A 72,089-nucleotide genomic window follows, 5' to 3' on the forward strand; every position below is an offset into this window, starting at 1 on the left:
CCAACAAGGTCACATTTCACAATCTTCCCAGTCCCCCCAAAATAGTTCTACTAACTGGGGATTAAATATATTAGCCTACAGGGGCCATTGTTATTCAAGCCACCACACACTGTTTGTCTTACCTTTTTACTCTTCTCATCTTCATAACCTAACAATGTTAATAACACCCAAGGTCTGCAATAAACTGTGAGGACATGGATTGACTGACATTACATGTCCATTGATAAGTAAAAGCCATTTAAACAATGTACAGAAATAATACTGCCTATCCACTGATGCTGGCATAGAAACATGATACTCAAAAGCAATGAGTAACCTGTGAATGGGATAAACGTAAAAACTTTACTTTGTTCATTTCTTTTTTTTTTAATTTTTATTAGGTATTTTCCTCATTTATATTTTCAATGCTATCCCAAAAGTCCACCATACTCACCCCCCCACTCCCCTACCCACCCACTCCCCCTTTTTGGCCCTGGCGTTCCCCTGTACGGGGGCATATAAAGTTTGCAAGTCCAATGGGCCTCTCTTTCCAGTGATGGCCGACTAGGCCATCTTTTAATACATATGCAGCTAGAGACAAGAGCTCCGGGGTACTGGTTAGTTCATATTGTTGTTCCACCTATAGGGTTGCAGTTCCCTTTAGCTCCTTGGGTACTTTCTCTAGCTCCTCCATTGGGAGCCCTGTGATCCATCCAATAGTTGACTGTGAGCATCCACTTCTGTGTTTGCTAGGCCCCGACATAGTCTCACAAGAGACAGCTATATCAGGGTCCTTTCGATAAAATCTTGCTAGTGTATGCAATGGTGTCAGCGTTTGGATGCTGATTATGGGGTGGATCCCTGGATATGGCAGTCTCTAGATGGTCCATCCTTTCGTCTCAGCTCCAAACTTTGTCTCTGTAACTCCTTCCATGGGTCTTTTGTTCCCAATTCTAAGGAGGGGCATAGTGTCCACACTTCAGTCTTCATTCTTCTTGAGTTTCATGTGTTTAGCAAATTGTATCTTATATCTTGGGTATCCTAGGTTTTGGGCTAATATCCACTTATCAGTGAGTACATATTGTGTGAGTTCCTTTGTGAATGTGTTACCTCACTCAGGATGATGCCCTCCGGGTCCATCCATTTGGCTAGGAATTTCATAAATTCATTCTTTTTAATAGCTGAGTAGTACTCCATTGTGTAAATGTACCACATTTTCTGTATTTTTATTACATATTTTTCTCAATTACATTTCCAATGCTATCCCAAAAGTCCCCCATACCCTCCCCCCCCCACTTCCCTACCCACCCATTCCCATTTTTTTGGCCCTGGCGTTCCCCTGTACTGGGGCATATAAAGTTTGTGTGTCCAATGGGCCTCTCTTTCCAGTGATGGCCAACTAGGCCATCTTTTGATACATATGCAGCTAGAGTCAAGAGCTCCGGGGTACTGGTTAGTTCATAATGTTGTTCCACCTATAGGGTTGCAGATCCCTTTAGCTCCTTGGGTACTTTCTCTAGCTCCTCCATTGGGGGCCCTGTGATCTATCCAATAGCTGACTGTGAGCATCCACTTCTGTGTTTGCTAGGCTCCGGCATTGTCTCACAAGAGACAGCTATATCTGGGTTCTTTCAGCAAAATCTTGCTAGTGTATGCAATGGTGTCAGCGTTTGGAAGCTGATTATGGGATGGATCCCTGGATATGGCAATCACTAGATGGTCCATCCTTTCGTCACAGCTCCAAATTTTGCCTCTGTAACTCCTTCAATGGGTGTTTTGTTCCCAATTCTAAGAAGGGGCAAAGTGTCCACACTTTGGTCTTCGTTCTTCTTGAATTTCATGCATTTAGCAAATTGTATCTTATATCTTGGGTACCCAAAGTTTCTGGGCTAATATCCACTTATCAGTGAGTACATATTTTCTGAAATGTTGCCTGGCCTACCAGAGGCCTGCCAATCTCCACGTGAGATTGAAAGACAAGTTTTACATGCAGTTCAATTACTGAAAGCCTATATGGGGTTTATGAGGCTTAACCCATAGCTGGTTCCTGTTCACAGTCAAAGGCCAATGAATGGTCAATAAAACCTGCAAACAGCTTTCCATTATTCCTGATGGATTTCTCTGTGAGATGACAGGGTGTAACAATGATCAATAGTGGAACAGCCATTCCTGGAGACCTCTTGTGCCAGCTGTAATGTAATGGTGAAAAAGAGGTCTGTATGAGGTTTTGGTTGGTCTATCAGCCAGTGGTTTGTGGTAAATAGGGGAAATCTGTACTTGAAAATAGGATTGACTGTCTGACTGCTTCTATTAGAGCCTGGCATTTGTTGGGAAGTCATTGCATATGACTGTGAGGGTTCTTATGAGCATAAGAGGAACATACTGAACTGGCAAAGAGGAACATATTTCTGAGCACCAAAGCCCAACACTGCCATGCTCTTTCCTGCCTTATAAATTAGTGCAAAGGACATTTTTGACTTGCTGAATGGTGATGTATCTCCCTTTGTATTAACTAAAGAAATACTCAGTGCTTCCTGGCCTTGTCTGATCTTTGGAGAATCAGAATTGAAACCTTTAGTAGGAATTCTGTTATACAGTGCAGGTTGTAATGGTCTGCCCTACCCTTGGTGGGGGCACCAATCTAGCACTATCCAATGTATAAATGGATTACTTTATTGATATGTAGTTTGAATCTGAGATGTCCCCCACAGACTCACTTGTTTGAACATGTGGTGCCCAGATGGTGGCACTGTTTTGAGGGGACTCTGGGACCTTTAGGAAATAGAGACTAGCTGATGGAGGTAGCTCACTGGAAGCAGCCTCCTCCAATGTACACTACTACAGCCATGAACTCATCCTCATTTCCCACACCATGGTGGTCTGAAACAAAAATAAATCTTGCCTTCCTTAAAACAAAAGCAACTTAATGGATGGTCAGTGATCCTTACATCAAAGCCAGGATCTCTGGAAAGTGACATGCAGTCCTGGTGGCATATTAGATTAAACTGGGCAATCTCAACTATTTGTAGTCATACACATATAAGACCCTCATTTCAGGAAGAAGATCTTTGTGGGTAAATTAGGAGCCAGGTTGATGTATATGTGTATGTACACACACACACACACACACACACACACACACACACGCATGCACACGCACACACACACACACACACACACACACACACACACACACAAGTAGAGTTTTTCAGGTGACTGTAATGCACAGCAGGGTTGAAAACCACTTGTTTAGGTCAGTATAGAAATCATGAAATTCATCAGGTATTTTTAATTTTCCTGCCTTATTGAGGAACAACCGATTAACTAAATGGTAGATTTCATGAAGTAGAACGTGATGTTTTGAAATATGTATCCTCTGTGAAATGATAACCATGGTCAAGCTGATGAGCATAGTCCTAACCTCAGATGCTTGTCATTGGTATGCATGACCAGTGCTGTCTTCTTTCCTAGCAGATTTCCAGTATAGAACACAATGCCATTAACTATGGTCACCATGCTGTATGTTAGATCCTCAGAACCTGTTCATTAGACATCGCAGATATATTTTCCCTTTGACAAATAACTTCCCATTTCTCCCATACCAGAGCCCCTGGGTTCCATGCTATTAGCTGCTTTTGTGTTGCTGTAACTAGAATACCTGACAACATAACTGAAGGAAGGAAAGATTTATTTTCAATGTTATTTTACTTTATGTGCAAGGAGGAGTGAGTCAATATTAGTGCCCATAATGGCCCACACATGTGCAGCAGGCATTTCTGCATTTAGTAACCCTGGAACTTGCCTGACACCTGGAGAGGAACAAAGACAGAGCACGTGACCAGGGCAGCCAATGGGCTGGTGCCAGCTGAGCGGGACAGGCAGTTACTGACCAAGGGGACATGACAGAGGGTATATAGGCACTCTACACTATAACAATAAATGAGTCTGCTTCTGCTTCTCATTTGGCTCCCAGGATCTGTGTCACTGACTCTGTGCCTTCTTATTTGCTACCCATGGGGGGCTGAAAGTATGTGCAAGACATGGGTATTATGTTTACATGTGTGCATGCAGAAGCCATAGAGGCCAGAAGAGGGTATCAGATCCCCTGGAGCTGGAGTTACAGATAGTTGTGAGCCACAGTGAAGACACTGAGAATTGAACATGCTAGCCTCCCCTAGAGATACAGATAATGCTCTTAACTGTTGATCAATCTCTCCAGTCTGGAAAAAAAAACATTATTTTTGCTCATTGCTTTGGAGAAATTTCAGTCCATCACAGTAGGGGAGGCTTGGAAGTCTTCATAGTAGCTAGAACGTGTGGCAGGGATCCCTCACTTCATGGTGGGCCAGGTAGCAGAGAAGGTACCTAACCATAGTATAAACAAGCCAAGGACCAAGTGTTTAAAACATAAGTTAGGGATTACTGAAGATTCAAATCCTAGTAGTCACCATTCTCTTTTTCTGTGAATTCAGGCTTTTTTATAAATCCACGTAAAAATGTGATTATATGACAAGACATGTTCTGTGAGTGGCTCATTTCACTTAGCATATACCCTCAAGACCTGCCTATACTGCATCAGCCAATTTTTTGATGGAGAAAATATCTTTCTTTATTTCATGATTAACTGGGTAGTGAATTTCTTCAAACTGCATCTGAAACATCTTTGGAATTAGGTAGTTTTTGCTAGATAGTATGTGGCAAAATTGTCTTATTCCTTATCCAGACTGTTGGAAATCACTACCTAGAAGTTTTAAATGTTGAGGAAGGCAGACGCATATTTGGTGCTTAAATGGTATCCTAGTCAGCTTTAATTGTCAACGTGGTACATCTTAGAGCTGTCTGATAGGAAGGCCCAAACTAAGGAATTGCCTAGAACAGAGTGGCCTTAGGCATGTCTGTAAGGGTTGTCTTGACTGTTACCTGATGCATGAGGTCCAGATCCTTATGGGCAGCACCATCCTTAGGCAGGTAGTCCTATACTGTATGTGAGAGCTTGCTGTGCACAAGATTGTGAGTGAGTGAGACAGTAAGCTACATTCCTCCATGATTTCTGCTTCGAGTTCTTAGTTGAGTTCTTGCTGTGACTTCTTTCAATGACAAACTATGACCTGCAAGTGTAAGCTACTGTCCCCCTCTAAGTTGGCTTTGGGTCATAGTATTTTACCAAAGTAACATAGAGAAAACTAGAACAAGTAGAGTCCTCTGGATTTCTGGAGAGCGGCTCTAAGAACTTGGTCCCTTTGGGTCTTCCATCCCACCCACGCAGCCACAGAGGAAGGCTATACTACTCCTTAGATATAAAAATAGAGAGGAAACGTCTGATTCAGGATTCAGAAAGCAACCAATGGGGCGACCTTCAAAGTCTCTGATCCTTTTGAATCAAAAGGAGAAAAGGTGAGTGAGAGAAAGTAACATGCGTTGGCTGGTGTTACACAGGGAAAGGGAAAGAGGCGATCTCATTACATACTAACTGAGTAGTAAATCTTTCAGAACTGCAGTTGTCAGTAGAAATCACTCAGGGTCTATTAACAGACATGACTCGATGTTGTGGGCAGCCACAAACAAAATGGTCCTAAGTCTTTTGCTGTGTGGTCAGGATGACTTATGGCCATATGCAAAAAGAAATTGAAAATTCAAGTGTATATATATTTCTGTTATAAAACCATGCCCTGTGTATCCACAACTATGTGTATATGGGTGGGACAATGACTTTTACTGGCCCATAAGAATTGTTAGTTCATCCTCTTTATTTGACCAGTGAATTCACTGACACTTGAAGGAAGCAGCGAGAGACATAGGAAATAACACAGAAATTGAGCCAATGCCTTTTCCCTGGAGAATCATTTTAGGGATCAGAATGGAGGATAGAATTCTACTGCTTGGAGAACCTCCCTGAAGATTCAATGTCTCCCTAGACTGACAGAGACATACTGAAGTTCTCACTAACCATTCTCCATCTCAGTGGTCCTGAGGCCCTTCAGCTCTGAAGCCAGGCTCTCTGGTGCTGCTACCTTCTTCCCGCTGTGCCTTTTTATACAGGAAGAGGAAGTGACTGAGAGCAGATCAGTGAGGCAGAAAAGGAGTCACGAATGTTGGGAATGCCCAGAGTGGTAGCTGTGAGTACCACTCTGAGAGTAGGTTGATGTGCTGTGAGGATTCCTATGGAAGACTGAGCTAATCAAAGTGCTCCCCCAGCCACCCAGACTGCCTATGCTCAGGTCTGCACTCTGCTTGTGGGTATGTCTTCTCAATTGTCAGTTTACCCACTTGAAAGCGAATGACACTCAATCTTATTAGAACTATTTTGAGAGTAAAATGGGAGATTATATGCAGTGGGAATTTCTGGTTTCATTGGAGACTCAGTTGTCTCGTGTGGTGTTTATCTGGAAGCTGTCTTATGAAAGGATGTTTTGCTGAAGCAGACGCTTGAAAGGACATGTGATGCTTGGAAAGGCTGTTAAGTATAACTGAACAGACAGTGGATGACACTCTGACTTTGGCTCATTCTGCTGGTATTCATTGGGCTTCACCTTGTTGGTCTTCTCTGACAATGCTCTGGCTTTGGTTTGCTTTGCTTTCTTCACTGAACTTTGCTTGTTATGACTTCATAGAGAGAAACGCACCATAGAACTTCTGGTGGTGTTCCAACTTGAGATCCATCCCACGGACAAACACCAATCCCTGACACTATTAATGATACTCTGTTATGCTTTCAGACACGAGCCTAGCACGATTGCTTTCTGAGAGGCTCCACCCACCAGTTGACTCAGACAGATGCAGACAGCCACAGCCAAACAGTGAATGGAGCTTGAAGACTCTTATGGAAGAATAGGAGGAAGGATTGCAACTCCAAAGGGGATAGGAACTCCACAGGAAGACCAACAGAATCAACTAACCTGGACCCTTGGGGCTTTCAGAGACTGAACCACCAACCAAAGAACATACACAGGCTGGACCTAGGCCTCCCCACACATATGTAGCAGATGTGCAGCTTGGTCTTCATGTGGGTCCTGAACAACTGGAGCAGAGGCTATCCCAAAAGCTCTTGCCTGTCTGTGGCATATGTTCTTCCAGCTGAGCTGCCTTGTCTGGCCTCAGTGAGAGAGGATGCACCTAGCCTCACAGAATCTTGAAGTGCCAGGTTGAGAGGATACTCAGGGGGGCCCCCAATTGCTCAGAGTTAGATAAGGGGGGAAGGGAAAAGTATTGTGGGATGGGGTGATCAGGAGGGGGCAGTGTGTGGGATGTAAAGTGAATAATTAAAAACAATAAGAAGAAAGAAAAATAAGACTATATTTCCCTGTCATTCTACATTCAGACAAAAAGTGTCACATCCACAAAGAGTCATCCCATTAGCCTAGAGCTTTTGTGGCATCTCCTGTTATGACAGTCACAGCACTTTGCACACACAGAGGCAGAATTGTGGGGGCCAGTGAGGGTGGTAGAACATCACTTCAGGCCTTTCCATGCTGCACAGTCTAGAAGTAAGGTGAGGTGTGATTTCTTAATAATGACACATTGAACTCAAGTTTTAAATTTCAGTTAGTGGAAAATAAGGCTGGCTCTTCCTTTCACAAACCCCGAGGCCTTATACATCAAGCATTCAGCTTCTGTAGGTCCCAAAGAGGCTCCACCTGCTGAGTGATGCTGATCTTAGATTCTCTTCTGAGGCTTCCTAGGGACTGGGCTAAAAGTTCTGAAGTGCAGGTAGCTTCTTGGGGTAGCGACTCTGTTTGCAGACGATTTTATATTATAATTGACTACAGATCTGGGCTGATTCAGTACTATCATTTTGCATAAGAAATATCTTAAAACAAGAAGGGACTACATTTTCTTTAATCTTTCCCCAGTTCTATTCCTTTCTTAGCAAAAATATGTCTACTAATAACCATTAGTAATTCTTCCTGGATTACTTATATGTTATTTATATGGTAAGAACCTTATACAAAAATCTAAACTTACCACATTTGAAGTACAATGGAAGATTTGACATGAAAAAGAGCAAAACAATCCCATTACATAAGACATATTTATATTTGACTTTATTGTTCCAATAAAGTTAGAGCTCCTTAAAAAGAATCATCATTACCATCACCATTATAACTGTTAGCCATCATCAGAGTCAGTATCACTATCACCTTCATTGTCATCATCATAATGGTCAGCATCATAGTCAACACCACCGTCATCACCATCACAATCACCATTATAACCATCATCATCATGGCCATCATCATAGTCAACATCACTGTCATCACCACCATTATTATAACCATCATCATCTTGGTCATCATCATAGTCAACAGTGATGTTGACTATTGTCATCATCATCCACCATCACCATTATTATAACCATCATCATCTTGGTCATCATCATACTCATCATCAATATTGCTATGGCCTTACTATAACTACCATTATGATAATCATCATCATGAGCACCAGTCCACTATTATGATAACCAGCTGTCATTATCATGATGCCATAATTCAGTATCATGGTGGCTAGCACTGTGCTAGTCCAGGACTTCTCAAAGTGCAATTTCACCACTGGTGCTAGTATCACCTGGGAAATTGTTAGAAATGCAAACTCTCAAAGCCTGTATTAGGCTTAATAAATCATAGCTCTGGAGTTGGATCCAAAAAATAAGCATTTCAATAATCCTTCCAGGTGTTCCTGAGCTAAAATTTGAGCCCCATTGTTTCAGGCTGTGCAGGAGGCTTTTTAATGCTTTGTTCCACCTATTTTATTCTTTTCTGTGATAAGTATCAGTATGTCAATTCTGAGAAAACTGAGACATCATGAGATTAAATGACTTAATTAAGGTCACACAGGAATGTAGCTTGATCCTAAAATGAATGCATTGTTACACCATATAGCACTTTCCATGAAGGAAATCCAAACAAATTATCTGAACTAAAAATAAAATAAAATAAAATAAAAGTAGCATTTTTACATTCATCCCCACAAGTTATGAAATTAGAGTTTATTTTCACTAAGTTCAATCTTCTGCAATTTAGAGTAGTATGTGAGATTTTAGGGTCTGTGGCCAGTGGGGTCTGTGGCAGGAGGAAAGAATGGGCAGAAAGAGGTGAACACAGCTGCAAAATAGTTGCTAAGTAGGGAGACAGGGATGAGCTGGGGTAAAAAACAGAATAGAAAATACTTGAAGAAGCAGGAATACTGTCCTATAAAACAATAGGATACCAGTAGGATGATCAGCAAATTCACACCCAGGGAGGCACCTAGCAGTGGGAAATACCCTCCTGGGAAGAGATCTGAGATTTGATGTTGGTGCTTTTGACCCAAATTTGGTGCTTACTCTACTGTAGGCAATGGGGACAACTGAGTGTGAAAAATAGATTATGAAGATACACTCATCAGGGACAGCGTAACCCTCTTTGAGGACCACAGTGACCTTCAGGAGGTTAGTGGGCCTACTGAAATCAAATGCAAAGATAGTGTTCAGCTGTGTCATGTCAGCTCAAGGTACCACATATCTCTCAGGTGTTTCTAAATCTGTGTTGTGGTTCTGCAGAGAAAAAAATTCCAAAATTAAGAGAAGTGTGTTTGCATTTGTGTTTGTTTATATGTGTGTATGGTATGTCTGTATTTGAGTGTATACGTGTGTTGTGTGCATTTGTATTTGAGTGTGTGTGCACATGCACATGTGTGTATGCGTGTATATAAAGGATGGATCGTATATTGTTATAGAGGTTGGGGATTCTCAATGCTCTGCTCTCCACAGACTGGAAACCAAGACTAGTCAATAGCCTTGTCCTATTCCAAAGGCCGGAGAAGCAGAACTAGTGTTAGTTCCAGTCTGATTGCTGTAGAAGCCTGATGTTCTAGCTCAAAAGCTGGCAGAAATAGCGCATTACTTCTGACCCTGCCTGCTTTGCTCTATTCAGGCTTCAGATTGGTTGGGTCAGGCTCCCAATTAGAGTGTTTGTGTTACCTAGAAACATTCCTGCAGAGATGCCCAGAAATGCTCTACACAGATTCCTGAACACGCCTTGGTTCAATTTCCTTTACACATATAATTAACCACGCATCTCTCTTTCTCTCCAATGATGGGTAAAGAAAGAGAAATAAGGAGATGGAAAGAAAGGTAGGAGAAGGAGGAATAGGGAAGGGGATGGAGAGAGGAGGAGAAAGGGAAGGAGTATTGGAGGGAGAGATTTATTTCCATTCTTGCTTCCAATATGTAGTTTGTGATAATTTGTATTTTTCAAAGATGGCTGTATTCATACTAACAACCCCATTACTTTTAAAAAAGATAGCCAACACTCCTCCCACTAAAAAGTGCAATCTATATTTTTCCCTTAAATCTGGAGAAGGGCTCATGATAACTCTAGCTTATAGATAATGGAGTACGTGATAGCCACAAGGCCAGGTGAGAAAGATTCAGTTTCTGCTTTCCTACATGGTTGTTCTTGGACTTTAGCCAGAGTGCTATGAGGTAGTTTATACTATCCATGTAGGGCATGGTGGGGCAGGAAGTGATGTTTCCCTGCTGGAAGCCAGCATCAACACATCATTAGATCATAGGTGGTCTACCATGGTCATTAAAAGGAAACTCCAGAGATTGTGAGGCCACACTTGCTATTTTGCATTTATATTCTGATCCATAGATTCTGAGAGCACAGTGCAAAGTTGCTTTATGCTTTGATGTTTGGGGTGCTGGTGGTTTGCTACAAAGCTTACAAACTAGATCATTGTTCCAAATTTCTTTCTACCTCGCTCTCCAGATAGTTTTTCCCAAATGATAATGTGGCCTGATATTTGAGAAAGGACCAACATATGCATCGCTTATGTTACTCATTGGAGCCCTTGGCGTTGCCAGTTGGATTTGTCCCTAAATAGCTGGCCAGCTTTAGGACCAGGAGGGGCCTGCATCTGAGGCCTTCTGCTGGTGGAATCACTCACGTCTCCTCTGGACAAGTAGCCCTCTGGCTTTTCTGTAGTTAGTCATTTGCCTGCTCCCTAGCTGGGTTAGCAGGTTACTTTAGGTTCTTTGACCTCAAACACCCTTACCTGGTGTTTGGTGACCCAGAGACTAATAAAGAAGACTCATGAGCATAGAATACATGATTAGGAACAGCTTTCTGGACATGAGCTTACTTGTATCTTTGCATTTAGGGCTGGCTAACCTGAGGGGCATGCATGCCACTCTTCACACCATTCAGATTAATTACTGGCTTCTCAAAGTCTTCTCCCTTTAAATGACAAACCCTAGTAGCCTAGGATTGTTGATTTAAGATACCACCCAAGTCTCATACCTGATCCAACTTAGAATAAATAGATTATTTCTGATCAGAGAAAGAAATGAAATTATACCCCAAGGGAAGGCTCTACCTATAACCTACTGGACTCCTGAGATATCTTAGGGCTGCTATTAAAGTTATTATTGAGGTTTGCAATATCTTGACTATGAGGCTTGCCTATCACCTCTTCCAGCCTTGTTACTCAGTAGTAATAAGTAGTAGTAATAGTAATTGTTGGATATTTACCAATATATGTGACAAATCAACCTTTATTAGAGTAGAGTTTGGAACCGGAGAAGCTAGTGGAGATGTTTCCCCATGGCTTCATAATCTTCCATCTGTCCTCTTTGGGGTGAGGTTTCATCAAGTAAGGATACATTGACCACTCTTGGACATATTTATCAAGCTTTTGATGTCTCTGTTATCTTGTATATAAGCCTCAGGAATTCTCTCTTGGTCTGTAGGTTTCTGTGTCTGGTCCATCCCTAATAGGATAGGCTGGTCGACCTTATAAGCTTTTATTAGACTGCAAGTTACTTGCATCTTTAAGAGTAGAAATAAGATTTTTTTGTAGCTATACTACTGAGGATATCATGGTAATATAGTGCCTAGGATATTACTAAATGTAAATGTTTGGAACAGTTGAGATGATGACTTCTTGCTTTAGGTTGAATGAAAATGGTAGAGAGTGTTTTATTCCCCAAAGATCCTGGATGGTCTCTGATTATTTTAATCTCTCTCCTCTTTGTGCATTTTACCCGTGAACTTCATCCAATCTGTTGAGACAGAGACATGACTGTCCTTCATGCATTAGAGCTCACATACCCTTTACCTTGGTTTTCAGGAAATGACTTTGATTCTAAGTGTGATGGTTCTGTGGTATTTTGGGGCCATTTTCAAAATGCAACCTAGGATTGCTTCATCACATGCATTTAGCACTGGCTACAGCACCTTGACCACAGCTGCTCAGCCTCTTTTACCATGCCTCTTGAGAGTTATAATATTGGGCACATATTGCTATCCTGGAGGATCTAAAGTCTGCCTTTCCTTCTAAAATCTTTCCTGGAGTAAGCCAACAAAGCATAGCTGGGTGCTTGGACCTGGTGCTGTTCCACACAGTTCTGCCTCAAGTAAATGGTCTGCATTGAGGTTCTGATAAGAAACAGATCCATTAAGCGTACAGTAAAGCCCATTTTAATGGGGCTGTAAAATGGTGTTTATTATAGCACACATTGTATTTTTTCGCAAAGACTTCTGGGAGAAATTTTTATCTGGTCCCATTGCCATGAGAGGTTGGCTAATTTGGAAAGAAAAGTTTTATTTTTATGAGCTACATAAACTTAGTATATATTTACATATATACCCCCTCCCATTCTTGAAGACTCATTTTAAATATATCCCTTAAGAAGTGGTTTCATCAAATTCCGCTAAGCAATTAGGAACTTGTGATTTGGGCTCCCACACCACTTTGTTCTTTAGAGTGGTGGATTGCACGTTATGGTAGGTCAATGACTGCCACTCTCCTTCACCCCAGTGCGTACAGCAGACTTTCTGAATAGTTCCCAGAACCTAATAGAAGTCTAAGTACATTGTCATCATGAAATTCTAGGTAAGATTCTGCCAAGATTAATGGATTCCAAAGTTTATTTGTGATGTGTAAATTCATAACATGGTATTATGAAAGGGAGAGGGAACTGTGGCCATGTGCTTTTATCACTTACTGAATGAAGACCCTGTCATTTCATTTCTTTTTTCTAGTGATAGATATAATTATTTTATATGTATTATATAATAAATATGTATATAATTTTATTGTATGTATACAATATTTATTATATAATTATATACCAACATACATATTATGTAGAATAATAATATACATAAAATATATATTATACAGCATACATTTATATTTTATATATTATATGTATAGTTATATATGTGTGTGTATGTAAACATATACAGGTATACATATAAATGTAAACTTCTCATATGTATGAGAATTTATCAATCAAGACATGTCATGTCTCGGTGATTTCGAGGAAAAGAGTTTTTTGGCTTATAAGTTAGATTTGACCCCCACACCTCACTTACAGCAGTGCTGCTCTGAGAACAAAGTGCTCTTTTGTGTTCTTTTCTTAATGATTCCATGACCAGGTCATCCTCATTTTGGGATCTCAGAACAGGCCTATTAGAGATAAAAAGTCTACCTCTGAGATTTGCTTTCTGAAACACAGCTGTTTCTTTTTTCTTCTTCTTTCTTTCTTTCTTTCTTTCTTTCGTTCTTTCTTTCTTTCTTTCTTTCTTTCTTTTTTTTTCTGATTTGGTTTCAATTTCATTCTTTAACTGTTTTCTTTTTCCTTTCTTGGAGCAATATGGAATTCAGATCTGTCATGAGGTTGAGCTTTGGGGAAGGGAGCAGGAAGTCTGAAGCACACTAGCTGTGTTCCTCCCTTTAGTGGGTAATGAAGGCAGTGATGGGTGCAGTTTCCAGTCTCTGTACCAGACTTCTGTTGTACCATATGGCGTGAACCATCCACACCCAAGCCTGTGGGAGCCCCTCTGCACTCAGCAGAGTCACTGATACCAACGAAAAGCAGGGTTGACCTGGGGCAATAGGACCTGCATGCAACTCTGGGTTCCTTTGGAATTTGACCTCTGAAGTTTGAAAAGATTATGAAAGAGGATAGTTGGGGAAATTGGAACAGAAAATATATGATTCTTGTCCACAGTTTAGAGAATGCTCAACTTAATTTTAGTTTGAACTGGAACATTTTATAACAGATACACATTTTCAGTTTTTTAAAGTCATATTTTTGTTTGAATACGAAATAATGGGTTTGATTGTGACATTTTCATGCATGTTTGTCACTGTAGTTTGCTGCTTTCACTACTACAGTCTCCTCTTTCCCTCTTGACCCACCCTGCTTGTGCATTTCCTTCCTCCAGATAGTCCTCCATCTAGTTTCATGTTTTTGATGTCTATGCACATAGATGTACATGCATGCAAGTATATACATGTACATGTATATATGTGCAAACATATTTGTGTATGTATATGTGTGCATATGTGTATATGTACGTGTATATGTGCTTGTGTGTACACAGGTATGTGTACATCAGTGTATATGTTTCACATATGAATGAACTGTGCTTTTTTCTTCTTCCCATCATCCTCTTTTCCCCTCCTCCCTCTAGAGCTCTTCTACACCCCCATTGTCTTTTTTCTACTTACTTTTTTGTCACAGGTATTATGCATAGCTCTACAACTGGATCCAACACATAAGGAAGACACACAGGGTTTGTCTTCCTCAGTTGGGATTACTTTGGTAATCATGATACTCCATCTATTTTCCTGCAAGTGACACCATTTCTGTATATCTTAGCAAAACCGTAGTGTGTGTGCATGCCATGTTTCATTTATCTGTACATGGATATCTAGACTAATTCCTAGAAAAGAGTTCTAAGCTTCTCAAAATGAAATAAATTGCCTTGGTTATTTTTCTGTTTTAAATATGGGTAACTTTAAAGAATATTTTGCTGTATCCTCCACAGTGGGCAATATTGGGTCCTCACATTCAGAAGGCAAAAGGGTAGAAGAATGGGCTTGCTGTGTCCTCCCTTTCTTAAATGTGCCCAATCCTTCTGACAACAGGACAACACTTACAGTTTACCTGCCTCTCAAAGCCCCTACATCTGAGTGCCATCACATGGGCAAATGGAAGATGTTCATTTACACAGCCAAACAATTAAGAACTGTACAAATTCTTGGTTCTAATTGAACTTGAGCTCAAATTCTGATTCCCATGTGCACCAAGGTAATATTTCCAGTTATATTACATAAAATAGAGCAAATTACCCCTGCTTCACAGAGTTAGTGCCAAGAATGCATGAAACAGGTGGCCAGTCAGATGGTTCAGCAGGTAGAGTTACCTTGCAGCCTGACCATCAGAGTTGGATCCCTGGAGCCCACATAAAGGTGAACAGAAAGAACTAAATCTACAAACTTGTTTTCTGACCTCTGAAAGTGTGCTCCAATGCACCTAACCTCCACTGAACTCAACATACCATGCACATAATAACAAGTAAAAATTAAAAAATAAAACAAAAAATAGAATAAATGGAACATATTATACAAAGTAGACAGTATATCTGACTAAGAATCAGCATCTAATATATGCTCTTGCAAACTAAAGTCTGCAGTCTTGCTTTTGTAAATAAAACTTTATTGAAACACAATCATGCCTATTTATTACCTACTGTCTAAGACTGCTTGTCTGCTATAAGGGAGTATTCAATACTTATTAGTGATCACATGGCTTGGGAAACCTTAAATATTTAGTGGATAAATCTTTAAGAAAAATTATTTAGGGATAAAAGGAAATATTTCTCAATCTCTGATTTAGTACATGATATTTTTGTAGTTCTAAAATCTATTTTGGAGACAATAGAAAAAATTTTAAAAATTACTAAGGTTACCATTTCAGTGAAATAATTAGTTCAATTGGTGTCTATATTTCATAGTAAAAAACTGTTAATTCTTATTTATAATTACTCACAGAGAAGAACTATATGAAAAGAAACCCAATCATGAAATTTGGGTATATATGAGATTTAACAAAACAACTCTATAATCATAATTAACATTTAAGATCAGGTCTCCTCTTGAAGATTTCAGAAAACTGATTCCACTGTGGTGTGGTTGGTACTTCGGACCTGTTGGCTGCATGTTGTTCTCAAAGTTCAGGCAAACACAGATCAGAGAGTGCAGTAAGCACCCTGGCTTTCCTTTTGGGCAGAGCCTTTCTGGGTGTAGGGTCTAGGTTCACTAGAAACGCAAAGTGAGGATCTTGTAGAAGTTTTCTACAGAGCCACACGGAAGTGGATTTATGTGCTGACTTTTCTGAAGACTTACTGTGGGGTTGGGACTATCTGATAGATGCAATGATTTGACTCCTGTTGAATACACACATGTGTAATATCACACTTATAAAATACATAGTGTGTGTGTGTTTCCCAAAGGAGACTTTTGGGCATCTAATTACCCCATCCCTTTTATTGTTACATGGTATGGTTTACACAAAAGTAAGATGTTTCATTGATTCAATGCTAAGATTATCTATTAAGCCCATTTCCTTCTTGTTCTCATTACTGTGGACCTCATTTTAGGCACAATTTCTAGTCTTTTCTCTTTGCAGACATCAGTGTGCTTCTTACCATTATTCCCTCCTACATTTTCTGCCTCATTTTCTCTCTCCTGTCCCTCTGCTAATCCAATTACACATATGTTGGACTGCTTGATATCACTGCCCAAGCTCAACTGAACCTCAGAGGATTTCTTCCGGTTTCTTCAAATTAGATAATTTTTACAAATCTGCCTTCAAATATCTTCAAATTTAGTGACTCTCCTTTCTGCTCTCTCCATTTTTCTGCTATGCCCATAAGACTCATTTTTCACTTCCAATGACTTTTCCGATGTTAAATTTGATTTTTATTCTCTCTTATAGTGTTTTTATTTCTTGACTTTCAGGATGACACACTTCATTTGTTCCCTCATTTTCCTTTAAGCTCTTGGTAATATTCTTCATGATTGTTCGAAAATCCCTTTAAAAGCCATTTTCAGCATCTTAACTGGGGCATTTTCTGTATATTATTATCTTTCTTTAACATTTTTCTATGTTGAGGAATTTTATTGTTGATAATTAATTATGGCTGGTAATTATTCATTATAAAGGGGTTTAATAATATTTCTTTACCTTAAAGAGGGTGAATTTTATTCTGATAAATACTTAATAGAGTGGTTGACCTAAGTTATTGAGTCCAGAGTAGCAGTTGCTCTAGGGCAGGGCTGTAGAATTTTTCTATTTATGCTCCCTTCTCATTCAATTTTTCTTACACAACCTCAGCTGTATTGGTTTACAAAATAAGTAAACAAGCCAAATATTTGCTGACAATAATTTACAAAGAAGTTTATTCGAAACAATTTTTGATATATACATACTTTTATGATTAAGATGAAAGCAAATGCTCATGCTAATGAGGCGGATTCGCCTGCTTTTACATAAAGAACGGAATCGTGTGTAAATAGTTGATACGGTACAGCATGAAGCATCTTCAACATTCTCTAGAGTTGATCAGTAGTTTGATTGTCAGTGCTGAAATGGCTTCTTCACATGAATACATCTTACAACATGGCAGAAGAGTAGTCTAGGACCAGCTCAGAAATTGTTGGAAATTCTGTCTTTACCCCAAGCCAAAATTCATTTAATGATTTTAAAAAATTCAAAGCCGGTAACTCATCAGGATTGTAAAAATCAGACACTTTAACACAGTACAACTGGAGGACATGCTATCCTGATATTACATGCTGAGGAATGATAGTGGAAGAATATGAGATAACGTTGTTTTCTCTAATTAAGCCTTTAGCGTTTCTATAAGAGCAGAAATCTGTACAGTAAAAATACCATCACTAGTAACAGAAAAGTCTGGAAGCTGAACTGTGTGGTGTTTCAGTCAGCGTTGATTGTCACTGTGTAGAGAGACAGCCCCTAAGTCTAGAACCAGACTGTGTGTCTAGAACCAAGGATGCTGTGAGGTTACAGAACGTAACATGGGCACGCATGCCCAGAACAACTCAGAAATGTTGCACATTTGGTTCTAAATGTTTTTTGGCTGAGGCTTGTTCAGAAACCTTTCACCATTGCTAAGGCTTTTGCTATTCCCACGAGTTATGTAACTTCACACTGAGTGTTAGAAGCTGAGCTCAGGTTGGGGAGATGGTTCATGGGTAAAGTTCTTGAGTCCAGATCTCCAGCCACTGTAAAAAATGTTGGGTGTGGCTTTGAAAACCTATAAGCCCAGGGATGGGAGTAGGAGAAATCAGATATACGAATATCCTTGGGGTTTGCAGGCCGGCTAGCTTAGCTGAAATCAGTAGTCCAAAGTTCAGTGAGAGCCTGTCTCTCAAGAGAATATGGCACACATACAGGAAGACACTTAAGCAACTTCATCTGGCCTCCCGTTTTACACACACACACACACACACACACACACACACACACACACAAGGTAGTATATGCATACTTACATACACTACATATAATGTATGCATCATAGAGAAAGAGAGGGAGAGAGACAGAAAGTATGTGTGGGGGTGGAGGGTGGGGAGAGAGACTGGGATATGGGGAAGGAATGGCTAAGGATAGAGCCAGAAAGAAATATTTCAGATGTGACACAGCACATACAGTATTTGTCTTCATTTTCATTTTATTTTACAGCCCTATAAAAGTATAAGATTCAGTCTTAGCTTATGGGCTATACAAAATTAGGCCATATTCGAGCAGGCTTTCTGATGTCTCTGCTAAATAACTAGAATACCCATGTGCACTCCAGTCACACTAGTTTGAAACATCCTCTCTAAGTACTAGCTAAATGCTTGCTCCTGTTCTCATGGGAGTCCAGCTGTTTCTGAAAGGTCTCATGGAATCCTGCTCTTATTTAACACAAGTCACGTGCAGAGACTACATCTCTGCCACCCTCTCCCAAGTTCTGGAGGACTCATTGTTTTTACAGTACTCTACACAATATAACTTATTCAAAACATGGAATGTCAGTGCGTGTCTCCCCATTCAGAGCTAACCTGGTCTATGTGAGCTCTAGACCTCCACATCTATAGGCAGAGGTGATGGTAGATGGATTTATGGCTCCTCTCATGTATTTCTCTTGCTTATCATCCAATGCCTAAAATCAAGTGTATCAGATGTGTCTTAGCTCTGTGGCTTTTTATTGTCAAGAGAGTAAGCCTGGTACTGATTGCCTTGTCATGCTCAGAGATGGGAATCCCACAGGCGTTTCTGAAATAATCCTTCTGACTATATCTGTCACATCTTCAAATGACTCCTTAGCAGACACAGGATTAAAAAAAAAAACCTTTGTAAGATATGTGGTCAAGTTTTTGTGTAATCTGCTGCTTATTTGCCTTTGAGGCATCTTCTCATCATGAACCCCGTGCTTCAGTCCCACTGAACCATCAGCTAATGCTCCAACACATCCTTCATGCCTCTGTGAGTTCATTCTGGTTGTAATGTGTTAATACCTTTTGTTCAGTCATTGCCTGACAGCATCTCTCTTATTCTTCACCTTCATGTCACTGCTTCTGAGCTTATGCCCTGATTGCCTCTAGGGGAAGCTGAGTGCTAAACCTGTTTCCATCCCTTAAGTTTTTATATGCATAACATGTTTCTCAAGCTGCACACTTTCAGGTTGCAAGTTCATACCCTTTCTGGTGAGTTAGGAGACTGGATTACTTTGCTCAGGTATAATACCTCAGAATGTGGTAGGAACTGGTCTATAGAAACACACATTCATACATACTATCTAAAGTGAGTCCCAGTTTGAACTAATTGTTGATATATTAGATGTAGGCCTATTGTCATATATGATGTGTCAAGAGAAACAAGGAAATATGTATTTCCTTTATCTTTTTAATCACACACACACACAAACACACACACACACACACACACACACACACACACACACACACACACCATGAAGGCCAAACAAAATTTGTGTAGCTGAACAGAATTTTCAGGCTAAAAACTTCAATCTATGCCCCAGAAAATGATTTGAAATGAAATTTCAATGTGATAATTTAAAAGACACAATACATTTAAAAAGTAAATGTAGTCATTTTTACTATAAGGAATATTAAACAGTCATGATGTTCCTGAACTCAATCTACTCTAGCATCTCCATGTTTGGAACTGGACCTGGTAAGGGACCCCATCCTTGCTTCAGCTTCTCAGCTTCTCTAGCTCTGACCCATTCACCCCACTCATTTTAATGGACATTGTGTCCCAGACCCAGTAAGAGACTCCAGCCATGTCTTAGCACTTTGGACTCTCTTGCCTCTGGATGTGTGATACTCAGCCACACCACATAGTTATCATGGCTCCAGATGCAGGAAAAAAATCCTGATTCCTTTAGCTCTGCTTCCTTGAGACTTTCTCAAGCTGCCCTACCTGCTACCTTGCCTTAAAATTATAGCCAAGTATGCTAAAAACTCACATGAAGATACAACCCACGGAACTTGAAGAGGCCACCTCATGTAGCCAGCCAAGATCCTCTGTGAAGGGATAAAGACACCAACCCATCTGCAAAACTTTCCACCCCAAATTTTTCCTGTCTAAAAGAACTGTAGAGAGAAAGATGAAGCATAGCCTGAAGGAAGGGCCGACCAATAACCGGGCCTTTTTGAGACCCATCCCATGGGCAAACACCAATCCCTGACACTATTAATGATACTCTGCTAGGCTTACAGACAGGATCCTAGCATAACTGTCCTCTGAGAGGCTCTACCCAACATCTAACTGAAATAGATGCAGATAGCCACAGCCAAACATTGAACAAAGACCAGGTACCTTTATGGAAGAGTTGGGGGAAGGATTGATGGCTCTGACAGTGATAAGAACCCCACAGGAAGACCAACAGTGTCAACCAACCTGGACCTCTGGGAGCTCTCAGAGACTGAGCCACCAACTATATAGCCTATATGGGCTGTATGAGACCTGCAGCACATTTGTAGCAGAGGGCTGTCTTTACCTGCCTTAGTGGGAGGGGATGTGCCTAATCCTGCAGAGACTTGATTCTCCAGGGTAGGATACTGTGGAGGGGTGGGCACCCTCTCAGAGGCAAAGGGCTGTAGGGATGGGAGAAGGGGCTCTGTGAGCAGGGAACTGGGAGGAGGTAGCATCTGGGGTGTAAAAAACAAACAAACAAACAAACAAACAAAAAAACCAACTGCAGACTTAAAACTTGAATTATATTTGGGTAATTAAAAGCTGCATAGCTTGAAAAGAAAAAGGATAAAAACCCAAGACAATATACCATCCCCAATCAAAAAATTCAGAAACCCCACAGTAATACTGCCCAAAGAACCCTCAAATTACATAAATAACCACTTGAAAGAATTTAGAGAGCAGAAATACACCAAAGTCCACAAAAATCAAAGGAAACAGTTGAATGAAATGGCGACAACTCAGATATGAAAATGAATTCAATAGCAGTAAAAACACTAAAGAAAATGTACTTAAATGAAGAAGGACATGAAAAATTAAATAAATCTAAAAGAAAACCTCACCATTATAATGAAATATAGTATAAATGCTTGAAGATATTGTAGACAGATTGGATCACTCATAAAATGATTTTTAAAAAACTCACAGACTTGTCACTTTCATGTGCAAGAAATATAAGCCACCATGAGAAGAATCAAATCAACAAATTATGGTCAAAGAAGGAGAATTATAATCAAAGATACATCAAATTCTTTCCATAAAAATCAAAGAAATACCCAAAGTCTAAAGGAAAAGCTTCTATCCAAGAACAATAGGCATAGAAAACACCAAAGAGACAAGGCCTACAAAGAAATTCCTCATGGTATATTTTAAAAACCTGAATCACATACTAAAGAAAAAATATAAAACTGTAGAAGAGAAGTTTCAGGTCACATATAAAGCATTTCAATTAGATAAACAGCTGATTATTCTGTGGAAACTTGCAAAGCTTCCATATACCCAAAGCAGATGTATTCACAACTGTTAACCCAGACTATTATACCCAGTAAAACTATCTATTTAACTTGAAAGAGAAATAAAATTTTTGCATAATATAAACAGACTAAAGGAATATCTGACTGCTAAGCCAAATCTACAGAAGATACTGGAAGAACTTTGGACTGAAGAGAAGGAAACTCAAGAGCTCATAGCGAAATAATATAATACACTTAACCAAAATAATCTAAAAAAAGAAAGTCAGAAAATCAACAAACTGACAGGCATTAGTACCCATATTTCAATAATAAATATGAATGTTAATTATCTTAATGTTTTAAGTAAAAGACAATTATTATATTTAATTAGAAAAAAGATTTGTCTTATTCTATCTCAAAGAAACATAGACCATCCTCAAAGATATGTAACAACTCAGGGACAAGCACATGGGACAGAAACGATGGAAAAGAGGACAAATGAGAAGCAATGGAAAACAGAAAAAAAGATACAGATATTCCAGTTGTTGATAAAATAGACTCTAAGCCAAGGCTAGTAAGAGGAGATAAAGAAAGTGGCTTCATATTCTTTATGAGAACAATTCATCAAGAGGACATTACATTTTAAACATATACACATGGAACCGAGGCATAATCAATTTCATAAAGCCATGGATTAATCCCAACACAGTAATAGTGAATTATTTCATTATCTCATTCTCACCATTATACAAGTGATTCAGACAAAAACTAAACAGAAATGTTGGAGTTAAATGACAATATAAGTCAAATGAGCCTAACAGACATCGATAGACCATTATACCCAAATGCTAAGTAATGCATATTCTTTTTAGCAGCCCATGGGGATTTTCTTTAAAATAGACCACATATTAGGACACAAAGCAAATATCAAAAAATACAGAAACATTGGAATAACACCTGTCTTAGTTACTTTTCTATTGCTGTGGTAAGACACCATTACCATGGCAACTTATTAGCAAAACATTTGTTTAGGGTTTACAGTTTTAGATGTCTATGGTGATTATGGTGGGGAACATGGCAACAGCCAGGAGGTAGCAGGCATGGTATAGAGCAGTAGCTGAGTCACAACCATTAACTAGAGAGACTTGAAATGGTGTGGGCTTTTGACACTTCCACAGCCACTGCCAGTGACACACATAACCCAACAAGACCATACCCCCTAATCCTTCCTAAGCAATTCCACCAACATATGACCTTATGGAACCTAGCCTTGTTCAAATGGCCAAATATTCTGTGCTATGCTTGACCACAATGGAATAAAACATACAAACCCATGATGATGAAACAATATACTACTAAATGGTGAGTAAGTCACTGAAGAAATCAAGAAGGAAATTAAAAATTACTAGAATTTAGTGAAAATTAAAACTAAACATAACTAAGTCTATGGGATACAATGAAGGCAGTTTTACAGGAAAATTTTACATTGCTAATTTCAAATGTAAAAAACCAGAGAGAGCTCAAATAATATCTTAATGATGCATCCTAAGCCTCAGAAAATCAAGAATAAACTGATTTCCCAAAACAGAAATGAAGAGGAATGATTAATGTCATGGCAGATATGATTAAAATAGAAATAGAAAAATAAAAAGAAATGAAACAGAAGTTGTTTCTTTGAAAACAAAAGAACAAAAAACAAAAGCAAAACCCAGGACTGACAAACCCTTTGCTAAATTAGCCAAAATAGAAAAAAAAAAAACAACTTAAAAATATTGGAGATGAAAAGTGAAACATTAATTATAATAGATAACAGTGAAATTCAGAAAATCATGAGAACATATTCTCTCAATTTATATTTCATGAAATTGGAATGTCTTAATGAAATGAATGAATTCTAATTGCACGTGATCTACCTAAATAAACCAGGATTAAATAAATAACTTACAAAGCTCTGTAACCAGTGATGAAGCTGTAATAAAAAGGAGCCCAAATCAGGATCAGATGGACTCATTGCAGAGTTCAGCTAGATATTCAAAGACTAAACAACATTAATACGACTCAAATTATCCCATGAAATAAAATTGTAAGGAAGGTCTCCAAACTGTTTTTATGATCCCATACTAGCAGCCTGATACCCAAATCAGTGAAAGAAACAAAACAACTAAAGTAAAATTACTGCTCAATATTCATCATGAACATGCAAATATTCTCAATAGAGTATTTACAAATTGAATTCAAGATCATGTCAAAAAGATAATTCATGACAAAGTCAGCTTCATTAATGAGGTGGTTCAACCTTCATAAATCAATAAATGTAAATCATCACATAAATGCACCCCCAAATTACATGATTGTCTCAATAGACACAGAAAGCTGTTGACAAAAGTCCCTTCTTGAATTTTTCAGGATCCATTGACAGCTAAAAGTTGAACGGTAAGGGTGAGGAGACTGTGTGCCCTTGCCCTGCCTATGGCTGCTTGTTGACTGCTATTTTTATACAGGTCTGTGGTGTAGGTGTTATGACTTCCTAACTGCAAGGGCTTTGTCACACCTTGAGGATGACATTTTGCACCCTTTGTCCATGTCTTCCAACTTTATTATCTTCAGATCCACATCCATTGCTGAGACCAGAAGTCCAAACCAATAGATAAACTGTCCTGGTTAAAATCATGTGTCGCAGCAGCAGCAGCAGCAGCAGCAGCACCACCACCACCACCACCACCATCACCACCACCACCACCATCACCACCACCATCACCACCACCACCACCACCACCATCACCACCACCACCACCATCACCACCACCATCACCACCACCACCACCACCACCATCACCACCACCACCACCATCACCACCACCATCACCACCACCACCACCACCACCATCACCACCACCACTACCACCACCACCACCACCACCACCACCACCACCACCACCACCACCAGACAAATCATTATGTGTCACAAAAGAAATAAGCATGAAAGACAGACAGAGGTACAGAGTGACACACAGGGAGGCATAGAGAGAGAGAAACAGCTTATCTTGTAGGGAAACAGAATCTCTATAGTGTACGAGATAAGAGTAATCATTTTGCATTATATAAATGTGTAAGACTGTCAGAGAATGAAGTTAATTAATAAAAAAACAAAATGAACAAACCAAAACCAACTTTTCAAAACAAAACAGAAAACAACAGCAAACCACAAACCTAAACAACTCGAATAAAACCCAAAGCAAACCAATGAAAGACACTGTTGGGAGAGTATAGTATGTTAAGTCCATGCTAGTTAGGGGTTTTCATTGGTTTATATTATATATTAAAAGTAACTGTCCCAAACTCATTTTTGTTTATGCATTGAAAAAAGTTTGAAATGTGAAGGAGCCTGAGCAGACATTCTGATTCTGCCATGGCTGTGTTCTTTTTTTTTTCTCCACCATGTCCTAGAAAAATGACAGCGGGCACGAATGATGTAAGTCTCATAGAGAAGAGCTCTGTACCATCAAGCGATTCAGTTCATTACCGAGCTCTTCACTTATCTGAGTGCCTTCATTATATTAAACAAGTCTAATCTTCTTGTTAAGTATTCCTATTGACCCCTTGGAATTCTATGGCGGTATCTAATCCCCTCTTCTTGATGATGCTAGCTATTTCAATAAAGCCACCAAAAATATCTTCTGATCCAAAGTCCCATGAATTCCTTGCAAACAGTAAAGATTTCTCCTGTTTTATTCTTTTGTTGTGGTTTCAAGATGTGGTGTTTATCCCAGACTGACTCTGGGTATTACAGTATATGTGAAATTGTCTGGGAATTTATGGAAAACACAGGGTACGAATGTCAAAGGTAGATACACAGCTGCAGACACCAAACAAGTCCTAAGGCCCAGTCCATTGCTCCGCTGCCGCACCCCTGTGCATCCTTAAGCATGCTTTCATCACTTGTTCAATATTTTCTTTAACCGTGTTCCCTTAGTCTATTCATTCACAGCTGGTTTACTGACTTAAGTGTAGGTATGCATATTTCTTTCATCTCATCTTTTGTATTATATATGATGATCCATTCTTCTAATCCACTTAATGACTCTGCTCAATTTTAACTTATGTGTTCATTCGTTCAATCACTCAGCAGACACATTTCAAACACCCATTCTGCAAGCATCAAGTTTTGGACCTTTAAAGGAAAAGCTTGTTGGAGATTAGTTCTGCTTATTTATCACATTCACTGCACTTCAAGCTTTCTATCGCCCATGATTGCACTATTACTGCAATAATGTGACAAGTAAGTTTATATGCCATGTATAGAAAGATGGTGTTGATTTGTGTCTCTACAACTAACACACTAATCTATTAGATATTATAATAAAAATACATTTAGGAAAAAAACTGATAAAGTAATTCTCATTTTGTTTTTGTTAATATAAACCAGCTCTTTTTTACTCAGGAAAACCATTCTTTAACTTCCTAGCATCTTTAAAAAAAATAGCAAGCATTATAATAGATGTGATGAATGAGTGGACATTTGTGTGTGTGTGTGTGTGTGTGTGTGTGTTGCTTTAAAAAAATAATTACTTAATTTATTTACTTTGCACCCTGACTGCAGTCCCCCTACTTCTTTTCCTAGTCCTCACCCACATCCATTCATTACCCCTGCTTTTCTCTTCTGAAATGGGAAGGACTCCCATAGATATCAACCAGATTTGGCATGTCAAATTTAAGGAAGACTGGGTGTATCTTCTCTTATGGATGCTAGATGAGCCATCCCAATAAAGGAAAAAGGTCCCTAAGGTCCCAAACAGAGCCAGAGATAGTCCCTGCTCCCGCTATTAGGAGTACCACATAAAGACCAAGCTACACAACTGTTACAAATGTGCAGAGGGCCTAGGTCCATTCCATGCATGATCTCTGGCTGCCAGTTCAGTCTCTGCAAGCATCTATGGGCCCAAGTCCGTTGATTCTGTACCTTTTCTTCTGGTGTCCATGAATCTTCTGGCTCCTATAGTCCTTCCTCCCCCTTTTCAGCTAAATTTCCCAAGCTCCACCTAATGTTTGTCTGTGAGTCTCTGCCATCTGTTTCCATCAGTTTCTGATAGAAGTCTTTCTGATGACAGTTATGGTGGGCTCCTGTCTGCAAGTAGAGCAGAATGTCACTAATAGTGTCAGGGATGGGTTCTCTCTCATGACAAGGGTTCTCAATCCAGACCAGTAATTTGTTGGCTTCTCCCTCAATTTTTGCTCTATCTTTATCCCTGCATATCTTGTAGGTAGGATAAACTGTAGGTCAAAGGTTTTCTGGGTGGATTGGAGTTCTGAATCTGTCATTGGAAGTCTTGATTGGTTTCCTGAGATGGGCAGTACAGGCTCTATATCCCCCATTGCTAGAAGTCTTAGGGTCACCTTTGTAGATTCCTGGGAGTTCCCATTGCCCTAGGTTTCTGGCTTGTCCCAGAGATCCCCCTACAGCTTGATCCCAGTTATTTCTCCTAGTATCTACTCTCTCTCTCTCTCTCTCTCCCTCTCTCTCTCTCTCTCTCTCTCTCTCTCTCTCTCTCTCTCTCTCTCTCTCTCTCCATCTTCCCCCAACTGAATACCCCCCTGTTTCCCTCTTAACCCAACTCCCATCCAGTCTTCCACCCACCATCCAACCATGATGTGAGTCTTCCACCCACCATCCAACCATGATGTGTATTCTATTTCCTCTTCTCAGTGAGATTCACACATTCCCAGCTTGAGCCTTACTTGTTACTTAGCTTCTTTGGGTCTGTGGATGTTGCATGGTTATCCTTTACTTTGGGTCTGGGTTACCTCACACAGGTTAATCTTTTCTAGTTCCATCCATTTGCCTGCAAATTTCATGATGTCATTGTTTTTAATATCTGAGTAAAACTCTTGTGCAAATGTACCATGTTTTCCTTCCTCATTCTAAGTTTGAGGGGCACAGAGGTTGTTTTCCATTTCTGGATATAATGAATAAAGCTTCTATGAACATAGTTGAGCAAGTGTCTTTGTAGTATGGTGGAACATCCTTTGGGTATATGCCCAAGAATAGTATAGCTGGACCTTGAGGTAGATCTATTCCCAATTTTCTGAGAAACTGCCAAATTTATTTGCAAAGTGATTGTACAAGTTTGTACTCCTATCAGCAGTGGAAGAGTATTCCCCTTTCTTCATATATCCCCTCCAGCACGAGCTTTCACCTGAGTTTCTGATCTTAGCCATTCTGATGGATGGAAGATGGAATCTTAGAGTCATTGATTTGCATTTTCCTGATGGCGAAGGATGTTGAACATTTTTTTAAAAGTGCTTCTTGGCCATTAGAAATTTCTCTGTTGAGAATTCTATATTTAGATCTGTATTACACTTTTTAATTGGGTTATTTGGTTTGTTTATGTCTACTTTCTTGAGTTCTTTATGTAAAGTAAATTAAAGGATAACCATGCAACCATCCACAGACCCAAAGAAGCTAAGGAAAAAAGGAAGGCTCAAGTTGGGTATGTGGGAATCTCACTGAGAAAAGGAAATAAAATATACCTCATGGTTGGATATATATATATATATATATATATATATATATATATATATATATATATACATACACATATATACACACATATACATATATATACATATAGGTATGTGTGTATGTATATTATATGTATATGTATATGTGTATGTGTATGTGTATGTGTATGTGTATGTGTATGTGTATGTGTATGTGTATGTGTATGTGTATGTGTTTGTGTTTGTGTATGTGTATGTGTATGTGTATGTGTATGTGTATGTGTATGTGTATGTGTATGTGTATGTGTATATGTATATGTATAGTAGGTGAAGATATTTCCCCATTCTCTAGGCTGCTTTGTTTTTGTCCCTTTGACAGTGTTCTTTGCCATACAGAGATTTTCAGTTTTATGAGACCCCATTTATTAATTGTTTATTTTAGTGCCTAAACTATTGATGTTTTCTGCAAGAAGTTGTCTCCTATGCCAATGTATCAAGGCTATCCCCCACTTTCTCTTCTATCAGATTTAGTGTTTCTGTTTTATGTTGAGGTCTTTGATCCACTTGGACTTGAGTTTTGTGCAGGATGATAGATATGGATCTATTTGCATTCGTTTACATGCAGGAATGCAATTAGAACAGCACAATTTTTATTGAGGATGCCTTCATTTTTCCATTGTATAATTTTGGTTTCTTTGCCAAAAATTAAGTTTTCATAGGTTTGTGGATTTACTTCTGGGTCTGATCAATTCCATTGATCAACTTATCTGTTTTTGTGCTACTCCCATGCAGTTTTTATTACTATTGCTCTACAGTACAACATGGAATCAGAGATGGTGATACCTCTGGAAGTTCTATTATTGTACAGGATTGTTTTAGATATCCTGTTTTTAAATACGAATTTGAGTAGTATTTCAAGTTCTGTTGGACCGTGAAAGGCAGCCTGTGTTTTGGTTGAGCGAAGCTTACTCTGGAGACCCAGCAGAAAACTCTACAAGGGGTGGAACAGTGAGCCACGTTCCCAGACATAGGCGCCTAACACCACGGAGCCCCCAACTCCATAATCCTGTGACTATCAGTCACATAGGCAATCTCCCAAGCTCCTGGCACTCTGGCTAGACTCCACCCTCACAGTTAACCTGACAATAGCCAGGTATGCTTTTTCCCCACAGTTACCTGGCAACAACAAGGTAGCCCAGCTTGTTCTCCTACTCTCATTCCTCCCTCCTTCTCCCCTTCCCTCCCTCTCTCCTCATGGCCATGGCCGGCCTCTCTTTTTCTACCTTCTCTCTTTCTCTCTGCCTTTCTACAATAAAGCTCTAAAACCATGGACAGTCTCTGCTCATCAAGACCCACCATGCTTGAATGATGGAATAGGCCTTTCCCTAAAGAGCCGAGTCTAATCTCCTGAGAGAAGGCTTCCCAGCATTTCTAGCCACCAGACCGGACCAAGGACTCTTGCTGGCACGGAGTCCACCCAGCACCCTTCTCCCTTTGGCCCCAGGGGCAGACAAAGCTGACCCCGGATTGCTCCCTCTCTACCCCTGTGGACTGGGGTTCTGTGGCTTCCCACAGCCAGATAGATGCCTACCCAGGCCACATGGAGAGTGCATGGCTGTCCCCCACATCCACCTGCCCAGAGCCCTGGAGCTCTGGCAGGATGTGGTTCCCCCCAACCCCCACTTTATTTCCCTGTGCCTTCTTTCTGACAAAGTTCTATAACGACTTGTGTTGTAATTTTGATAGGAATTGCATTAAATCTGTAGGTTGCCTTTGGAAAGATGGCCATTTTTACTATGTTAATCCTTCTGATCAATAAGCACGGGGGATCTTTCAATCTTTTAATTATTTATCTTCAATTTTTCTTCAAAGATTCAAAGTTCTTGTCATATAGGTATTCCGCTTGCTTGGTGAAAAAGTTAGAAGGGTTACTGATTTTGTTTTTAAACTTAATTTTGTATCCAGACACTTTGCTGAAGGTGTTTATCATCTTTAGTTTTATGTAGATTATTTTTTGGGGGAAGGGTCAGTCATTTATACTATATCATCTGTGACTAGAGATACTTTGACTTCTTCATTTCTAATTTGTATTTTTGTGATTTACTTTTGTTGTCTTATTGTTCTAGCTAAAACATCAAGTACTACATTGAATAGATACAGAGAGCATAGACAACCTTGTCCTGTCCCTGATTTTAATGAAATTGCTTTAAGTTTCTCTCCATTTCATTTGATATTGGGTATTGGCTTGCTGTATTTTGCCTTTATTATGTTTAGGAATGTGCCTTGTATCCCTGATGTCTCCAAGGCTTTTATCATGAAGGGGTGTTCGATTTTGTCAAAGGCTTTTTTAGCATCTAATGAGATGATCCTGTGTTCCTCCCACCCTAACCCCCATGAGTTTGTTTATATGACAGATTACATTGCTAGAGTTTTGTATTGTTGTACCATCCCTGAGTTAAAGCCTACTTGATCATGGTAGATGATCTTTTTGGTGTGCTCTTGGATTTTGTTTGTGAGTATCTTATTGAGTATTTTTACATCAATGTTCACGAGGGAAATTGTCTGAGATTTTCTTTCTTTGTTGAGTCTTTGTGCAGTTTAAGTATCAGGGTGACTGTGGCCTCTTAAAATGAATTTAGCAATGGTCTCTTTGTTTCTATTCTGTGAATTAATTCAAGGAGTATAGGTAAAAACTTTTCTTTGAAAGTCTGGTAGAATTCTGCACTAAAATCATCTGACTCTGGGCTTTACTTGTTCATTCATTTGTTTGTTTGTTTATTTAGGTTGGGGGACCTTTAATGCCTGACTCCATTTCTTTAGAGGTTATAGATCTACTTAAATTGTTTGTTTGATCTTGATTTAACTTTGGTAACTCAATTTCTTTTAGATTTTCCAATTTTGTGGAGTTTTGAATCATTAAGAGCTAATGATTCACTGGATTTCCTTATTGTCTGTTGTTTTATCTCCCTTCTCATTTATGATTTTGTGGATATTCTTTCTTTGGTGTTTAGTTTGTATATATGTTTGTCTATCTTGTTGATTTTCTCAACGAACCCCGGGTCTCTGGTGCTGGCTTGACCTCCGAGATAGCAGGCAGAGTTGTGGGTCAGAAAATGGAGTCCAAGGAATGGGGTGCAGATGAAGTTGTGGGCAAGAATATGGAGCCCAAGGGATGGGGTGTAGTTTATAGCTGTTGTGTGTGCTTTAAGAGACTTTGGTAGGCATAGGGCAGGATCTTACCTGGGGTACTTGGTGCCAGTGTGGCCTCTGGGAAAACAAACTGAGTTGTGGGCTTGAAAATGGAGCCCAGGGTCTGGGGTCAAATGCCATTTTCTTAGAGTTTGTAACTGAAGGGGCTCTGATCAGCATGGTTCTGGTAGGCCTTGCCCTTCTACCCCATTTCCTCTAGCTTGCTAAAAATTGTTAGAATACATCCCTAAAGCTAGCCGTCAAGGTCTACTCCCTTGCTAGGCCACATTATCCTCCTGAGGCTGACTATCAAAGGTCCAGCTATCAAAGTGTTGAAGCCCAGCAATTAAAAGCCCCCTTTAGTTCACCAAATTAGCATGCTCAATCAAAATATAGCATGGTACCCTAGCCTATTCTAACACAGTTGCCCCCCCCCCCTTTCTCTTCTTAAAAATTACACCTGCAAGATCCTTTTGTTGCTCTCTGAGTTAGAAAATAGCCACTTTAATTTTTCTTACCTGCTTAATAAATGAGCTTTCTGTGAAAATAGCTATCTGGGTGTGGTTTGTGCCTAATCTAGGGTCTGAAGGGAACCCCCCACTGTGTGGGGGTCTTCTAACACCAAGACCTAGTAGGATTTTCTTGTGAGCTTCAAGCAGAATCATAATACAATGAAAAGAAAATAATAAGGTTCAAAGATTAAAAAGAAACTAAAAGGTCATTATTTTAAACAATGAAATTGTTCATGTGGAAAATCTAATATGTGCTTATAATCATTGCAATGAAAAGCAGAGAACATTGAGGAAGCTGCCTACAAAACAGTTATACAAAAAAAAATTAAGATTATGTGTATACCATTAACAACTAGAAACTGTGATATCAGGCATATTATTATTGTGGTGTGATTTTTCCTGGAGGAATGACAGCAAATTTCCATTCACCCCAGGTAGGACACTGATGACTGGTCCAAGAAACAATTCCACACATTTAGCTCAGTGAACCAGTGAGTTTATTAGGGTTACTAGCAGTGTGTGTGTAAAGGGTTAGAGTAAGTAGCATGGATGACTCGAAGATATTTTATAACCCAAAAATCTACCCCAACAGGGGTGATGACTCATTCGATCAAAACTCTTGAAGCTTTCTGCAGTTCCCATTGGACTTCCCCAAAGCAGCGATCCAGCAAAGGCCAGCAGCGCATTGCTCAGAGCAGGTGGAGACGGGCAACGAGCAGAGAGAGTTCAAGGGCCAAGGAAGGCGCAGCTGGACCACAGTGGCAGCTCTCCACCCAGTTTCTACAATAGCAAGGCTTTCCTGCAGACACCATTCGGAGGTGAGAATCAGTGTTGAGAACTAGATGCGATAGAATTCAGAACAGAGCTTTTTGAGAAAGAGTCCTTTACTTAGCTGGGTTGAGGGAAAAAGGGTGTGACCTGAGAACACATTCCTTGGTGAATAAATGTATATGCCTACACATTGGTAGTGTTGAGGGCCTCCTTAGCTACAGGGACTCCATCTTGTATATAGTCTCCATTTTGTATTAAAGCTAAATTCTTAGAAACAACAGAATTCCCTACAATGGCTTCTAGCCCCAGGAGCCCCTATGAACTTAGACTACAATGTCCCACCCCATGCCCTGTCAATTAGCACCCACTTAGTACTGAAACCCCATGGCTGCTCTGACTGGCTGTCCTAGATCTGGACCAGGTTATCAGGAAAGCCATCTGAGGTATTTGACAAGCAGCAACCCACTCAGGATGCCAGGTGTGGAAAACAGCAACATAGAGGACGAATGTACCAGATTGGCTGTGCCTACCCTTGACCTTGAAGACCTTACTCCTCCTACTTTGTGAATTTTAAAAATTTTATTGATTGATTGATTGATTGATTGATTGATTGATTGATTGATTTGCTTTAAAAAGTTGCTTATCTTGTCTCTGGCTTATGAGATTTGGATCCTGAACCCAGCCATCCCCCTATATTTCAGCTTTTTGAATAAAGAAACTTTTGTTGGCTGGAACTTGGTTCTCATGGTGGATTATATCCAAATTCTCATACCCTAATAGTAGTATAGCTATGTATTCTAATCTCATTTTGCTACCTATATGTATTACCAGGTAACTAAAGTTACCAAGTATCACTGAATTAGACCCAAGCTTTACCCTCACTTCATTTTTTCTACTGTGGGCTGACTATTGGGTGAAAAGGACCTCTGTACTGGTGTTCTCATCTGGAGCTCAGAAACATCATCATCAAACAAATATTGAGTGTGTTTGGTGTGCAAGACAGAGTGGACACAGTAGAAAGACAGCTGACTAGGGCATCCTGCTCTCTAGAGACTCCATCTTGCCAAGGAGGGGGGTCACAACAAGAATTCAAGGCTGAATTTATTATCTTCTTTTCAAACCCTGTAATTTCTTCCCCAACATTTTCTCTCTGTGGACTTTTGATTTCCTCTGTTCTGACTTTTTTTTTTTTTTGTTCTTTTGTTACTTTGAGATTTTTTTTTTTTGATCCACTTTCTCTTGGAGACTATCATTCTAAAACTCTGGGCACTGGAAGCAAAGGTTTACATAACATGTGGGTATTAATTTAGACCCCTTGTCCTTAGCTACAGCTTGCTTTTGCAGGAGGGAGGGAGACAGGGATTCAGCGTCCACACTCATTGCCTTGTTATTTAGTTTATGCTTGTTACACCACACTGAGTGGCTTCATGCTGAGACGTGCCATTATCAGAACAGAGAAGGGAGCATATGTATAGAGTGTGATCCAGTGTAACTCTTGGCACATTCTCTTGAGGACATAGAGCAGATGGCATTTAACCCTTGTAGCTCCAGACTCAAGATAGTGATTTAAGTCAGAGGCCATGGTATTTTTTACCTAAACTCCCTCTACCTTCATAGGTATAGAGCCTACCCATGCAGAAAGAAAGAAAATGAATGGGCTTCATGGGGAAAGGGCATTTTTTTTTTGCAGTGTGCTCGCTCTTTCTTGAAGGCGCCTATACATTAATATCCCCAAGAGCTATAAATGTGCCTTGTACCATGTAGATTCTCTTGTCTCAGAACCTGCTTGTTATAGTAAAGTCCCCTTAGCCACTACCATCCTCCACATCTCTTGATTTCTTTGGCCTTTCCAGTTATGGTCATCAATTTACCTACTCAGAACTCAGATCAATCAATCAATCAATCAATCAACCATCAGTCTCCTACCTGGTGTATGTATAACTCAGATCAAGGAAGAGAACCCAAAGGACATAGCAAGTCTAGTCAGACATCATTGCTTTGCCTGTTTTTACCATAAATATAATGGCTACTGTGTCCTGCTTTGGGGCTCCATGTATGGCCTTAGATTCTAGTCTATCCTAACTGCTGTCCTATTGGACAGGCTCCCTTAAAAGTAGTGTAAACAGAAATGAAATAGGAAAATTAGCATTTAAAGTAAAACTTAGAAGAAAACTATTCGAGTGAGCATAAGTAGACAGACACTGTGTAGTCCTTTTCTTTCCTAGGATAAACATGGGAGTCTGAATGGTGGATGTTCCAAACAGATGTAGAAGTTTACCAAAGAAGAAAAGGGAAGGTGGCCCAGATTGGTGCAGCCTTCATTTTATACAATCCATGCTCACATGTAACACCCTTCCACTTTTGGGGAAAAGCATAAGGTGTTAGGTATTCATGCTTCCAGAATATGAAGGTAGGTTCCTGTTGGCTTTACTATACATCTGCCGGGACTGTAAGGCTTTTGGGAGAGTGGTTCTGAAAGCCAGTTTTAGAGACTGCCCTATAGACAGCACGACCACTCCAAAGCTCCTGGACCTGTGTGAGCAGCCCCTCAGCTCTTTATAGAGCCCCCTTTTCCTGCCCATATTGGGAATCCATATTGGTTCGGCACAGTCTGCATGAGGCAAATGTGAAATCCTGCTTTCAAGTATGGTTTGCATGGATGGCACCTGGCCTCGGCTCCCAGAGGCACATGCAAGCATTTGCATCCGTTTTTCCACTTGGCTTGCTCCTTCAGGCCCAAAGCTAGAGTCTGGGGATTTCCATTTGGGCTCTCCCTATAATGGGTTGTGTGACCTTGAAGCAGTTTTTTAACCTCGGGGTCTTGTTTCTTCAGCTGTAAAATGAGGGGGCAGCAGTGGGTAGTCCCCAAAGGCCTTCTAGTTTTTGCTGCTCTGAATTTTGTCTGTACAACATTCCATGTTTCTTTTCGATATCTTAACACCCTTGGCTTGCCAACAAGGAGAGTATGAACCTCAGTAAAAACATGATATGGTCTGTAGAATAACTGAGCCTGGGTACAGGAAGGTTAAAGTTGGTCCAGTTCACGCCAGCACTTGCACCTTGCTTCATTCTGGAGCTGAAATCCTCTCTTGTCAAACATCTGGAAGAAGTATACACATCATCAGACATCCAAATGTGGAGTTGGCCCCCGGGAAGCCATAGCACCAAGCAACTTTTACAGAATCAAGAATCAGGGAAAAGTCCGGTTTTGAAGCCTGGCTGCCAACCCTACCTGATCTTAGATGCTTAATCTTGAACTCTGAGTTTGCTGGGTCATTCTGAGGGGGCAAAGCAGATGCAAAACTGTAGTATTAGAAACAGCAACTCGCTCAGGTTGACTTGGGGTCATTCTCATCTCCGGTCCTCTGCTTCTCTAGAAGGCTTGTGTTTGTTTGTTTTTGTTTTTGATTTTTTGAGAATCAGTGTAATGATACAAAGCCAAGAGTTCAGCCCCGACAAATGTCCTAGGAACACCAGGGCATATTAGCCGTACTGTTGTCTTGGGTCTATTTGCTGCTGTACCTGTTCTGTGGTGCTGAACTCTCAGTCACATTTGCTCCTCTTCAATTATCTTTGTTTTTTCTAACATTTTTCTAGATTTACAGGCATATATTAATTTCTTGCATTGGCCAGATGCAAAGTGGATTCTTGATGAAGAAATCAAGAAACTCAAAACACACAACCAAGTCATTGATAAGTGTCCTTGATGAGATAAACCTGTTTCTTGAGCCATCTTTTGTCATCCTGAACTGCCTGTTTAATTGTGTCTGTTTTCCTCTCAGCAGGAAAACAGGGAAGAGGGGATGAGTCACAGAGTTCTCCTTGTGTGCCCAGGCCAATGGTCCTGAGGCATCCAGGAGAGCAGACAGTATAATGTCCAAATCCTTGGATGCAGAGGAGGTATGCTGGATGCTTCCTGAATCCTTTTCTGCCCCAGCAAGCAAGTATGCCCCACCCTTGTCTCCCAGCTACAACCTGCCAAGTGACTATTGACACATTGTGTGGAAATAAAGGTGGTGGGCGAGTAGCTGCTGATTCTAATGGCAGCGTGGGTAGTAGAGGCGGGCCAGTCCCAGCAGAGTGACAGCTGTGGTACCCAACACTGTCAGTGCAGACACTGAAGGCCTCTGTTCCCTAAGTCTGCCCACATTTGTGCGTCCTGTCACTGCCAGGGGTGACAAGCCCAAACACAAGGGCCTCGCTTTCTTATGCTAATGCTCCATAATGACAGCTTTCTCAGCCCACCAGGTGTGACAGCCACCACAGGCAGCTCCCCTCCCCCACTTCTGAGCTTCCCGCCCAAGCCCTGGGCTCCACTCAGGATTGAGCCAGCTGGAGGACAGACTTCCCTTCTTCCAGCCAGGAGCATTGTGGACCTATGGGAACCAGTTCTGGTGGTGTACATATTAAGTAATACCTACACAGGATCCCATTGGCTCCCGTATTTTTGTCTGTTCTACGTCTTCTTTCACCCTTTTTCTTACCTTCTAACCATAACCATCGCCATCTAAGCACATTGCAATTGTCCACACCTCTGCCTTTGATGACTGGGTCATAGTGACTGGTCCATGAATGAATATTAAATGGACAAAGGAATGAAGAACCACTAACCTGGGCTTCCTCTTCTCTTCTCTTCTCTTCTCTTCTCTTCTCTTCTCTTCTCTTCTCTTCTCTTCTCTTCTCTTCTCTTCTCTTCTCTCCTCTCCTCTTCTCTTCTCTTCTCTTCTTTTCTTTTCTTTTTGGTAAACTCCTATAGTATCCATCATACAGATGCCCATTTTATCCCAGGTAAGAAAAGGACTATACAGTGTCTATCCACTTAGGCTCACTTGGATATTTTTCTTCTAAGCCTTATTTTTTTTCAGCTCCTGCATCCAAATTCCTGCCCTGTGGGAGTTCTTTTTTTTTTTTTTTTTTTTTTGTCAACATTTTAAAATTTTTTAAAAATATTTTTATTAGGTATTTTCCTCATTTACATTTCCAATGCTACCCCAAAAGTCCCCCATACCCACCCCCCCACTCCCCTACCCACCCACTCCCTCTTTTTGGCCCCGGCGTTCCCCTGTACTGGGGCATATAAAGTTTGCAAGTACAATGGGCCTCTCTTTCCAGGGATGGACGACTAGGCCATCTTTTGATATGCAGCTAGAGTCAAGAGCTCTGGGGTACTGGTTAGTTCATAATGTTGTTCCACCTATAGGGTTGCAGATCCCTTTAGCTCCTTGGGTACTTCCTCTAGCTCCTCCATTGGGGGCCCTGTGATCCATCCAATAGCTGACTGTGAGCATCCACTTCTGTGTTTGCTAGGCCCTGGCATAGTCTCACAAGAGACAGCTATATCTTAAATTCTAATTTTCACATTCCAAGATCTTATGCACACAGATAAGTTTTCTTCTCTGTAAATAAGTATGAATCCATCCCTGGACCATCAGTCTCACCCAAGAAGCCACGTCCCAAAGGCACATACTGTCTCACAGAAGATGCCCAAAGGTTCTGTTGCCTTTGTGGAGGAGCTAGTGAAAGGCACAGTCAATGACTGCTCTAATGCAGCTCTCTGGATTTTCTTTCCCCTCAGCGCAATCTGGCCGATCCTGTAGCCCTGTTCTATGCCAATGCTGGTTGCTGGTAGTTAAATGTTTAACATGTGTGCCCCTGGGGTTGTCCCAGCCTGCGGGATAGAGGTAAAAATCATTTTAAAAGTCTTGTTTTCTTTTTGAAAACTTGTATGGACTTCTCTTTCTCTTTAAAGTTTGGGAATTTCGGAAGATACCCAGGGTCCATGTCTTTTTTTCTTTAGAAAGCTTGGGGCTGTGTGAACCCTTTCTTCCAGTCTGGAGGCTGAAGCAGCAGTCTAGAGGGTCCCTGCATAGCTATTTTCTATTTTGAGTCTTACCTTTTTTCCTATCCATGTTCTTTTCTCTGTTTAGTGTTGTTTTGGCGAGCTAGTCTCCTGGATTTATCCTATGCCTCTTATGATTCCTCTTTTGGTCGCCTTCAACAAATTTAAATCCTATCTATTAAGTGCTTGTGTTAGGGCTGAATTTGAGGCTGTTTCTTTTAAATTGTTACCAACTCAGATCTCAGGAGTGGTTCTTCATCTTTTCTTTTCTTTTTTTTTTTTTAAGATTTTTTTTTTATTATTATATGTAAGTACACTGTAGCTGTCTTCAGACACACCAGAAGAGGGTGTCAGATCTCGTTACGGATGGTTGTGAGCCACCATGTGGTTGCTGGGATTTGAATGCCAGACCTTTGGAAGAGCAGTTGGGTGCTCTTACCCACTGAGCCATCTCACCAGCCCTCTTCATCTTTTCAAGTCCCTTATTAAAAATTTAAATTCTGAGTGATATCCCTCTTCCCATCCCATCAAAGATTTTTGTTTTTTTTTTTTTAATTCATTTATGTCTTTTTGAGATGGATCAGTACTTTCCTGCTAGGTGGTTTTTTTTTCTTTTTTGTTTTTGTTTTTATTTTTGTTTTGTTTTGGGTCTGCTTACTCTAATTCTTCTGTCTCAATAGGACTCATTTCCAGTTCTTTAGACCAACATTCTCTTTCAAGTTTCTGAGGGTCTTTAAGTACCATGAGTGTTTTTTGTTTTCTTATGTGTGTAAATTCCTCTGCACTTGTATTGGTGGGATATACAGGCTCTGAGGGTAGGGGTAGGTGTAATGATTTGTATTCCTACCTGACCCAGTCTTGCCTCCTTTCTTTAAGCTACTCTTTCCCCTATAACTTAGTTATTCTTGGGTCCCTCTGAATTCCATATACTAACCAGTTCTGTTAAGTATTTACATATTACATATTTACATATTAGGAAATGTAGACAGAAAGGCCAAACATCCATCATCATAGAATGCCCAGTGAAAACGCTCAGGCTACAGGATAAGCCCCCTGGCTCTCAGCCTATCCCACTGGAACCCCAGGAATCCCCACCCGAGTTCTTTCTTTTCTCAAAGGTGTGGTGATGCTTTAGTTAGCTTTCTGTTATTATAATGTCTTCAATAAGCATCTCATTAAAAAAAAAAAGGTTTCTTTGGGTTCACAGTAATGGAGCTTACAGCCCATGGCCCTTTGGCCAAGTTACATCATGCTGGGAGTCCATGACAGAACAAACACTTTGACCTCATAGTCATGAAGCAAAAATAAGAGAAAGGGATATGGGTCCCACAGTGACCTTCAAGAGTCCCCAAGAACTTCCCACAAGGCCTCTCTTAAATGCTCCACTACCTTCTTATATTATTACCTAGGGGACCATGTCTTTAGTGTTTAGATCTTTGGAGGACATCAACTATCCAAGCAATAGAAGATGGCACCTCATGTGCTCTTCTTGGTGACCTTTAGATTTCCGTCTGCAGCTTTCTCTGTCTCCGATGCTTCCCTCTCATAGATGGTCCTCTCATCTCTCTGCTGTTGGCCTCTCCACACCCTTTATGCACACCTCAGCAGCTTTCTACAGGCAGCAAGGTCTTGCCACAAGCTAATGGATCACATGACAAATCCCAGCCCTATGGAGCATATAAGAAAGCAGAGTAGTAAACATGTTCAATGAGCATTCTTCAAGGATATTTTACTTAGAGTTCCTGTTACTGTCATAAAGCACCATGACAAAATCAACTTGGGAAGGAAAGCATTTATATCTTACAGGTAATAGTAGTACATCGCGGAGGGAAGCCAACACAGGAACCTGGAAGTAGGAACTAAAGAAGACAGCATGCAAAACTGTTGCTTACTGGTTTGTTCCTTGTGGCTTTCTCAGCTTGCTTACATGTACACTTTAAAAGCATTTGCTCAAGGGTACCATCACCCACAGTGGGAAAGGCTCCCATGAATCAGTCATTAATTAAAAAAAGACCCACAGGCATGCCCAGGGATTAATCTCAATTTCTTGTATTTATGTACTTATGTGCAGCCTCAAGTCAAGCCCCAAAGACTTCTCTGCTCTGGCAGCGCAGAAAGAACGATGCTATCCAGAGCTGGTCAATCTCGTGGGGCTGGTGACTGCAGATGGGGGCCAAGGAAGTCTCTTTGCAGATGCCTTGGATCAGAGGATGGGCAAGGAAACGAAGGTGGTGACTAAGATGGAGGTGAAGAGTTTTGTGCTAAGTGAAATAAGCCAGGTGGAGAAAGATGTAGTGTCTGGTCTCTCTCATGTGTGGATTGTGAAAATGCTGGTCACACACAAGTTGAGAATGGGCTGGTGTGGGTTATGAGAAGGACTCAGGAGAGGAGAAAGGAGTGAGGGATGGAGAACTGGGTGGCCAATGACTGTTAAATTAGTAATATATGGTTAACAAATTCTGCTGTGCTATTGAATCATAAGATGGCTCTGGATGGGCAGTGATGTTCTGTGTATTTCAAATCACCAGGACTGATTTTGAATTTCCACAATAAGCAAGTGATGTTTGAGGAAAGAGATATACTGAGCATAACTTACACACCACACAATGGACATGTATATTAGAACATCACTCAGCAGCACATGAATATGTACAATTTTATTCGTGTGCCAATTAAAATAAGTTTAAATATAAAAGGAGCCCTATGTCTCAACCTAGTTGTTTTTCCCTTCTCAATAGAGTGTGTTGTTTTTAGGCATCTGAGAGCTGTGCTATACACAGTATTGTAGAGAAGTTGCCTTGGTTTCTTGGGTGTTGTAATTAGAATCAAGTTCCTCTTTGTTCCCCAGTAAACTTTTAGTGGCAAACATAACATTACCATGACAGGTTAGATGCGAATGTTACTGAGGGATCAGTGACAGGAACTGACTCCAAGAGATAAATAATCTTCATTTCACATGGCAACCTAATGACAGATGAGCGCAGATGGTGACAAGCCTCCACCTGGAATTCTGTTCCAGTCAATCAATCACTAATCAGTCAATCAGCAACTATTTATTGATCTCCTATTTTGGCTAAGAACATAGATGCCTCAATTCTAAATCTAAGTTTTCCAAGTCCCAGTGGCTTATCCTTGGGAAAGTTCCCAGCTCCTTCTTAGCCTTGATTCCTATTGTTCTCAGGGGAACTTCCTGCATGGAACTCGGAGGGTTTTGTAGGGTCAGATGTGATGTCATAGGAAGGGCAATAGTAAGGGTCAGCTGGGACTGCTGCTTTCTGGTTGTCACTGTCACTGTGGTTGCTGTGGTGATTTTAGAAGTGCAGACCATCTCTGGGTGTTCCAAGTTTTGCACAAGCATTCTTTTTCCCCCCCGGCTGCTTTTATGGTGTGGAATGGATAAAGTAAACTTGGAAGAAATGTCAAGGTGGGTGTTGTGGCTTGAATATGGAATGTCTTCCCAATGCTTCATGCACTGGGGATTTGGATGCCAGCTGACAGGCAGAAGAGGTCAGATTCTGAGGGCTCCAACTCACACAACAGATGCATCTTGGTGGCCTGAGCCTTTAAACTCAGTGCTGGGTGGAAGAGACAGGTAGAACCCACAGCATTCACAAGGTAGCCAGTGCAGACAATAAATGACCTTCAGGTCTAGCGAGCTGTCCTGTCTCAAAAATAAGGGGTAGATAGACTAAGGAAGACTCACCTGACATCTTCCTACTCCAGAGAAAACCACTGTCACCGAAGTTAGCTAGTATAATTTCAACTATTAATATTACCAGATGTTACACAGAGCAGGAACTGTTTACTTAACATTACTTATATCATGATGAGTTTCATCATTATTATCACTTTATTTCATGATGAACCTGTACAAGAGTTAGCTGTTGTTTTCACTTAGTCTCCTGAAAGGCTTACAATCATCTTTGTTTCTTTCTTTCTTTCTTTCTTTCTTTCTTTCTTTCTTTCTTTCTTTCTTTCTTTCTTTCTTTCTTCCTTCCTTCCTTCCTTCCTTCCTTCCTTCCTTCCTTCCTTCCTCCCTCCCTCCCTCCCTCCCTCTCTTCCTTCCTTCCTTCCTTCCTTCCTTCCTTCCTTCCTTCCTTTCTCTTTTCTTTTGTTTTTGTTTTTGTTTTTTCACTCCTAAGCTCCCAAGCTTCTCCGTATTAGGAGATAGTATCAGGAAGTCCTTCCTTCCTATTGTTTGTCTCTTCCCATAGATTCCTCCTAACTAGAAGAATGTTGAATGATGCACACACTTTATTAAACCATTTATTTTCCCACTGCTCTTGCAGAACCTTCAACCACATTTGGGTAATCTTTTTCCTCCTTCATCCTTCATGGCTTTTGAGTTTACTCAGAACAACCTGCTTCTAAAGACAAGACAAGCAGTCTTTCCTTGCCTGTCTCTCCATCACTCCTTGTATAATGCACTGCTCCAGCATAGGGAGGGACTCCTTAAAATTAAAGTCCTCTGCATGCACTGGGATTGACAGCTGTAGCCCAGACCCTTAGTTTCATAGCAGCCAACATCTGAATAAGGAGGGGGTGGCAAGTAGCAACCCTCCCAGATGTTTCATTGGTTTGGAGGCATACACAGGAGATTGTGGGCGTCTGAGTGACAACCTAGCTTTTGGGCTTTCTATGGGGCTGCCCAGGTCTTACGCGATACAGGTTTTATCTTAATGTGGTCATAATTTACGAGTTCAGAATTTTAAACTCTATCCAAATCCATCAGAGTCTGAATCCGCTCACCCTTGGCAAAACGTGAGTATGTGTTTTTAAAGCAAACGACTTGGAAAGTTTATTTTAAAAAAATCTCTAAAGGCATTTTTGACATCAAATAACTCACAAACCCAATGTTTTTGTGATTTAAATGAATCAGAAACATATGGATTACATTTTCTTTAAATTGCTCTCAAGATTAAAAATCAAGGGGAAAAAAGTGCCCAGGGCCAAATATGTTTTGGGGGTTTTTCCAGGACAAAGTATGGTCAAATCTGAGCTGGAGTGGTGAACAGTACCCACAATGGTGCTGGAGTACCCAGGCCTTGAAATATTCACAGGACCAGAGGCTTAATCCCAGGACGTCTATTCTCACCCCAGAGGCCACGCAACCACACAGACCACCAAACACAACCCTAATAACAAACACCAACGCTGAAAAAAATGTCTGCTCATTTGTAGTTAGCCAAAAACAAACAACAAACTTCAAAGTTGAACTAAAGATGTCTCTTTTTAAAGTTCTCCCTGTAGGGTCTGAAAGTGGTTAAAGGAGGAATTACATTGGAAAACGAAGCTATTTCAAGCATTATTTATAAGTGGGCAGAGATGGGTCCTCTAACAGCCAAGACACTGGAGCAGGAGCCCAGTTCTGGGTCTTCCCTGGGCTCCCATGTCAACCACAGTCCAGTGTGCTTGCTCTAAAACAAGCTGGGGGCAACCAATCTGGAAGACCCTGGGTGGATGAAAGTGAGAACTTACTTCCATGCAAAAGAGGTCTGGATTTCAGTTCTGTACTCCTTGTTCTGTGGACTTTGCCAAGCGGGACAGAATCAGTTTGATATACTGGGTGACCAAAAATGCATCTTAAAACATGAGGCAGACTTCAGTTGGGTTTGCCCTTTTTGTCAGTATTTATTTATTTATTTATTTATTTATTTATTTATTTATATTTTGGAATCCAAACATTTGAATGTCCAATTTTGCTTTTCAAATTTAAAATAATGGACTTGGACCTCTTTTCTTACTTATAGTCGCCATTCCTCACTGTGACCAGGCCTTGGAGACAAATAGGGTTTAGAAGAAAGAATTCAGAGAAAACTTGCTGGCTTTTTTTAAGCTGGTGCTCTCACAGAAAAAAATTTACACTGCCTTCTGTCCCTTCCCTGAGTTTTAATTTCATGACCTAAAATTAGAATTTTTATAGTAGTTATGGGTTATATTTATTATTCCTTTTTATCAAGTTTCACATCAGAGTTCTGAAACTGTTTTACATTTCAAAAAATGAATTATTTGTTCAACAAATATTTATTGAGTTAATACTATGTACTGGGTATATATTTACTGAAGCTATAGCTGTAAACAAGACAGTTCAGACTGGGAGAGTACATGCGCGGACAAACAAGATAATTAGAAGTAGCCACGAGGGCTACCCAGAATACAAAACAGGGTGTGGTGAGAATGTTAGTAAGCTCTGTGGAGAGACTGAGTTTGTGAGTGGGGAGGGAAGTAAGGAGAGGACAGAGAGAGTCTAAGACGCAGCCAGAAAATGACAATCTCTGGCTGGGCTATATTTGATCGAAGCCCTGTGGATAAACAGTTAGTGGAGATATACAATGAAGACTGTGGTCTGGCATCTGTGGTGTAGAGGACATGGTGTGCTATGAGGCCAGAGGGGTAAGCAGGTCCCAGTGCATAGCCTTGCTAGCCATAGCACGTCTTCCTGTTTTATTATAGACAAAGAAACTTCCAGACACAATGGAAAGGGCCTATATCCATTTTATTATTTATTTTAAAATTACATTTATTTTTTTATTGTTTGAAAATTGCAAACATGTACATAATATGCTTTTTTTTGTCAAACCCAAGACCATGCCCTTCCCTCCAATTCAACTCCATCCCCCTACCACATTTTTTTCAAGTTCATTGTGTTGTTGTTGTTGTTGTTGTTGTTGTTGTTGTATACCATTAAGTCCACTTGGTGCTGCCAGTATGTGTGTGAGTGAGTGTCAGGTTATCCACTGGACTATGGGCAGCCCTTCTTACATTGTAGAGAGACTATTTAGACTCCATTGTAGATGGGGCTTTAGGATGCAAGCTCTGTAACTAGGGAGACCTATTGATTCCATGATGCCCCATGCTAATACTTCCCTTGGTGGGGACATTTTGGAAATAATGGGTCTCTTTGGGCTTCCACACTTAGAATTGCATTTTGTATCTAAGGAGACAGAATCTTCTTTCCAGAACCCTTTCCAGCTCCTGGACATTGGGATAATGAGGCTTTTCCGAGTTCTTCACAAGTAATAGGAGTTTGTTTTTAGATAAACTGAAACAGAGCAGTAGTTGAAGCAGTGCAGATGATTCAAGTTCCTATGAGATAAACTAAACCATCTATCCAGAGGTGAGTTCTGATCGTGTGAAATGATTATGCTTTGAACTGGGTGTGAGAGTGGTCTGTATAAGACTGTTGCAAGCTGCAAAGTCGATGCTAAGGGATGGGAAGATGGCTCAGCCAGTGAAGTGCTTGCCCAGTTCAATTTCTCTTATAACAGAATCCAGGGATGGTGGGGAGCACTTGAAAGCCAAGTTCTGGGAAGGTGTGATCCCCAAACACCACCAGAAACAGTTAGTGGGGTTTGCAGTGCATCTGTTGGTAGGGAAATAATATACTTCTTGAGTCAATGGAACTGGATAACTGGTCTTGTTACCACCTGGGGCTTTGTATGAGCTTCTTGGGGTAGATGAAATGAACTGCCACACCCTACAGCCTTGGCAATTTAAGCTAATAGATACTGATTCTCCCACAGTACTGGAATTCAGAAGTCCAAAACCCAGTTGTCAGTAGGACAGTTAATCCCCTGGAGGCTCTGGGGGAGAGCCGCTCTTACCTCACAGCTTCTGGTAGCTACTAGCATTCCTTGGCTTATGGCTGGGTCATTGTATATTCTACTTCTGTCTTCATTTTGCTTTGGTGGGTATCAAGTGTCTCTCTCTCTCTCTCTCTCTCTCTCTCTCACACACACACACACACACACACACACACACACACACACACGATGGAGATCCAGAAGCATCTGCTCATCTCAGCAACCTTGACTTAGTCACACATGCAAAATCTTGAGTAAAGGGCAACATTCATAGGTCCCAGGGAAAAGGGCATGGGTGTGTCTTACCAATGCACTGCAGTTTTTCTTATAAAGAAAAATATACACAAAATTCTTCAGATATAATTTTTGAAAAATGTAAAAGCCCATGTGAGTCTGATAGTGATATTTCAACTTCACTGAGGTACTTATAAAATAAAGTATAAAGTTAACATTTTCTTTGGCAGATCTGGACAAGGAGATAAGATAGGAAATAGACTATTGGATAAAAGGGATACATGGCTTTGGCTTGCAGAAGACATTCTTTTCTTTCTAAAAAATAATAGGGACGGTGTTAGGATTCAATATAAAAAATAGCTAAATAAAGAACGAGTCCATGAGAGCCAATAACTTGTCTGCATATCTGGGAAAACTGGCTGTAATTAAATATAACACAGAATGACATCCTGATAATAGGAGCATTGTCAACAGCCACAACCAGCATCATTACAAATGGTAACTTGGCACTTCAGCAGCACTCTCTTTTTACATAGGAATTAGCAAGTTCCTCACCAGTTAGAAGATTCTAGAAACACAATTGACTTATGCTAGAAAAAGTTAACATGTCAGTCAATATTTCTGCCCTTACACAATGGCATTTCCTGAAGAAGGGTCGGCATTAAGGGTCAAGTGGCAAAATGTCCTTATTTGAGTGTTAGAGGTGGTGAGCTAACTGAGTAAGGCTGATTCAAGACACCTATTGATTTTCCTATTTCTCACTAAGGTGTATCTGACTGATAGTACTACTTAATAGTTCAAGTGACTAACATGTCTTATGACTTCTAGGAATACATCTTTCATTTAACACATGCCATTGTCAGTTTCGTTTAACTAGTGTTAGATGATCTCTGGTGGGTAGAAGTGCCTTTTAGGTTAGCTCAACATCCTCTGCCTTCCTTTACCAGAACTCATTGTACCTTTCAGCTGTTAGAGGTTATCCATCTGGACCGGTCTCTACCATGTGTTGCCCCAGACTTCCCCATGTCGTCTTTTAAGGATGCAGCAGAGAAAGGTTTCAAGAAGCAACTTGTCTAGTGCTTGTTTCTATTTCCTTAAGGACTAGGACTGCCATGCCTGGGTGGTATGGCTCATGAAGGCCATTCAGGGACACCCATTGATCCTGGACCACAGGGAAGCATCAGTCCCAGAATTTAACAGATGAGTGATGAGCCTGGGAAGGCTGTCGCTCTGGGGAGCTCATGCTCTCAATATTATTATTGACTCTTTTTTTTTCTTCCCCTTTCTTGTTAACTTCTAAAGCTGTGCAGACATTCTCAGTGGGAGGATGGTGTCCCTGAAGGAACTATGAGCTGCACAAGAAGCCACAGTTCATCCAGCAGGTTGCAGTTACTTCCTGTTCTTTAGGCTACGTGGTTAGGTGTGCTTTTAGCAATTATTATTTTATTCACCATACATTTAAAATTCAAGTCAGAGATTCTATCTCTCTCTTTTCCCCTCTGAGGAAAGGGTGGTGAGCATCAATGGTGGGGAAATGGGATGTGTTTGTCACACCAAGGAGGACAGTTCTTAAGACATGCTGTAATTCAGTTTCTAGTCATCAGTCAGAACAGGAGAGGAGACTCTGTGATAACAAACTATTTTTAAGATGAATGAAGATATAGGCATAATATTATTGTGTACTGTGTAAAAATTATTTGTGCATTATTTAAATGCTGGTTTTTCCCCAATTATTCTGATAGGTCAATAAAGAAGCTGATCAGCCAGTGACTGAGCAGGGTTGAGAATAGGGCAGGACTTCCCCCTACCCAGAGGAAGGTGGTGCAGGGTTGGGGAGAGGTAGTGGGCATTCACCAAGGGGAGAAAGTCCAGTAGACACCATGAAAAAAATGCCAGGAGCCCAGAGAGCACTGTCAGTACTAAAATGCAGCTATCACTGAGATTTTGTCTAGGAGATAGCCAGAGTAGTTTTGAGGATTAAAATAGAGTAACACTGCTCAGTTGTGCCTTTGAAGCTTATTTGATACATACAATAATCCTGTATCAATTATTTGGGAGCTAGGTGGGTTAAGAGGAAAACTGTAAGAAATATTTATAAAGGGCCACTAACATAAAGATGTACTTCTTACTTGGACTCAGATTTATTGGTCTAATATAGATCTGTAAATCATTTAGATTCTTGTACTGATGGTTTCCATTCTCTGTACTGATTGACTCCTGAAGTTACGACAGCAAGAAGAATATGAACAAAGAATATATTGAAGGTCTTAGAGACGTTCATGTCATGTCTCAAACTTTGTTGTACCATAATTCATCAGGAAGTCCTTTCCTCTGTGTGCATGTGTGTGTGTTCATATGTGTGAGAAAAGGCACATGTGTGCCATGGATGTGCCTTTGGGAATCAGAGGACAACCTTAGGTGTCAGTCCTCACCTCCACTTTGTTCAGGTCATTGTGTGTCATTGTTCTCAACTGTGCACTCCAGGGTAGCTGGCCTGAACTTCTGGAGATCTCCTGTCTGCCTCCAATCTTGCTGTAAGAGTACCGGGGTTATAGACACATGCTAGATATCTGTCTATTCATAGGTACCAAGTACATGTCCTTGTTCTTGCATAACAAGCACTTTACCTATGAGCTTACCTTAAAGCGTTAAAGTGACAGCTATATCCCATATCAATTCAATTGGAACGTGTAGGCTCATGAGCATCAGTGTGATCTAAACTCCTCCTGTGACTCCATTTCTGTCACCTGTGCTCATACTTCATTGGAAAGACCTGGTCCTTTCTGTGTCCAACACGGGTACTTATTTATCCTGCGGACTTTAGATGTAATCCCCCACATGTTCACATGCTACCCTGCTGTAATACTATGAAACTAATTTGGGGGAGAGATGCTAAAATGGGATGGCTGACATTTTGGAGTCTCCTGATTTGTATATTTGGAATGAGACTTCCGGTGAAGGAAATATTTATTCTAAGAACAACTGAAGAGTCCTAATCAAGGGACCAGTTAGACCAGGTCTAATTGTATATTGTATCCACTGTGATGCAGGGTAAGCGTGCATGGAATCAGGCCATCTAGAAGGTTCCTGACATAACCAGGTAGCTTGGCAGTATGTTTGAAATACATATAGGAGCATGAAACAATGAAACTGGGAGCCTAGTGGTGCACTGCGCAGCATGGATGAGAGCTATTCACAAGGATTGGTGAGTTTCTGTTGGAGCATTCAACTCTAGATGGGTGGAGTGATGGAGGCAGGCAGTGGCGCCAAGTGTGAAAGAGTGTGAAGAAACAGAGATGGGTGAAGTGAAGAAGGCAGAGAGTGGAGCTTAGCATGATTGAGTGTGAAGAAAGGGAGAGATTGTACTCACTGCCACTTTAAAGCGACACACCTCTTTTCCACACAGGAACATTACAGGAACCTGTCTAGCTGACATCCACCCCATCCTGCATCCTGGGAAAAGAAGTTCCATGTTACCACCAGCGGTAAAGGCATCTTTTCAATTGCCTACTTCAGTGGAACCAACAAGCAACACCAACCCTTCATCTCTCTCTCTCTCTCTCTCTCTCTCTCTCTCCCTCTCTCTTTATAATTAGCTCGATTTAATATAAAGTATGTGTGCGGTGGACAAAAAGAGAAAAGGTAGCTTGTTGTCTCAACATGGTGGGGATGCGGGAAAAGCAAAGGACTGCGTTGTCGGCCATTAATACCTCATGCACACCATGTACTTCACTTCTACTCTTTGTAGCTCTTTGTCTTGAGCCGAAAGTGGGTGCTGATATTCAGGCACTGAGGACTCTCTCTATAGGGAGCTTGTGTACTTCCTGGCTAATCCACTCTCTCTATCTGCTGGCCTTAAAAGTCTCCATCATGTGCCCTAGGAAAATCCCCTTGAAATCCTTTGATTTCCATCATGGTCCAAAGAAAAGTTGTGTTCTGTGAATGGAAGTTTGCAATTATTGATCCAGGGAGGGATGTACTTAGTTCCTTCTACTTCTTCCTCCTACGTATATACCCAGACCCTCCAATCAGAGTAAAAGTAGAGGGCTTTTGCTCTTCATTAATAATCTGTTATAAATGGGTATTCAATAATTATTTTTGAGGTGTGAATGAATGAATTTGGCTTGCACTGGAGAACAGCTTTGAACTCTCCTTGCTATGGATGCTCCTCAGAGGTCTTCTTGGGTGTTCAGTGGACAGGGAAATGCAAGGTAGCCTCATACTGGCTCCATTTCCTCCACATTATAAAAGGGAAAATTTTCCTCTACTCTATTTTTAAAATGAGATATAATTCATATATCTTAAAGGTAAAACTTTTAAGCATGCAATTGGGTGATTTTCATATAATCACCAGGTTATACAGGAGTCTAATCCAAGAATGTTGTTCTTGAGCCAAGAAGACCCCTAACCCAACAGCAGTTGCTCCTGGTTCTCATTTTTCCCCAATTGCAAACACTACTTCATTTCTCTGTGGGTATGTTTCCTCTGAACACTTCATTTAAGTGCAATTATACGATGAGTTGCCTTTGTGTCTAGTTTCTTTGACTTAGTCTGAGCTGGCAAATTCATCTATATTAGAACATTTATATCTATTTTCTTCCTTTTTACGATTGTTATTATAGTGCATACTCTGTTTATCCTTATATCATTTGGTGGGCTTAGGGACTTTGAACACATTTGGGTTATTATGAACCTTACTGTACAATTCTAGTAGACTCAGCATAGTTGGAAAGAGTAACACATGCCCTTTACTTCACAAGGATCAGAAGAGATCTGAATTAACTCAACAAAGTCTGCTACCTACAGTGACTCCTCTTTCCCTTGATTTCCTTTATAAACCTACTTCTGGGTAGAAAGGCACATCGATGCAACAAAGGCTCACTTAAAATACAGTGAACTCTTCTTTTTCTAATCAACTTGTACTAACGGGAAGCTAGAACACATTTAATCAGGCTTCAGCTCATTTTGTGGACAGCTGCAATACAATTTTCTGTGTTTCCAGGCTTTCCTTGGCAGAGACAGGTGGGTAGGAAACTGCCCAGCTCCTGTGGGAGGATCAGTTATTTATTTTTTTCTTCAGGATACAGGAAGAAGGAAGTAAAAAATTGTTGATTGCACTAGTGACTTAATGTGGCATTTTGATTCCCCTATTCAGCCTAGTTTCTGCTTAGTCCCGATTCTCCAAAGCAAGTCACTTTGATAATACAAATGGTTCCTTTTCCTATGTGAACACATATTCATATGGATCTTTTTTTGCACCCAAACCATTAATGATCAAAGTGTATTTCAACCCTGGACACAGCTTACCTGTTGCCAACCCAGATTAATGTCTCATCTCCATCCCTCCTATAGCAAGACATGGAAAAATTTGTGTCTTCAGTCCCTATAGCATTATACAAAGTCTGACTTTGGTCATTCCATATTTTCTCTTCCCAAGTTTTCAGCCTCTAGTTATATATAAAGAGTGGTGGGTGGATATCGGGTCAGATAGCTGGAGTCAAAAGTGTGAGGCTCCTGGCATGCATCACTTTTGCACATTGCCTGCCTGTCTGTGCAAGATTGCACAAGCAAGCCAAGCTGCCCACAACTGGCTAATTGCGGAGGCAATCATCGCCCCAGCTCCTTCCAAATGAGCAGGGAGCAGCTAATTGTGCTCACAATTGGCTGATTGAGCTCACAGTCAGTAAATTGCTGCTGCAACTGTTTGTGCATACAATTTTGCACCTGGGAGTAATCGTGGGCGATAGGGTCTAACACACTTTGAAAGAACATGAAACAGTACAACATCTGAGAAATTCAACACCGTCTAGCCTGCTTTGCAGAATTTGAGCTGGGGAGGGGAGACACACTTCTTTCCCTGGACTTGGAGTAATATGGTTCCCCAGAGTCTATATTATAACTTACTACCCAGGTCACCCCATATCATGTGTCTTTTAACCTCATAAACAAAGCCAACTGGTCAACCTGAAAAATACTCTCAGCAAATGGATTGTAGAGTGATGGTTTTAGGAAATGCATTCCGAAGCCTGTATATATTGGTTCAAATGTGAATTCCTCTACTTCTTTGCTGGATAGCCCTTGATAAGGTTTGATTTTCCTTATCTGTAAGATGGTGATGATAAGGAAAAACTGTGTGCGACATGACTAATAAACAAACAAACAACAAACAAACAAACCACAAAACTCATCTGTGGGTAAAAATTCAGTCATGACTTTTCACTCCTTGGATTACTTCACCTTTTTATTTTGAGATGGCCATTGTACATTAATGCTCGTGCCAGAGTCTGTGTTTCCTCCTTACCAGCTACCAGAAAATGGAGGTAAGCAATTAACTCCTGTATAGGGCTGTCGGATAGATTCAGTAAGACACATATATTAGAAGGGCACAGTTCTTTGGGAACACAGTAAATGTTCTCTCTGCTGTCATTAGTACTGATGGTCTTATAGAGATTGTTAGGGACAGCATGGCTTTTAGTTCAAGCATCACTATATAGCTAATGTCCACAGTGTGACCTGCCCCTACCCAGTACCCTGGCAGAATGGATCCCTTTAGACTGAATGGAGGTGTGAGAGTCCTGCAGTCAGCTGTCATGCGTGGGACCTTCCTGAATCTAAATGAGGAGAGACACAGGCACTGCTTCTTATGTTTGCCTTGCCCTGGCTCATTTCTTGGTTCCTGATAGAGACAATTTTATAGGGTTCTTACTCTCAGCAAGAAGAAAGAGATAAGGACAAGCTTTGGCAGGATCCGGAAATTAATCCAGGGGAGGCAGACATCATGTCTCTAAATGTAATTGAATCTTCCTGGAGTCTGATGGAGGCGGGGGATGGAGCAGAGACCTTCTGACTTTCAAATCTGTAGGGAGGCGTGGGGGTGGGGTTATATCTCACAAAGCTGCTCATGCTACCAGTGAAGCCAGCCTCCTTCCCTTTCCCCTTTAGGACGGTCCCCACTTATCTTTACCCTTTAGATGTTTCTGGCACCTGCCACAGCCACAGTGTAGGGTGCATACCACCCCTCCTTTGCTGCTCATGAATTCAAGCCTAGGGCTGTTGGTTAAATGGGTTTAAATGTTGATGTTCAGAGGAATGTAGGAAGGGAAAAATGTATGGGCTTTGTAGGCTTAGAGTTCTTTCCATTATTGCTCTTGGTTCCAAATATTATATAGCAATGTGTATATTTGCATGGGCTATTTATAACTACATACCCCAGCCTTGGAGGCTTATAATAGTATGTAAGTTTTCTAGGGCTGTTATAACTGCATCACACAGCCTAGGTGGTTTGAGCAACTGCAATGCATTCCTCACAGGTCTGGAGGCTGCAAGTCCAAGAGCAAGGCTCACCACAGGGTTGCTTTGACCTGAGATCTCTTCCAGGCTGATGAATGAGCGCTACCTCAGGGAATTCTCACAGGCTGCTCCTTTGTGTGTACTGTACCTTCTCTTACAAAGATACCGCCATATTGGACCAGGCCTCATCCCAAATGCTTTATTATAACCTGGTCACCTGTGAATACCTTATCTTCAATTATTGATATAGTCCATGACTCTGGGGGTTTGGAACTTCAATGTGCTCATAAGACCTGACATCTCAGAATTTCAAAGAAATATTCTCTCCTCATGCACAAAACCAAATGAACCCAGCCCCCATGTCATTCACTGACTACTTTTATGGAGTTAGTCAAAGCATATAACTAGGTGGTTACATTTGTTGATGTGTATAGGACATTTGTTGACTGTTCTGTTTTCTGTGTCCTAATGTAATTACTTGGAGCACTTCTTCTAGCCTTGCATGTATGACTATTTAGATGATACATTGTGTGGTGATCTTTCCTGGTGATTGATACACACACACACACACACACACACACACACACACACACACACACATACATATATGTATATATAATCACTCCTATGCTTATCAACAAATGTGACCACCTAGTTATGTGCTTTGCCATATATGGAGTTTAAGGAATGGGGCTGAAACATTCAGGCCTTCTCATGGTTGGTTACTCTGTCCTCTGCTCCTATCCTGAAGCTATGGAGGATGTCCTGTGAGAGAGTCCTTTACTAGCATAAACTCTGATGGGTTTGAAATGGACTTCGTGTGGGTGACACAGTCCCTACCTCTGCATCTAGATTACTTAGGAAATACCAAGGCTTCCATTTTAATGAAAGCATGAGGAGGTTCTGTGTCAGAATCTGGGACAAAGATTTACGCCGTATTGCTTATGACCACATGCTTATTTGATCCGTGTTTTCCAATTTCCAACTCCAATTCTCTTGGTTAGGCATGGCTGTTTTTCATGAGGAACATGTTGTTCAACCTCAGACTAGGGCCACAGAGAATGGTTAGCTCCCACCCGAGTCTTCTGGTGCTGCATGAAATGGATAGAGTGAATATGAATAGAGTGTAGAAAAGTCTGAATAGAGTGTAGAAAAGCCTGAATATAAAAGATGTTCATAAAAGGGGGAAAAAAGATAAGGTCCCAGATCTCAGAAAAGAAAGAGATTGGTGTAGTTAATACATCTTTGATTCAGAAACATAAGGAAGTTACAGTTTTGAGGCAGAGGGCACTAAAACATATAACCAGAAACAGCACACAAAAAAGTCTCTCCTCTATCAGGAATTAAGAGCAGTTATGTCACGCTATCTTTGTTTCTGGTAATGATTTGTGTGGGCACAAGTGTACCATGATGTGTGTGTGTATGTGTGTGTGTGTGTGTGTGTGTGTGTGTGTGTGTGTGCAGTTTAGAGAAAAACTGTGTAGAATTCATTCTCCCTTTTTATATCTATGGGAGTCGTGGGGATTAAACTCAGACCTTAAGACTTGCATGCCAAACATCTTACCCACTGAAACACCTCACTGGCCTGGTTTGATCATTTTTTTGCTTTTGTCTTTTTGCTCTTGGCTTGTTTGCTCTTGCTAAATAAATGAAACAAAATCAAGTTCAGGTCCTCTTGGTACTAGTCTCATTTCCTCCTCTTTTTCCAGAGGTGACCACCACTGTGGGCTGTGGGAATGCATAGCTTTCCGGGCTTTCAAATTTCCAAGCACCTATGTTACTAGTATGGCATATCATCTCTGGCCTGGCTTTATCTGTCAGCAGAGCTCATGCTCCAGGACCCACTTTGCTGGAGAGAGTCTGAAAGGCACGGTAGTATGACATGGTCTCAGATCCCACTATGGCTTTGATGGATCTCTGTTGACTTTGTCTTCATGGTCCTTTTTTTCTATATGAAGAGAGAATTAAAAACTCTCATGATTTTATTGATGGATGGAGTTGATTGAAGTCCAACCTGGATTCTATATTTTTTCTTCTGACTTTCTTAGTCTAAGTCTGTGAAGGCATTGTTAGCCAAGACATAGTTGCTTACTGTGGCTAGATGCTAGACATGCCTCCTCTTGGTTTCCCTAGGGAAGATAGAGAGCCTGTGATAGGTATTCTAAGAGGCTCACATGAGGAAACTTTCCATGACAAAATATGAATAAGCAGATAAAATCAGAATGTTTCTACTGCAAACCCTTTGGTCTGAATCTAAGGCTAAGAGGTAAACATAGACCTACCATACCAAGCCTCAGCTTTTCCCTTCAAGTCTCTTGTATTCTTCTTTTAAGCATCTTCTGCCCTCAGGTCAACCTCATGGTGAAAGTAGTCTTTCCAACCATGACTCTTAGACATCCTTGGTCACATGAGACTGCCCTAAGTTTCATTCTGCTGCAGAGATGCCTCCTATTCTTTCCTTACTCGGGTTGCCTGACTCTAGAGTAACAGAACCGATAGAATGACTACACATTGCGAACATGGATTTATGACAGGGCCTTGATAGTCTAATAGTGGCTGCTGTATATGTGATACAGAGGCTCAGAACTCACCATTTACTCAGTGCTAGAGGCTGAAAGCCTCAGAGCTGCTGGTGTTTAATTCACACTGGAAGCTGAAGAACTGGGATCAAATTGCTGAAGGATGGCAACAGTATTAGCAGTAGTAGAGTGATGCATTTACCAACAAGGGATGAAGGCAAAAGCAGCAGCTTCCCCCTTGAGCATCCTTTATCTGGACTGGTACTAGAAGGTATTGATCACTCTGGAAGAAGGTCCTTTCCAATCAAGTTTTCTTTGAAAGACCCTCACAGCCCCACCTAGAGGCATGTCCTTAGAAACTCCAGACCCAATAAAGTTGACAACCAAGAGTAAGCATCACATATTGCTCCCTCACTTAAGAAGTGAGTATTCCAGGTATGCTGCTTACACTTTTAAAACTCAGAGCTGCATGACATCATGCTGTACTCTGAGGGATAGCACAGAGTCAAGCAGACTTTCATAGGTGTGCGTGGAGCACAATAGAATGAGAAACTGGGGGCTGCCTCAGCTATACGACATCCTTCTTCCTATGTCACAAAGCGTTCTTTACACTGCTGTTCTCTCTGGCCAGCCATGCCTCAGTTCATTTACCCAAAGCCATTTCCTGAGACTTGGCCTATATTTCTTTACTTCTTGTTCATTGAGCAGTAAATCATATCTCATCAATTCCACAATGCACATATTTTAACATATGTTAAAACAGGCAATGATGGATCGCCTTTTACAAACACTGTTGGCCTGGTGGCAGTTGTTACAGAGCTGTCATTGCCTCCACATCCGTGGACTTGCTCTGTAAACTCTTCGTTGATACTCTCTGATAAGGCCGAGAGTTTCTGCAAATAACTTTTAGAGAAAGGGTCAACAATCTGGAAGAACACCCCTGGAGACTTCAGCTCCTAACCAGTATTATTTCACATTATTTTTTATGTCTGCCAAGAGTGATAAAAATAAACCTGAAAGAGCTTTTTAATAATTAGAAAATAAAATTTCCAAGACTTAAGGAAATGGTGTAAGGATTTAATTTCCAGCACTTTTTCTTTCTTTCTTCATGCATAAAATAATTATGCCTTTAATCAAGGATGATTTAGATTTGATAAAATAAGTTGAACATAGAAGACTCATGGTGGCTCCAGGGGTATAAAGATCACCATATTTTCAACATAAAGTGCATAGCTGACATGCAATAGAGACTCAGTACATCCTGCTGGTTAGCTGACATTGGTTAAAACAATATACACAAGGATTCAGAGGAGGAATAACAATTCACTATTATTAAACTATAATCTTTTCCTATTCCTGGTACTGTGAATTTTATGTATTACAAGGAATAGTTTTTGTTTTTTTGTTTTGTTTTGTTTTTTAGAGTAAGGGCTGGTGATTTTTTTTTTTCTGTGAAAAATTAGGGAGTAAATATTTTAGGATTGAAAGGCATGGTAGTCTCTCCTTGGTACTCAACTGTTTTAAAATAACGTGAGCAAATAGAAAATCTGAACTAACACAAATTGCATGGCTGTGCTCCAGAAAGCTTTGCTTTCCCAAACACACAATGGTGGGATATGTCCCATGTGCCCCAGTGTGCCATCTCTCTAAAGTAGTTATTTCAAAGCTGAGTGCATTGCTTATGCTCTGTTGCTGTGACGAGGGCCAGAGGCTCATATGGGCCAGAACAAGAGGCTGGGCAGGGCAATACATCCTCAAAGCCCACCTGTCTATGACACATTTTCTTTAGTAAGGCTGTACTATCTGAAAGTGACATATCTTCCACAAACAGTAGCAGCAACTCTAGCAAATATTCAAATACTCAAACTTATAAGGGACTTTTCTCATTCAAACCATCCCATTGGATATGTATAATAATGATTTGGTGAATAATTAAATTTTAGATTCTGGGCTGGCAAGATGACTCCACACACTAGACTGCTTTCTCTGAAAGCCTAATGACCCGAGTTTGATCTGTGGCTCCTGAGAGTTGTCCTCTGATCCTACCAATGCATGCTGTGGCTCACACGTGTACCTACAATCATGTACTTATCATACACATATACTAATATTATAACATTTCAGATTCCTGATCCCCTTTCCAGATGAGTCTAACAAAACTACTGAGCTGGGTTTGAGATCCACTTCTATAAAACCTTGAAAAACTAATTACTGTTGGTAGATCTCTATAATTCTTACTAAAACTACCCCCAGAGTATGTGGCAGGATCCTTAAGTAGCAGGGCTCAGACTCTCTTTATATTTAATTTTCAGATTCTTCTTTATTTGTGTATGGTGTCTGTGGACAGTAATATGTTACTAGGACTGAAATTAAATGGGAGGTATAGACAGTATTTTTTAAGTTGAGAGGACTGTCTCATTGCCAACCCAGAGTGAAGGGTAAATGGTCCAAAATTGAAATTATAGCTCTTCAAATTTATGGTCAAGAGGAGCATCCTCTCTTTAATGGGCCACAGGGGTTGTGCCCGTAGGGGATCTACTTTGAGCCAATCCTTGTCCACCAATGCCAGTGTCTGATGTGGCCACCACATGTGCAGCAGACCCACATCAGGAAAATACCAGATTCTAAGAAGCTAGTGAGGTATCCCCTCCACAGATCTGTTAGGGTGGTCCTCTTCATGGGATGGCTTTCCTCCTGTATAGCTCATGAAGTCACCTTAGGTTTGTCTATTTCTTTAAAAGACAAGTTCATGGCTTTGAATCCCTGTGTGTTTTCAATTTAGTTAACTATAAGTACTTCTTGCTCTGTAAGCCTGTTTAGTATGTTGCAGTTATTATAGGCGATCTGGTCAGCTGATGCAGAGTGAGAGATTGTGGGAGAATATAATAGTGACCATTTCTGTCCCTTAGTTAAATCTGCTTGTCTACATTCTTCACACCAGTGTTCAAGCAGGTGGGAAGAAAACACAGCCATGTTAATAGGTCTTGCCTAAAACCTATGAGTGCTTGCATCTTAAGAGTCCATGGTTCCTCCAGGAAATTCTATTGTATTTCTCAAGTTAATGTACTCATCCATTCTCAAAAAAAAGGTGTTTTATTTTATTTTATTTTAAAAATCTTTTTATGGGCAAAAATATTTTATTAGATATTTTCTTTATTTACATTTCAAATGCTATTCCAAAAGTTCCCTATACACTCCCCCCGCCCTGCTCCCCTACCCACCCACTCCCACTCCCACTTCTTGGCCCTGGTGTTCCCCTGTACTGGGGCATATAAAGTTTGCAAGACCAAGGGGCCTCTCTTCCCAGTGATGGCCTACTAGGCAATCTTCTGCTACATATGCAGCTAGAGACACAAGCTCTGGGGGTACTGGTTAGTTCATATTGTTGATCCTCCTATAGGGTTGCCAACCCCTTTAGCTCCTTGACCAAAAGTTGGAAAGAACCCAGATGCCCCTCAACAGAGGAATGGATACAGAAAATGTGGTACATTTACACAATGGAGTACTACTCAGCTATTAAAAACAATGAATTTATGAAATTCTTGGGCAAATAGATGTATCTGGAGGATATCATCCTTAGTGAGGTAATCCAGTCACAAAAGATGTCATTAGATATACACTCACTGATAAGTGGATATTAGCCCAGAAACTTAGAATACCCAAGATACAATTTGCCAAACACAAGAAAATCAAGAAGAGGGAAGACCAACGTGTGGATACTTCATTCCTCCTTAGAATAGGAAACAAAATCCCATGAAAGGAGTTACAGAGACAAAGTTTGGAGCTAAGACGAAAGGATGGACCATCCAGAGACTACCCCACCTGGGGATCCATCCCATAAGCAGTCACCAAACCCAGACACTGTTGCATATGCCAGCAAGATTTTGCTGAAGGGACCCTAATAAGTATGAGGCTATGCCAGTGCCTGGCAAATACAGAAGTGGATGCTCACAGTCATCTAGAGGATGGAACACAGGGCCCCCAATGGAGAACCTAGAGAAAAAAAGGTGTTTTACACCTCTTCCTTTCCTCATATGACTTAGGCATTTCTTTCCATACTCACATTTTCTGAAGAAATGAAAGCTACCAGTAAAGAGGTTTTATGTTTTCTGGCCACTAAATCCTCGTAGCTACAGTATATCTCCCTCAGTCATCCAAGTGTCACAGTAATCATGACATTGTGCCATGTAAATTTCTCTTCCACTTGGGCCTCAGAGCCTGACCTGTTTTGCTCACTCAGGGACGTCGTTCAGTAACTGTACTTCCTTCTTGTGTTTTGTTCATCTTGTTTCATTTTTTGTGACAGTCTCAGGTAGCTGGGATTGGCCTTGACCTCCCCGTCCTCCTGTTCTCCTTCTGAACTGCTGGGATTATAGGCAGGAACCACTGGGCCTGGCTTCTATTACCATATTGTAACATCTTCAGCTGTAAGAAAAGCTTAGTTTTTGAGTCCATGTCTCCTTCCAGTCTCGAACTGCTCCCCTGCTTAAGAGAATGCCCCGCATCAATTGTCTATGATCTCAGTCCTTTCCTTTTTGCTCTTGCTCTCAGAACCCTCCCCACCCCAAGCCCAGGGCACCGTAGTCTTCTGTGATCTTAATTCTGTAAAGTCTAGTGTACAATTCTCACTCTCTCCTTTCTGGACCAATCCACTGCACTTGCATTTGTCCCTTTGTCCTCCTCGGTATAGGATGCCACAGTTAGCAGCTTCTACTCCTTTCTCCCTAGCTGATATGTTCAGCATTTTTGTTTTTGTTTGTTTTGAAAGAGAGCCTCGATAGTCTAGGCTGGCCCAGAAGTCATTGTGATGTAGTCAAGACTGTCCTTGGAGTCTTGATCTTCCTGCTTCCATTTCCCAGTGCAGGGATTACAGGAACATGCCACCATACCTGGCTTCCCTTTAGCACTTTTGTTGACCATTTTAATTTCAACCTCTAGGTTTTGATTGTCCCAGGCTCTACTGACAGAAGTCCTTTCTTTTCCATCTCAAAGTGACTCCAAGGCAAGGTAAATGGTTCATCTATAGGTTTCTCCCCTCCCCCACTCTTGACTTGAGTCAGAAGCTTCAGGGAAGTGGCCATGTGCTTACTGGTTTCACTCATGGGATGCAGATAGAGCTATCCACAGCTTCCTCAGAAGGACACTGCCACCAGGATAATGGAGAAAATATTAATTCCAGTACCAAGGAAGAAGGATGGAACTTCCTAGGGGCTTTGTAACAGAGAGCAGTGTGTGTGTGTGATGGCAATTTGTTTCTATTATGATTTCAGGAATCATATTTAGAACAATGGAGAAGGAAAACTAGACATCAAGTACAGGAGAGGGTTTGTAGTGGCTGGAGATTGCCTGCATGGCTGAGAGAAGGACAGCTTGGTATATCTGTCATGGTCAGTTCCTTAGAACTTACAATTGCCACAGCACCCAAGAATTCCACCATTGTTCTAAGAGCCAAGGAAACACACACTGACACAAAAATCTTGGTGTAAATATTTATTGCAGCCATACTATTATCCATATTAAATTAGAAAGGACAGGCATGCACTTCAATTGGAATAAGAATCAACAAGCCTATTATAGCTATGCAATTAAAATTTTATCCAGAAATACTATGGGCTGAACAGTTGATAGCCAGCACAAGAGAGACGACTACAAATATGTTCTTGTAAGTGGAAGAAAATTAGACTCGGGGGCAATGTCCCATGTGATTCTATTTCTATGGTGGTCTGCTAAAGGCAAAAGTATGACAGTGAGGACAGATCAGTGGTTTCCCTGAACTGGGGGTAGAGTTATTCATAAAGACAAAGGAGGGAATTCTGCATAGCAATGGAACCGTTACATGCCTCGAATGTGGTAGTGCTGGTTATATGGCTATATATTTGTCAAATTTCATAGAATCATACCCTCAACAGGCATTTTTGTCTATAAACAATATCTTATTAAATTTGACTGAAATGAAATCTGTGGCAGAAGACACATGAGACATTGTGTCCTGAGCTGTAAACTGAAGACTTTGTGTGGAGAAAGACATGGGTATATTTAGGAGAAGGGATGTGGAGAGCCTCATGACCCACAGTGGATCCAAGATACACCCTCGCAGCCATGCATCCTCATGCACCATGGAGTCCCGGGTCCATGGAAACATGATGGAGTCTATATCTTACTTATGGCTAGTCAAAGCCATGGTTCAGAAATAGTAACAGTCTAGATCTACTGATGGACCATGGGAGAAAAATCTACCTGAAGCAATTGTAGGGAAGTCTTGGATCAGACTCTAAGTTCTAAGCAAGGGCTCATGTCACTCAAACTCCCAAGTATGAGCCCTAAAAATTTTGCTTTATGCTAGGGCATGGAGATGCTTCAGTTATTCCAGGGAAGGAGTGATTTAAAGCATGCACTTTCCATCTGGGGCAATATTTCTAGAGGCCAAGCAAGCATGACCATTTCTAAATAGGAAAATGCCTTCTGATAATAAACTCTCATCTGTACATCCCATTCAGTGAACTTGTTCCATCTTTGTTAGTTAAATACTTGTGAGTTTCTCTTCCCCAGTGCCCAACAAGGATCTATTTTCCCCCCAGTCCATGTGTGAGGGGAGAGGTTTGGGAGGCTGATAGTGGTGTCAGTGGGATCTGATCTTGGCATCCATATGACTCAAGTTCTTGATTGCCATTCCCATTACTGCAGGGCTTCAGGCTAACCTTCTCACCTCGGTTTCCCCCAGTGCAAAATAAATGGAAAGTTCTTTACTTATTTATGCTGGACTCTGTTAGTTATATGAGAGACGTTCCAGTGTAAGTATTATTACAAGGCCCAATTTACTGTCCAGAGAGAACCAATCCTGATAGAAATCTTTCATTTAATTAAAATTGATTTTAAAATTGCCTGATCAATAGTGAGTTAAAAATTCATCCTGGCTCAGTGGGAGCAGAGAGGGCTCTGATCAGTTCTAAGTGAAGCGGTTTTGGCTCAGGAGTTGGACTAGGCCTGCCTGGTTCCGTTTCTGTAGCCAAAGTTTGATGGTTTCTCTTGTGGTCCAGATGGCCAGGGCCTCCCTGAAAGAGGGAAGACACACAGTGGAATCAATTCCTATTCCTGACATTTGGGGCAGAAAGCCTTAGAACCACAGCTGGTCTTGCTAGTTCCACTTGAATCATTTATTTTACTAGGGATAAGTAAAACTCTTTTTCTTCTGTGGGAAGAGTTGGGCATACCTTTCCTTCAAAGACATGCCCTCGGATACGTAGGAGGACTTTTCTTTGTGCCTTCACTTTGGGTGGCAAGCTGGAGATGCCTTTCCGTTCTTCTGAAGACTCCACCCCATAAGTCATTATTTGTTAAACGCTGCTGGCTCAATCGTGCAACATCTACATGTCACCATCCCCACAATTCCTGTCCTCTGGTCAAGCTGTCTTCACCTGTTTTCTGTAATCTTTGCTGGGTTCAATGGGTTTAGCCATCTATCTTCTTAATCCATCCTCAGTGCCCTTCTTACCTGAGAGGTTTTCTTAAAAGCAGAGGTCATTTGGGGTTACTGCTGCTCAAAAATCATCGATGACCCTGACTTAATAAAGTCAAGTCCAAACACCTTGGTTTGGGCTTCTGTGGCATCCTAAGCAGCGACTTCATCAATAGGTTTCCATCTACTCTGTCCTCTGTCTCCGAAAGAGTAGCAGGTGCCCCTCTCCTTCTTTGTTATGCTACTCAGCTCTCTGAGAATGCCAGTGCTCTCATGAGCACCCAATGTGCTCTCATGGGCATCCAGAGCTCTCCTGGCTATCCATGCTGCACTCATACTGTTTTGGTTGGTTACAATATGTTTTTACCTGAGCTGTGTAAAACACTCAGCTTAGTGCCATGTAAGAGTGGGAGGTGCAGGCAGTAGTGGTGTATTCATCTCTCTGACTCTCTGTCTCTCCGGAAGCTGTTTTTTTAAAAAGCCCAAAGTTAAGGAAGTAAAAAAAAAATGCAGATAGTGGTTTGTACTGTGGAGAGTCAATGGACTCTGAGGTGAAGATAAAGTAGTCTTGGATAGGAGGATCCAACCGGAAGACAGGTAGTCTTTTATTAGAGTCATTTAAGCCAAGACAAGGATGAAGAACGGGTGTTATGGAAGATAGACTGGAGAGGTAATGGAGTGTAAGAAGCCAAATTGGAGAAACTTTGGCATGTTCGAGGGAGGTCAGCACCATGCAACTCTGGGAGTTGGTTTTACAAAAACCTTGTAATATGAAGGTGAATGTCAGAGTCAGCTCACACATGGCTCTGTGGTCACAAAACAGGGTCAAACGATGATAAAAGTATATTTGTGTTTTATGTCTGTTGCAGCAAAGCACCACCATATCAGGTGCTTGAAACAACATATTTCCCCACAGTCTTGAAAGCGTGAAGCCTCAAATCAAGCCATGGCAGGATCATTCTCTAAAGTCTCTTAGGAGTCCCATTTCCCCCTCTCAAAGCTTTTGGTTTCCCACTGCAATTTCTTGTTTAGTCATGTTGGATGAAGGGCCAGCTCCCTGACCTTGGAACCAGAATGGTAGGAAAAAAAACCCCTGTTTTTAAATGTGGTGATGTCATATTTACAGGCACAGGGAGTTAAAACATGCTAACAGGTCTTTTGGGGACTTGTAACAATGCAAGCCATAACAACAATGACATGGGTATCTCTCGAAGAAGCCAAGAAGTTAGAAAATCTTGCCCATTTTACTTGAAAAGAATCTGTTCAGCTCTGGTGAAAATGGAGTGAAGGGGTCCAATGGAACCTGGAGATTAATTTTCCAGATATGAGATGATGGTAGACACTGAGTAAGTGGCTGTGCAGATGTGCTCTGGCATGGGAGACAGAAGGTTGCTACCCATCTATACTGTAAAGGGAATTTATATCCTACACTCTCCACGGTACACTGCTAGTCATTCATTTCCTTTGTGCTTCTGTATTCCTTGGAGCATGGCTGTATGTGGCCTGTGTTTAACCCTGTTGTGAAATTATCCATAGAGCAGGATTGTTAGCCTCCACCAATCAGACACATTAACAGGAGGGCTTTTGACTAAATCACATAGAAGAATTGGATTGCATATACATCTAGGGTGAAGAGGGACAGAAGAAAAATCAATGTAGAGATGTAACAAAGAAGGACTTCTTGAGTTCCAGTAGATTCCACAGTTGATGAATGCCTACCCTTTACTTCATAAAAGGCTTATTCTTGGTGTGTCCACATATTGGGATAAATATTCTCTCTGAAGGTTATTTTATATAATTAATAACTCCATTCAGATGGAATTTATCTTTACAACCTTAGTACTTCACCCTGTTTCATATCATTGTCTCATTCAAGATTACATTTCAATATGTAAATATTGGTGGGACACAATGATTATCCTGTAGCAGGAACCAACACCTCTTTCTGCCCCTGAGAGTAGGACTATGTTTCTTGAATCCTAACTTGCAAATCTCAGGTTCTGTTTTCCATGAAACCAAAAGATTCCCTCCACCCTCTCACTTCATATGAATAGATGAGCTCCAGGTTCAATGAGAGATTGTCTCAAAAAATAGGGTGGAGAGCAATTGAGGAGGACACCTAATGTGAAACTATGACTTCCACACATGTATGAATGTGTATATATATATATATATATGTATATATATATATATATATATATATATGCATGTGAGAGTACACACAGACACAGATACACAAACACAAACACACACACACACACACACACACTCACAGAGAGAGAGAGAGACAGACAGACAGACAGACAGACAGAGGGAAAAACTGGCTCAGAATGAATTTGAATTTACAAATATTATTATTTCTTCCATTCTTAAATTGTGAGAGTAAAAATTAATATTCAGTAGTTTAATAAATTAATTCAAATATAAAAATTAGAAAAGTAATTTAGGTAGACCTCAGTCTGTCTCTCGTGACTGACACCCTTTATACATCTGGTGTGTCTGAAGATAGGCATCCCAAGGAAAGTACTGACTATTAACTGAAAATAGGCCTTAAGGAGGCAGGGCATATACAGAATTTCATTAACTAATGAGGCCATGAGTATTTGAGAATGGTTTTAGTTTTATCCAGAAACCAGCCTTCCCTAGATGGAGGCTCTGTTGCCAGGTGTAGACTTTGGCTAATCACTTAGAGTGTTGTTGGCTTTGTGGTTTCTGGTTTAAACAGAGGCAACAACTGCCTTACAGCTTAGAAAACAAACTGCATTTTCAGCTCCAAGGTGGGCAGAGGGGAACTCAGTGCTCATTTTAAAGCTGCTTGGTTGGCAATCTACTGTGTGACTCTAAGACCACATAAGGGGGTGAGATTATATGTTCTATATGCACAGGGGCTGTGGTAGGTGCACATGCAGAGAGACAGACAATAGGATGGCATCAGATGTGGGGTTAATGTGCTGGGCTCCAGCACTTAGGAACTGTGTGCATTGGGTCATTATCTGAGCCCCTGAGCCTCTCCACCCATGGGAGATATGTCAAGACATTTGTCTGAATATATACAGGTAGGGAGTTGGCAGCATAGATTCTAATTTATACAGGCCTGATTTATTATTTATTCATAGAAGTATCTATAGAGTGTCCATATGTGAGAGATGAGCTGTTACTGATCCACATGGGTTAGAGAAGTTAAATCATGAGTGTGGTTAGTGTTATAGAGAAGCAGAAGGGGTCAATTGAAAGGATATGGGAGAGAGAGAAGTGAGTGAATTAAAATGGTGCATCCAATAGCCTTGCCTAATGTTTACTCTTCTATTTCTCACTGTCTAATTTGAAGAAAAGTTTCTACATGAAGTTATTAGAGTTATTCATAATAGGAAGCTGGAAATGTCTTCAGTTCCCACTGATGGGAGGCTAGTTAAATAAACATTTCCCAATTATTGAAGTATACACCAGTGTTGCCTAAGTGATAGTGACTATGCATATGATAACAAGAGGAAATATTACATGGCAAATGTGTGGCCAACACAAGGTCTGATACTTAGTATAGCACTATCTACACTTGGGGGGTGTCACAGAAAGAGTTGAGGTCGTGTTTGAGTGCCAGAGAAAGTTAAAGAAATGATTTTTATTATTCCTTTTATTTCATACAGAGAATTTAATAATTCTCTGAAAAGGCAAGGGAAAATTGTAAATAAAACCTCATGAAGTGCACATACACTTTTTAAAAACATTTGGGTCAACATTAGAATTTGCATGGCACTAATGAATGGGCATAGGGCATGTTCAAGATTCATCTAGTTCTCTTGTGACATCAGAATAAATAGTGGTTGCTATTGAAAATAAAATGATGCTAGAAATAATATTCTACTCAATTCATTGACTAGCAGGAAACTAGCAACTCTCCTTAATGATCACTTGCTTTACCCTGGCAAGTATTTCACACATCTCATCTCGTAGGTTGGGCAGGCACTATTCCACGTTTGTGAATGTGATAATTAAAGTCGAGAGGGTTAAGTAAGTCATCTGAGGTCATACAGCCACTAAACGACAGTGTGTGCATCCAGCTCACACTTGCTTTATATCAGAGGTTAATGATGTCAGTTACTTTTATGTTACTGCAACCAAATAGCTGAGAGAAAGGGAAGAATTACAATATTGCTTTTGGCCATGACTTGAACTGTGCTGCCTTGAATAACTTTCTAACAAAGAGGAAAGTGGAAATGTGGCCTTACCAAATGATAGACTTTAGGGGTTGGGCACTTTAGGGGTTGGCTGCTAGTGAAGTGGTTGTCATACAAGCATGAAGACCTGGGTTTGAGTCTCCAGCACTGATGTAAAAGCTGGGTGTGGTGGTGTGTGTTGATAAGCTCAGGGATGGGAGGAGGGTGGATATAGGTGAATATAGAGTCACAGAGCTCTCTAAGCAACCAGTCTGGCCAAGAGTGAAGCTACAGTTTCACTGACCTTGTTTCAAAAAGTAAGATAGAGAGGCTGGCCAGACATTTCAGTGCGTAGAGGTAGCCACTCTTAGTACCCATGTGAAACAAGCAAGGCGGCATATTTCTCTAACCTTATCATTGGGCATCAGGCAGATTTTGAGAACTTACTGGCCAGATAACCTAGCCCAAATGGTGGGTTCCTCTAGTTCAATGACAGACCCAGTATCAAGTCACTGATATTCTTCACTTGTATGTACCACATAAGCACACAACTCATATGTATAAATACACACACATACACACAAATCATACACATACACACACACAGATAGAGAGAGAGAAAGAGAGAGAGAAATACATACTCTCTCACTATAAACACAGAATTCACACATATACTTACCATAAACCAACAAAAACAAACACCTACTTATATAAATACACATACCATACACAAACAACTCATATACACATACTCATCACATGTATCTATACACATTCAACCTACATATACATTTTTCATACACATGCACACTCACACAGAAACATGCACACACTCACACAGAAACATGCACACACTCACCATACATACAACAAACACAGAAACACACATACTCACCATAAATGCAATATATAGATACACATGAACACACACATACCATATATACATAACTTTCTCTCTCTCTCTCTCACACACACACACATTCACCATATAAACACACTTACCATATGCATACACACTCACAACACATAAACACACATGCAAACACACTCATGCACACATTCATAACATAGACATGTACACATTTTTATACACATACAGAGGTGCACAATCACATACACATAGACACACACTCACATACACACAGAGATACACTCATACACACAGGGTAGGATTTATATAGTCAAAGAAACCCCAGATCCCCAGCAGGTAGAATAAAGGGAATTCATATCAGGTACTTTTTGAGTTCTTCCCTGAGCTGGAAGCAGGGAGAGATGGATAACATTATCCTTGCCTCAAGACATGTTCGTTCCATCAGTGTTTACTGGGTCATGCAGGCTTCACACTATTCAAGAAAAGGAATGACACATTCTCATGATGATAACACTAAACCATAAGCTAAGGAATCTAAGAAGGGAATGATATATCCAATCAGAGGAAGTGCAATGTTCACAGAAGTAAGTGACCAAAGTGTGCGCTTATGTGTGCAGCAGAAAGAGCCTGGGCACTGTCTCTGGAGCCAATGTCAAAGGCTGACACTCACATTGGCTCTGGACATCGGCGCTACAGTGACAGGCGACTCTCAGAACAGAGCAAAGTGCTGTTAATTAGAATTTGATCCACCAGGTACTTTGCAGTGCTTCACAGAAGTCTCTATTTCCTAGTCTATAGAAACAGGATGGCATATACATAGTTTGCTTTATTCAACAGAGTGGAATATAGTAATAAAGAACCTCACAGATGACCAGATAAAAGTTGGCTATATTAGTTCTTTTTATGTCATCATGACCAAATATCGGAGAGAAACAAGTAAGGGAGAAATTATAATGATTTTGGCCATGACTTCAGGGGCACAGTCTATTAGAGTGGGGTGGGAATGGCAGAGTTGAGCAGTTCATATCGTAGTAGCCCAAGAACAAAGGAGGTGTGGCACATTTAGATAGGAAGTCAAATGAAGGTGATTTAGTGAGTTGGGCATAAGAAGTTCCAGCATCAGAATGAAGAACTATACTGAGACTTTGTCAGCATCTCCAGGTTTGGGGAGTAGGTCCTATCGCAGCACACTGGATACCTTCCAATGCCCATGTACTCTATGCTCTTAGCATAGAATATGGGAAACTTCTCAGCTGTCCAATATGTGTGACCCTTCCCATTCTAGATCCCATGTTTCTGGTTATAGCCATAGCTCTAGGCAACTAACTTCACAGGAACCGTAAGGGAATTCCTGCAGTTAAGTCCGAATCTTGTCTATATAAGTTCAGGTTGTCCCATGATGCTAGAAGGATGCTACATCTATTTTTTTTCCAGAGTTGGAAAAACATCATTTGCACTGGAAGAACATGAGCAGAACACATGGAGAAAAGCAGACGTAGAGAGTGGAGAGGCTGACTGTGAAATGACTACATTGCCCAAGCATCCTGGTGCTGCTATGCCTAAGCTTCTGGGATCCATTTCTCATTCTCTGTTTCAGGCCCTCAGCTTAACTCTTTCCCTGTTATGCCACTTGAAGTGACAATTCTAAGAGCTCTGATGGACAGGGTGTTTCTATATAGACTCCAAAAACAGTAGGCTGGGTCTTCCCACGTCATATCAGGATATTCAGTTTACCATGCAGACTGACCATGAAAGGTTTCACTGGGGAGGTGATCTTACCTGAAATGTCCAATAGTGGGGAGATGGAACCTGAAGAGACCACCTCCAGTAGATAGACAGGGCTCCAGTGGAGGGACTGGGTCACTAACCCACCTTCAACATTTTTGACCCAGAATTGCTGTTGTCTCAAAGAAATGCAGAGACAAAAAGAAGAGACTGAAGGAAAGGCCAACTAGTGACTGGCCCAACTTGGGATCTATCCCATGGGCAGACACCAAACCCTGACACTATTACTGATGCTATGTTGTGCTTATAGACAGGAGCCTAGCATAACTGTCCTCTGAGAGGCTCTCCCAGCATTTGACTGTGAACATTTAAATAACATTTAAAATGTTATCTACTAAGTATTTTGAAATGTGTCATTGTTGTCAAACTTAGACATTATTCCTTCTATGCAATTACACCCTTGTACCTAATGTCTATTGTGTTGGTTTGTATGAGGACTGTGCCCCATAGGCTCAGGTAGTCAAACAGTTGTTGGTAGTTGTTACAGAACCTTTGTGAGGTGTGGCCTTGCTGGAGGAAGCATGTCTCTGAGGTGGGCATTGAGAGTCTATAACATTGCCCAACTTATAGTTCACTCTGTGCTTGTGTTTGGAGTTGAAGCTCTGGCTCTCTTAGCTTTCTCCTCTGGGTCATTCTGGTGTGCTTTTATGGACTCTCCCTCGGAACCCAGAAGCCCAAGTAAGCACTTCCTTCTATAAGTTGCTTCTAGTCATCGTATTTCATAAATGCAGCATGAGAGTAACCAGTACCACCCTCTTCCCTTCATACACATTCCTTCTCTCCATACTAGCTTCTGGTAACCATTTTTAATCTTCTGTTTCTATGAATTAAACCTTTTAGGTCCTATATAAAAATAAGAATATGTAGCATTTGTCTTTCTGTGTCTGACTTACTTTGCTTAGCATGTTCCCTAGCCTCATCCTTGTTGCTATAAATGATGATACCATTCTTTGTTATGAGGAAGACCACACGTCTTTGTCCATTTCTTCGTCAATGGATTCCTAGGCTGATTCCTTATCTTGGACATTTAGAACAGTGCTCCAGTAATCCTGGGAGTTCAACTGTCTCTTTGACATGCAAATTTCCTTCCTTGTAGTCATGTGCCCAGTGGGAGGACTGTTAAATCATATCATAGTTTTATTTCTATGTTTTTAAAGAATTTTTTAAATACTAAAACAAGCATTTGCTAATAGAGATATGTTGGGGTAGGCACGAGGAGAGAGAATATGGTGTCTGGTTAATATGGCTGGTGCTGGAGGTGTTAGAAATGTTCTTTCATTCCCTGTCATCTAAATCCTGATTCTCTAGTCACTTATCATCAGTAGAGCAACTTCAGAGGGACAAAGACAGAGCCCTCCACAGGAAAGAATAGAATCCTAGATGTGAAAATGTTTTGTACCACCAACGCCACACATATGTATATGAAAGTTGGGTCTCTCCTGGAGCCTCTTTCCTGATCCTCTAAAAGTGAGTTGGTGCTTGAGGTTAGGCCCAGCTCTGATGCACTTTCAGAAACTCTCATAGTGAAGGACAGCTGGGGACAATTTTCACTAAGGATGTTGTTAGAGGTCAGCAAAAACAGCTGGAATGATTCACTCTCTGATAACAAAT

Source organism: Mus musculus, chromosome 2 (assembly GCF_000001635.26).
Source record: "Mus musculus strain C57BL/6J chromosome 2, GRCm38.p6 C57BL/6J".
Classification (NCBI taxonomy): domain Eukaryota; kingdom Metazoa; phylum Chordata; class Mammalia; order Rodentia; family Muridae; genus Mus; species Mus musculus.